Raw genomic sequence first — 72,089 nt, forward strand, 5'->3', positions numbered from 1 at the left:
GTGCAGCCGTGGGCCACGTCGAGAGACTCCGAAACTCCGCCGAAATCACGGCGATTACTGACGAATCTTCGCCGCCCCAGCAAGACAGTACGTCGCCAGCGCAGCTCGACATTGACCCTAAGCTTCCGGACCCTAAACGGCGTCAGCTGGCTAACCTCCTCGCCGAATACCGCGACTGCTTTGCGACGTCGTCGAAGATGCGCCAGACCGCGGTTGCCAAGCACCGCATCGTTACCGAGGACGACGCGCGCCCTGTGCATCGATCGCCGTACAGAGTCTCCGCTAAGGAAAGGGAGGTGATCCATCAGCAAGTTCAAGAGATGCTGAATGACGACATAATCCAACCTTCAAGCAGTCCATGGGCCTCTCCAGTCGTGCTGGTTAAGAAGAAGGACGGAACTCTTCGGTTCTGCGTGGACTACCGGCAGCTCAACACGGTTACGAAGAAAGACGTCTACCCACTCCCCCGCATCGACGACACTCTAGACCGGCTGCGCCACTCTCGATACTTTTCATCGATGGACCTGAAGAGCGGCTACTGGCAAATCGAGGTCGACGAACGGGACCGAGAGAAGACAGCCTTCGTCACGCCGGATGGACTGTACGAGTTCAAGGTGATGCCCTTCGGACTATGCACGGCGCCAGCAACTTTCCAGCGTGTCATGGACACCGTACTGGCAGGGCTGAAGTGGCAGAGTTGTCTCGTCTACCTTGACGACGTCGTAGTATTTTCAGCTGACTTCGGCGAGCACTTGAGACGACTCCGAGCTGTTCTTCAAGCCATTCAGACCGCCGGACTCACACTCAAGCCGTCAAAGTGCCGGTTCGCCTATGACGAACTGAAGTTCCTTGGCCACGTGGTTAGTAACGAAGGCGTCCGCCCAGACCCCGAGAAGACTCGCGCCGTCGCGGCATTTCCAGCGCCGACAGATAAGAAGGCCGTGCGAAGATTCCTTGGACTTTGTACCTATTATCGACGCTTCGTTCGGGATTTCGCAAGGATTTCCGCACCACTTACGAGTCTCACGAAGGACGCCGAGAAGTTCGAATGGGCCGAGGAGCAACAGCAGGCATTCGACGAACTGAAACAACGACTCCAGACTCTTCCTGTGCTTGGACATTTCGACCAGGATGCGGAAACAGAAATTCACACGGAAGCAAGTAACGCGGGACTGGGCGCAGTACTAGTCCAAGTGCAAGAAGGCATCGAGCGAGTCATCGCCTACGCAAGTAGGACATTGTCCAAGGCGGAGAAAAATTACTCCACGACTGAGAAAGAATGCCTTGCGGTCGTCTGGGCAGTAACGAAGTTTCGTCCGTACTTGTACGGGAGCCCGTTCCGTGTAGTCACGGACCACCACTCGCTCTGCTGGCTTGCGAACCTGAAGGACCCGTCAGGACGCCTCGCTCGATGGAGTCTTCGACTACAAGAGTTCAACATGAGAGTGGTCTATAAGTCAGGCCGCAAGCACAGCGACGCCGACTGCCTGTCCAGAGCCCCCGTCGAAACCCCTTCCGGCTGCAGCTACGACAATGACGACGAGTGCTTCCTAGGAGCAGTGAACACCGACGATATGGCACGACGTCAACGGGACGATCCTGAGCTGCGCGCATTAATCGAGCACCTGGAAGGGGGTAGGAGTACCGTGCCACGTGTCTTCTCACGAGTACTGCCGACCTTCGCCATCCGACAAGGTGTACTCTACAAAGAGAACTTCGGCGACAACAACACACCGTGGTTGCTGGTAATCCCTAGTGACCTTCGAGAAGAGATCTTCCAAGCCTGCCTCGAAGACCCGACATCCGGACACCTTGGTTACAGCCAGACACTGGCCCGTATTCGTGAAAAGTATTACTGGCCGAAGCTCCCCAAGGCCGTCCACCTATACACACGATCATGCCACGAGTGCCAGCGACGCAAGAAACCGCCGACGAGGCCGGCCGGACTTCTGCAGCCTATTTCTGCTCCAAGTACACCCTTCCAGCAGATCGGAATGGATCTACTTGGTCCTTTTCCGCCTTCGACGTCGGGGAACCGCTGGATCATCGTCGCCACAGATTATCTTACGCGGTACGCCGAAACGAAAGCTCTTCCTTCAGGGACTGCTGTGGAAGTCGCCAAGTTTTTCATCGAGTCGATCGTCCTCCGGCACGGCGCTCCCGAACTTCTGATTACAGATCACGGATCTTCGTTCATGGCCCAGCTGACGCAAGAGATTCTTCGTCTCAGTGGCACAGGCCATCGTCGAACCACTGCATACCACCCGTAGACCAACGGGCTGACCGAGCGACTCAACAAGACAATCGCCGATATGATCTCTATGTACGTCGACGTAGAGCACAAGACGTGGGACGAGGTGTTGCCCTACGTCACGTTTGCCTACAATACGGCGGTTCAGGAGACCACTGGATTCACCCCTTCCCAGCTGGTACATGGTCGGAAGGTAACGACCATGCTGGACGCAATGCTGCCCCATGAGCCATCTGACAATGAAAGCGACGACGCCCAGGCGGTTGCTCAACGCGCCGAAGAAGTCCGCCAGCTCGCCCGACTCATGATTCAAGACCAGCAACGCGTCGACGCTGGCCGCTACAACCTTCGTCGCAGGGACGTTCACTTCCAGCCCGGAGACAGGGTGTGGGTGTGGACGCCCATCCGTCGCCGCGGCCTCAGTGAGAAACTGCTGAAACGGTACTTTGGACCATACAAGGTACTTCGTCGCCTCGGCGAGCTGAACTACGAGGTGATGCCCGACGGAACAAGAACATCATCACGCCGCCCACCACGACCTGAAGTCGTCCATGTCGTGCGCCTGAAGCCGTACTACGCTCGATAGGACTGTGGATCTTATGTGTTTCAAGTGACTCTTTAGTTTGCCGTTCTTTTTATGTGCTTTGTTTTGTTTTGGGATGCATCGGGGCGATGCACTTTTTAAGGGGGGAGTAATGCCGCGCGCCAAGTAGGCAGCGCGGCCATAGCCTAACGTTTATCGCGCTTGCCTCCCACGCGAAGGGCCAGGGTTCGATTCCTGGCCGCAACTATGCATTTTTGTTAACTCTGTAATGTGATGTTCTGGTGAAATCGAGAACCGTCTAGCTGATTCGAGGTCAGAATGTTCTACGCGTCGAACCTTCTACGTCGAATGCTCCAGAAGCCAACGTGTGTATACAAAAGCGGCTCCGCGGGCAAGCCGGAGTCAGTTTTCGCCCCAGCGTTCGACTGTGCTGCTACGCCGACTTCGGCGCCCGCGACGCTCTGTTATTATCTTTGTACCCTTTTATTTTTGGCACAAGTTCGCCACATTAAACGTTTATTTCTCCCTGTTTATTTCCTGTTGTCTTTTGGTCACCACCCGTGACAATATAGTCGGATCTCCTGCCCCAAGGGCACTAGGTGGTTTCGAAAACTTGCTCGTGACCCTTGTGACGCGCTTCTCGCTTTTTTCTCTCGCAAGGTTAACTGTGCCGTACAGTAAAACGAGGAACAATCGCGAGGAAAATATTTGAGACAAAAATCCTCGGCGTCCGGTACAGAATCAGCGCCACTTTTACGGAACTTCTCAACCACGAATTTCAGCCACCTTTCAAAAGATGGAGCAAGTGCGCGTCGTCTGCTGAAACATGATTCCTTTTATTATTTAGGACAATTAGTACACATTCAAAAAAATACAATCATGAAAAGTGATTTTAGTTAGAAAGATCAAAGCTCTAATTAAAAAATCGTTTATTTAGCTCTCCCGTTCTCTGAAACCAGTTTCTTAGTTACAGATTCGAGCTTCAAAATAGTCTCATAATTTAAGATTATTTTAAACAAATCTAAATATGAATACAACCAAATCAGCCTTACAGTGAACAAGACCAGTTCCTCCATCATACAATACAAAAAAAAAAAATGATATCCGATGCCAGAACGCTATCTGAGAAAACCAAGAAATGACGAAGAGAATTCTTTGTAATTTTATCACATTCAAGTGGTGTTTAGAAAAAAATACTGGTGTTTCACATGTAATATATATATTTTTTATGCTGAGTTGCTACGTTTACCAGTAGCATGCCCTTAAATGTCGTGACCGCGTTATGATCAGAAATTAAATTACGACACTTCAAAAATCTCAAAAATATTTTAAAATTAATATTAAAAAATGTGAGTCTACTAATTAAGAAAGACACGTATACACAGAACAAGACGGTTCTTTTATCTATTCGATAAAAAAAAATAAGAACGCGTCTTGGATGCATTGCAAGACAAGAATCTTGGAATACATAGAGGTATGTCATTGAAAATATAAGAACTTACACTTTTCGTTTTATTATTTTGCGGTAAGTTCTAAAAATGTCTATCACAATCTCCACTAATCGAGTGATGATGAATTGGCAATTTATTTGCAAAAATATTGAAATACGTGGCCCGCGCAGGGACGCGAAAATTGCACCTCAAACAGGAGCGCTATCACAGCTCCACTCTTACAAAAAAACGCTAGTTGTATTTACTGGGTAAGAGCTAGTAATCGCTTGTCACGTATGTTACCAGGTACCTAGTAACCTTAGCTAGTAACGGTCAAGCTAGTAACGGTTACTAGGTCATGAAGCTAATAACTGTTACTAGCCTTAAAGCAGAATCCATGTATTGTACTACCTCTAGCTAGTAACAAGAGCTACCTCCCGACGGAAGACCGGAAACGCAGCTAGTCACGTGATTTCCGGTAAAAAAAGAGGTGTGGGGTTATGCCACTTACCACCAGGTGGCAGGCGCAACAAAAATTAAAACTGGAAATGAGTAATCTAGGTGGCGCTAGTCACCGTCCAGTTAAACGTACACAAAAAAGGAAGCCGAATATTTATAGTTAATTTCAATTCAATACATTACATTTGCAAGTAGATACATACATACACATGCACACCCACATTTTAGCACACAACCGACACAAGCACACGCTACTTATCACTAATCGCTAACTTACGGGCGGGGGCAGCGGGGATCGAACCCCAGCGCAAGCTTTCGCGCTGAGACGCGTTAGCCCACTTGGCCACTTCCTGCCCGCTAAGTTCCTTGACTGCCCTTAAAGGGACAATGAAGACGATTTTATTTCATTTTTTTAAATGGCGTTTTAATGCTTCTTGGGAGCATAGCATGCTGCCCAATTTTTTGTAGACATTTGTGACGCGTATTTATGTGCCTACGAAAGAAGTAAAGAAACCGAAACTGAACAATCTCTATTCTCGTTTCTGGGCCTCCGAAAACGGAGGTGACGTAGGGAGTGACGTCAAGTGTGTATAGTCGGTATCGGTAGTATTTAGGAGATCGACTCTGGTTACCGCGGTGGGTTATAGCAGCGCGGAGGCGCGGTCGTTTCGCCGAATCTGTCAACATGGACGGCAATGCCGCTCTCGCGAGCGAGTTCGAGCTTCCGTTCAGTGACCGAACACCAACGGAACGGGAGTACACGTGTGGCGGCCTCTGCCATCACCCGACGGAGACCGCCCAGCCGGCTGCGAGCGGCCTGCATGCCGAAGGACGGACGCGGGGGAGATGCCGAGGGGAAAGCGGCAGCGATCCCGACGTTCCGGGATCCGGTTCCTCCGCGGACGTCCTCTTTTCGTCGTCAAAGAACACGAACAGCAACCCACACGTGAAAACTAGCGTCGCCCGAACGAATCGACCGTTAGAACAGCCATCTACAGCTACCACTTTGCAAAATCCTTAGAGTACCGTGTTCTTTTTTTAATTTTAGTTTGTTTGCCCATAGTTGCTCGTTGCCGGTTTCGCGTCCAGCGTAGCAAAGAAAAAAACAATGATGCTGCTTTATTTACGGTTTAGTAATAATTTCCGGTCCAATTTATACTTGTCATCGTTATTCAAGCGGAAATTAGAACATTGTTCCTAAAAATCGCGAAACAAAACGTGACCGAGGGCACGTTTCTCGTTTCGACCAATCGCTGACGCGTCTCTTGTGACGTCGCGCTTCTGGGCCCCGCGACGGTCACGTGAGCTCCGCTTCTCCTGGCTTCTCCCGCAACTCTCGGGGCGTCGCCCCAGTTGATCCCGGTACGATTATTACCGCGACTGTCTAATTGATTTGCGCGGCACACAAGCGCCAGTTTCGGCTGAAATTTGGGCAGCGTGGCCTGAGACGTGCCTGGAACCCAGTTCAATCGCCAAAAAGATGTCCGAAATTGCCTTCATTGTCCCTTTAAGTCTTTTATACTGTCCATCTGAGTGCGCGAACTTGTCGTCGTGTATCAGATTCAGCACATCAGTCCTTTGCAGTCGCTAGGTCAGTTGCGCGACGAGGCGAACCGCATGAAAGCGACGGGAACAGGCGGCCATGCAGGGCGATGAGCGACGTTTCCTAGAAAATAAAACACCGATCGACGCGACGGGTGACCGTGAGAAATCGCCGCCGCTCGTCGCAGTCTCCGTCGCTCGTCTCGTCGCTCGCTAAATTGATTGCATGCGGTTCAGCCTTTAAAACGAATCCGGTCGTCGTCGGTGAGAGATTGCTTTCTTGGCGTCTCCCGCGGCAAACGAAGGATGTAATAGACGGGGAGTACGACGGCAGCTGCACTCCTTTCGCGTGCTGCGCTACAAAAATGCATGCAAAATTAATACCGCGTGCCGCTCGCATCTTAATTTAGGAGTACACTGACGAATGCTCGCGTTTTTGGGGAAGATATAAGTGAATTCAGAAAGACTCTTAGAATGCCAAGACAGTTTTTTTTTCATTAGACCCGAAGCTACATGCACCATTTACGACGCACATCAACGGTTGTGAGAGTGCACTGTCACGGCCGAAGACAGCTCAATCAGAATCATTCAACCACCGGGCACACACAAACCGTGAAAAAGCTCTCAGTGTCAAGTAGGAGCAGGCAGAGACGTAACAAAATCCAGTGACGGCGGCACCGGCACGTTAGAAGTTTTCTCGGAGCAGTCTCCACGCAGACACTCGCTCCGTCGAGCGCACGGACGTTAACTATGCACTCCAACTGGGGAACACAAGAACTGCACACGACACAAGGCAAAAACGGCAGGTTCACATCGGAGAAATTAGCGTCTTGCGAACTCTGACTAGCCCCAACTTGCTTGTCGTACAATGTTGCCAAGCGTCTCATGTAAAAAAAACAAAAAACACATGTTTAAAAAACAATTAATAAAAACAGCAGAATGAACTTTTCTTGTTTTCGGAATCGTTTTTAGTATGTGCTACGTGGTTATTTTCATCACGGTTAAAACTAAAATGAAAATATAAACGCTCACAGACAAATGCATACGAGAAGGAAAGTAAGTAAGCCGCATGGCCATTTCATCAACAATGGCTGCTGCGCTCGCTGCAGCGCAGGCTTCCACGTCGTGCTGGTACTGAGGCTGCGATCGTTATAAAGTCAGCTCCAACCCTGAAAAATGCCCCCTTATACAATATTTGACGCTACGATTGCGTGTGGATACCTCTCCCTGCGATACGAGACAGCAAGCACGTCACTAACGGTGGCAATCGGGTATGAAGCAAGCGCAGCCATTTTCTCCGCGCCTTTGCTGTAGTAAATGGCTAGTAAAAAGGTAGTAACCTCCAGAAAAAGGTAGTAATGGCTGCATTTGCTAACGTTTTACTACCTATCGCGCGTCTGAGATAGTAGATGGTTAGTGAAAGGTAGTAACGATCAGAAAGAGTTAGTAACTGCTGCAGTTACTAGGTTTTCACTAGCTTTTTTTTTAAGAGTGTACCACCGATATTGTGGTTGAGGCCGTGGCGCCGCCGCCTTAATAAAAGTAATTGATAGTGTTTGCTCGTTCTAAAAATGTTCTGAAAGATAATCACTGTGTAGACGTATGAAGCTTGGCAAATAACAATTCTGATATCTTTTTTTTATGAAATAATGTTTGGGTTGTGTCTCAATTGGTAATGGCACCACTTGCTGAACATCGCTTTAGCCGTGGTCCCACAGCTGATATATCATTCAAAAGACCGTCTGCATACAGGTGGTTCTAACGCGTATCATAGAGAGATCCATGCTTCGAATGTCGCATGACAATGAGTTCAAGGAGAAAACTTTGCACGCAGCATTCTAACACCGGATATTGCTATGACTGGTGTTTGCATACTGTATTTGTATGATTTATGAGCAGTGTTATCCCGGATTTTGCCGTCATATTTAATGCCCTTTTTTGTCTCGACTCCTAGATTACGGTAATTAATATTCTAGTTCTCCGTGGCAATCGGGACGGGACACTGAATGGATGGTGTATTAAACTCTTTGCTTGACTACTTCTTACAGTAAGGGTAAAGAAAAAAAAATTCGATTGACATTATTTCACGGAATATTTATTGAAGCCACAAGCTCCACCTAAAGCAGTGTTTGGTCCTCCAACCGCAGCCTTTCTCCGTCTCCCCGAAATTGACGAACGCGTATAAGTTTGAATCTTAGGCGCCGTAAACAAGCGCGGGCGCTACTGCAGGACCCGTGCAGATGAAAGTAGCGCGCTCCTGCAGCCACGGCCGCTTCTCACGGGTCGTAAAAAGCACGAAAGCGCTTGTCTCGCCCGCGCGTGCGGCGGCACAAGGAAGCAATTCCGAATAGCATCCGATCGATAAGCCTATCTACCCGCCCGTCTAGCACTGAGATGGACCGCTGCCGAAGTTACGCTCGCACACCCTCACAAAGCGAGACGCCGCTCATTCGGATCATCCGATTGGAGCTGCCTAGTCGCGACGGGAGCGGCAAATCCCCAGGAGCGCATTGGTTAACCTGGCGCAAACGTCGTGTACACGCAGATAATTCGAGACTTACGATTGGCGGAGCAGATTCGCGGCTTTGGGTTCGATTCACAGTTGGCTTTAGCGCGGCGGTGCATCTCGAGGTTCTGTCTCTACTACGCGGCTGACGCCGCATTTTCTTGGGGCGTGGTTCCTTACTTCGAATGAGCAAGACGGTGATGAACAAAAAGGACACGTGTTCCACGCAAAAGGCGTTCGCCCCGTTTATTTTTGTCGCTTAAATTCAGCCTTGTACTCGTTACAAGCAAACAAAATACTTGGAATCGGTTAGTTTCTGGAGTAATTTTGTAATCATTGAATATATATATACAGGGTGTTTCAGAAAACTCGGCCAAATCGCTTCTACGAAAACTAGACATCGCAACGCAAAAAGACTTGTGTCGTTTTGGTCCTGGGCCAGGAGCCCATTTAGGAAAATTATTAAAGTCCGAGATAATTAAGTTGTTAAATATTTTTGCGTAAGTGACTTTTTAATATACATGGTTTCAATAAGAAAATTGCTCAGCATCGTCGGAAAACACTAAATCAACAAATTGCGGAGCGATAGAAGGCACGCGAAGCATTTTACGGCTTTCTGAAAAACCGCACAAATTCGACGGGATTTCAAGTTTCGGTTTGCTATCGGAGCGCATCTCAGCCCCGGCGGCACCGCGCCCCGTGGAGAGATAGTGCAACCAACACCTGCTGCGCTGCCATCGCGCGACGCAGCAGAGGTTGGTTGCACTATCTCTCCACGGGGCGCGGTGCCGCCGGGGCTGAGATGCGCTCCGATAGCAAACCGAAACTTGAAATCCCGTCGAATTTGTGCGGTTTTTCAGAAAGCCGTAAAATGCTTCGCGTGCCTTCTATCGCTCCGCAATTTGTTGATTTAGTGTTTTCCGACGATGCTGAGCAATTTTCTTATTGAAACCATGTATATTAAAAAGTCACTTACGCAAAAATATTTAACAACTTAATTATCTCGGACTTTAATAATTTTCCTAAATGGGCCCCTGGCCCAGGACCAAAACGACACAAGTCTTTTTTCGTTGCGATGTGTAGTTTTCGCAGGAGCGATTTGGCCTGAGTTCTCTGAAATACCCTACACACACACATATCTATCTATATATATATATATATATGGGTGTTTTCATATCAAATCGTGCAGGCAAAAAGGGTCGAATTTTTAATTTAGCTGAAAAAATATAGATTATGGCGTCGTCTCTAAAAATGCAGCAGACACAAATCGCAAGTTCGTCGGATTTTTTGCTTCTCGACTTACGAATTTTGAAAGAGGCCGCGGGGGAAAGCAGTGTTTTTCACATCCGTCGGGGGTCGGATGTTTCGCTCGATCTCCCGCCGTGGATTTTCAGTCCACATTATATTAACTTTTTGCTAGAACTCTGTGATACTACTTAAAATGTTCTAATACCACGACATAATTTTAGGCGTTTTGCTTTTTTTTTGTAAAAATATCAAAAACGCCCCTTCGGTCAATTGTTGACTAAATTCGACAATTAAATGCTGGCGATCTACTTGTATAGTTAAACGTGAGCGCGTTGGTTTAGATGACTTATTACAGAAAGAATAAACAGAAAGGACGGACAAGGACGGACATCTTCTGATGTCCGTCCTTGTCCGTCCTTTCTGTTTATTCTTTCTGTAATAAGTGATCTACTTGGGTTCATCAATATTTTTTGTCTACGAAGAGCCCAAAACACGCTCTTTATATGTATTATAAAATGACTCATCTGTATAAATTATCCTTTGCGAGACGTTTATGTTAATGTTATGCGAAAACCAAAAAGTACCAATTTTAAAATCGATTTTCTAAAAAAGATGCATTTTTTTAGTTTTCATTTTTTGTTAAAATCTAGATATGGTAGTTGTCTACTAGAAAATCAAGTCGAGAGAGTGTGTATTTTGTTCGTATGTTCTATATTTAAGCCTCAATATCGGAAAAAGCCGTCTTCGTTTTGCAAGACCTAAGTCAGACAAAAAAAAGACTGCGCTTATATGAATTGTAAAAATAAAGTTTTCTTGAATTTTCGTCTGCGTTTTGTAATCACTTATAAACGCATTTTGTGGTATTGAATAGTTATGTCTTGAAAAGAGCGGGAAACCACGAGAAACATATCTAATCAAATCAGCAGGCCTAGTAGACCTTCAATATCGAAGAGGCAGAGACGTTGTATTTTTTCGATTTATAAACCTTTCACTGTAAACTAGCATGACTAGTTATTAGCTGTCATATTACTAAGACATAGAAAGTCACCACATCATTGATATATTATATACAATTCTTTCCGAAACCAAACGCTAGGGTTTGTTCACCGTACATCGCACAGATCACTAAGGAATAGTATTTCACTTCCGTAATACCCAAAAGTGATGACACAGAAACGATCGGAAACACGCGGAGAAAGTGTCACGGAGAGGGGTAGGGAATAAAAATAAATAAATAACAATAAAATTACCCAACTCCTTTCTTAACAAAAACTGTGTTAAAAACAAATAGGTTCGAGCGGTGGCAAGACAATAGGTCCATGCTTGGTGGAGAGTCAGACAAAGAAGTCGACGACATGTAAAGGTAAAATAGAGAGACAAAGATTTAATAAAGACGGAAAAACTCAGCCGCACATGGCAAGAACAAAAAACAACTCCTCCTGGCATTCCCTAAACGGGGCACAACCGAATGTGTGCGAACAAGCTCTCTACAGCACCGTCAGGCTGCTACGCCATGACTAAATAAACCCAACCACTAAACCATGCTAACAAACAGTTAGTCATAAAACATTTAAAAAAAAACGTTTAGCAAAACCGCACCCGAGAAACAAAGTTCAGCGGGGCCGAAGGAGCACACATAAAATAAAAAATAAAAAGTCTTAACTGACCGACGCCGAGTACAGTCACACGACATTGAAGCCTGGCAGGATGACGGTGTCCAGATGATTCTCGAATCTGTTCTTCATTCTATTACGCACATCCACGACGGCTGTATGGAACAGTGGCTGTGCGGAACAAAGTGAGATTTTGTTGTGTTCGTCCGTTTTTTTATCGTTCCCCATCTCAGGGTTTACAAGATGACGATTGATTACCAGCTCGCCTGCACTCTCTCACTGCTTACAATTTGAAAAATAGATTCGACCAGCGATGCGCGAGAAGGTAACCGAGGAGCAGTCTTGTACACGTTACTAAAAAAAGGTAATCGATTACAATTACTATTACTCGTGGCTAAAAAGTATTCGATTAGATTACTTGATTACTCGACGGCAAAAGTAATTGGACATTACTTAAAGAAGTAATCGTTACTTTTCCGATTATTTTATTGTGTGAAGACTCATCTTTAGCGCTCATAACAATGAACTACTTCCAACCTGTATTTCACATTTGCTCAAGTAATGAAGAAGAAAAACTAACTCCCTCTTCGTGGTCGTTGCACCTTCACAATGCAGACACAAGGATAGAATTCGTTTGAAGACGTTTAATGATTTGGGCGTTCGCCAGTGTGTGTGTGTGTGTGTGGCCGGGGGGGGGGGGGGGACCGGAGGGGGTTCTAGATCTTGTTAAGCTTGAGAAAGGATTGTCGCTCAAAGTTTGCGTCGCTCATTTTATTATTCACATGTGGATGAGCTCTTATGTTATACAAAAGAGCAGCAGCTCCAGGATTTGAAACGGATCATGTAGAGATCGCCCCGACCACTTCTCAACTCGAAACATTGCTTGTCACAAAGACCACGTAGGGGAAATGGGGAAATATTTCAACTGCCTTTGTTATATTTTGCATCCGCTTTAGGCATTCTTCGGTTCTGGTTCTCCTACGGGCCGCGAGTAGGTACCCTAAGCAAGATTTTTTTTATTTTTTATTTCTGTGTGTGTGTGCGTGAGGGGGCTAGTTTGAACGAAGGACTCACAAAGCTACATTCTGCTTCCTCAAACTTTGCCTTGAATGGCCTTTGTCACGCACTGTGGCTTTCCTGGGGCTTCCCACTCCCAGTCGCAGCTCAAAAAAAAAAAAAAAAGAAAACGAAAAAAAAAACGGAGTTTTAAAGAAACTGTACATAGAAAGAGGTTGACCTCGTTTCCTACAGCTCCGCAAAAATCTTTATTTTTCCCGTTCGAAAAAAAAAAAAAGCAAATTTTATTTTTGTCATTTCTTAAAAAAAAAAAAAAAAGAAAGGTGTGTGCCCGGGGGGGGGGGGGGGGGGGGGGGTCCCGTGGACAATTTGTAACGGTTACAAGTAATTTTATTACTTCAAAAAGTAATCAGATTACCCTTGTGATTACTGCCTAATAAAAATAATCAACTGATTACAAAATTACTCCAAAAAGTAATCGATTACAAGTAATTTGATTACTTGTAATGCGTACGGTACAAGTCTGCCGAGGAGTAACATGCCTCGAGCCTCATATCGGGAGAGGAGCTTTCGAGGTAGTCACTGCAGTTACTCAAACTTTCTCTTTTCCCTTCCCTTTTTTAAAAGAACACGTCAGACGGCGCTAACTTTTCATCTCGGGGCCACTCTTCACAAACGGTTATAGCTGACAAGAAAACCGACTTCGACCCAACTAGTCTCCGGGCAGAATAAACGCAAGTATATTTACCAACACGCTTGTTTTTGATGCTAGTCTCCGGGCTTTGCTGTTTCCAAAAGAGATAACCCTTCGGTGCTCTCGGATCTCCGCGGCGAGATATGCTCGCCGCGTCAACGACACATTCGTACCCTTTCACTCCTCGTGACACAGGCTGCGCTGCTTGCTTTACTGTCACGGGCCGTCCTATGTAACACAACGGGCGCGAAAGGTCGTGGCCACATGCTGGATCCGGAAAGGCGGGACGTACATATAGGCCAATGAAGGCCCCGAATCAATACGACGTCTCCCGATTTCTTCCGATTAAAAATTTACGACGCAGACTGGTCTGTTTAGAAGTGTTGCTTTCACTTTTGAACTCCTCCAATGTAGCTTGCCACCTACAATAAAATTGAAATAATGAATAAATAGAACAGGGTGGAACTGCTGTATTTCCTTTTTATGTGGGAACGTTGAAAATAGCCAAAATTATTCCACCGTTTGTGAAGGCGCGCCATTCGCAAGTCCATTTCGAGCCGTAAAAACAATCAATCAATCAATCAATCAATCAATTTTCGTTTCTGTAGCGATATTAATGCTTAAATATGGAACATACAAACAAAATGCATACTTTATCGACTTGCTTTTCGTGTAGACAACTGTCATATCTACGTTTTAACAAAAATAAAAAATAAGAAATAAAAAAATGTTTTTTTTTAGAAAATTGTATTCAAAAATGGTACTTTTTGGTTTCCGCATAACATTAACGTAAACGTACCGCAAATGGGATTTTATACAGCCTAGTCATTTTATAACATATATAAAGAGCGTGTTTTGGGCTCTCCGTGGACATAAAAAATATTAACGTAACCCGAGTAGATCGCCAGTAATTAATTGTCAATTTTTCTCAACAAGTGACCGAGGGGGCGTTTTTGACCTTTTTACAGAAAAAGCAAAAAGCCTAAAATTATTTCATGGTATTGGAGCCTTTTAAATGTGTTCGCAGAGTGCTTGAAAAACGTTATTATAATGTGATATGAAAATCCACGGCGGGAGATCGAGCGAAACACCCGATCAACGACGGATGTGAAAAACACTGCTTTCCGCCGCGGCCTCTTTTAAAATTCGTAAGTCGAGAAGCAAAAATCCGACGAACTTGCGGTTTGTGGCTACTGCATTTTTAGAGACGACGCCGTAAGGTGTTTTTTTTTTTTTCAGGCAAATTAAACATGTTACTCTTTTTGCCTGCACGATTTGAGATAAAATCACCGGGTGTTGTTTTTTTTTTTTTTTTTAAGCTTAACAGATTAGTTTAAAAAAATCCGTGAATGTTACACTTACGCCGCTTGTGGAGGTGAGTTATACGGCCAGGGGGGCATATTATAGGGGTCTAATCATAACGATCAGTGGAATAATTAACTAAAATTCGTTAATTAACTTTCTAATTAATAAAGATAGACATATGGTTCCAATTAGAAACTTGCTCAGCCTCATCGAAAAGCACTACATCAGTCATTTTCAGAAAGACTTTGAGCGCGTGAAAAGCATAGTAGTGCACTCAAGTTACCACTCGTGGAGCAGGTACAAAGCTAGCGGTTGCGGTAAGGCGCCCGCGCGATTTTTCCGTCTCTTATCTAGTCCCAGCCTTGTACCTGCTCCACGAGTCGTAACTTTAGTGCACTACTACGCTTCTCACGCGCCGAAAGTTTTTCTGAAAATGACTGATTTAGTGGTTTTCGATGACGCTGAGCAAGTTTCTAATTGGAACCATATGTCTCTTTTCATTCATTAAAAGGTAATTAACGAATTTTAATTAATTATACGACTGATCGTTACGATTCACGCCCTATAATATGTCCCCCAGGCCGTATAACTCACCTCCACAAGCGGCATAAATGTAAATTTTACGGCTTTTTTTAAACAAATCTGTTAAGCTTAAAAAACAAAACACCCTGTATATATATTAGGAACTAATAAGAAGAGTTATTCGCTTATTTTTCAAAATGCTAATAATACATTTTCTCGTTATTAGCTCTACCTTCCCTTTTTGGGGCGAAGCTCTTTAGGGTGTAGCCTGGTCCGTCCGTCCGTCCGTCCGTCCGGTGTCCGTACTCACATAAAAAGAAAAAAAATGTTTGCGCAGTCGACAGGATTCGAACCTGTGCGGGGATACCCCACTCGATTTCTAGTCCATCGCCTTAACCACTCGGCCACGACTGCGGGACGAGATGTGGGATTAACTCAAGATCTGAGGATATCATGGATGAAACGTTGCATATAGCCGCTCAACGTCTATACAGGGAGGGCGCTGTGGTCAAACGCGTATATAATCGCGTTAGACTTTGCATGCATTGGCTCAACGTTTATAGACGAAAGGGCGGTGCGGTCAAATCCTCAAATGCGTATATAACTACGTTCCATTCCACACATTCTCTTTCTGACATGTACCGTTGACTTAAGCGGTGGAGATGCGTTACCACGGCTTCTAGCGGATACAAGCTGATCCGCTAGAAGAACCCCTGGCTCTTCATTTCACCGACCATAAAGCAGTAATAATGAAGTTGAAACGCCATCCGGAACTCAGCACTACCTATGAGCAATAAAAAAAATCAGCACCATCACCACTACCTATGAACAAAATCAGTATCATGAGCACCACCAGAGCTTCGCCCCAATCGACATCATTCACCACGTGGAGATGCGGTCATTTTTTTTACTAGCATCCTTTTTAATAGCGTCCGTTCTACAAGTTGCTGACAAATAAATCCTCAAACCAAGTAGGTTTTTGTCGGTTTGAACCGACTGAAGATCTGTCGGTTTGAACGGAACGATTTTCGGCCGGCTTAAAAAGCCGAAGGAAAATCTATCGTTTTGGAAATCTGAAGAAATCGGGAAGTAACACATACCTTTTTAAGTAATAGCTAAATAATTTTTTTATCAAGTAAATAAGTAATCAAACTAAATACTTTTAAACGAAGTGTAATAGGCCCTTTCCGAAAGTGTGAAATCATGTATAGATTATGCGCAGCTGCCATTACTTGGTCACATTGCTTCGGGCATGAAGCATGTGATTGGTTCCGACTTGACTCCGAGCACTCACTCTTAGAAATGCGGGGTGTATAGGGTACACCCCTTGTCCGATACGTAACACCCCAAAACTACACTCGTCCGTGCAGTCCGCTCACATCGAGCTAGCGATGCCAACCTTTACGAGCGGCTTGACAGCTGTTGGATATAACGTACTAAATAGCTAAGGTGCGTATCAAAGACTAAAAACAAAAGAAACACTGAGGTTTTGCGGCAGGGCCAGAAAGACCTGGATTGTCTTACTGGGGACTTTAATGCGTACAGTAGCTATTTTTATCAGTGTTGTATCGGTCGACTATCACGCCGCTCTTGAAAGTCGGTATCGTCGGTTTGACGTCTGTGGACTCAACGTCGAAATTGTTGTTTTGGGGGGTTGCATAAGGAACATGGGGTGTACCCCTATACACCCCATGTTTCTTACAGTGATGACGCAGCATTCATGTGGAATGCGTTTCCCTCCAAGTACGCTCCGAATGCTGATCAAGCGCTCGTGTCCATTGCGTTCTCACAGTGCATGACCAGCTAATGGCAGCCGTATATAATCTATGCGCCATTTCAAAATATCAAATTGAGTCTCGATTACATTCTTCGAATAACGTGTACAAGACTGAACAAGTTGTACCCCAGGACACCCTGTAATGGTATCCGTCACGGCTCAGCATTTTCAGGTTTCGATTGCTCCAGTCCACTGAAGATTCGAATGGCGTATCGTCTTACAAAAAGCGAGGGTGCCCGTGTACCGCTTAGACTCGAATACTCCGGTGCAATTAGCTATGGTCCTGACAACTTACGAATCTCAGGGCATGGCTTATGCAAGGCAGGGTCAGGCAGGGCATGGCTCAGGATTGCTTGGAGCAAAGGTGCATTGAGATGAATTTAATCTTTTTTTCGAGAGTGGAAAACAGTTTGAACGGTGAATAATGACAAATGCTACGTTGACCATCAACTTTTATTAATGAAAGGCTTTTGCCGACGTCACAATTCACAGTGCCAGACTGAAACCCAACAAACGACCGTATAAACTAACCAGACAAAGAACCTGACCTGCTTTCGAAAAATTCGGTAACAATTTCGGACCAAATAGTCGTAAACTCGGAAACTGAAGGGGGGGTGGGGGGGGGGGGGGTTGAAAAAATCGTAATTGTTACAAGTAATTCTGAAGCTGTTGAAAGGTCTAGTATCAAACCTTACTCGAAAAGCATATACTAAATGTACACTTCAGTGAAACAAGAAATTGCTGTTGAGGTAAGCTTGGCATTATGCTTACAACAACTGCAGTATACCGTTAGTAACTCTTTAATACACTTTTTTGCGTTTCGTCCCGAACAGCATGAGGTGACAGTGTTCTTCTCGCTTATTCGGTGTACATCTGTCAGTCTTTGAGAAAGCTCCAGTCCGAACTAGCAACAGAATGCGAACTTGAGGTCCCCTACTTGGGGCTGTTCGAAAAAATCGAGAAATAATAGAGTTTGTGGGAACTGCAGACGCAGAGAAAGCCCGGACCGGTTGTTTGGACCAGCTCATGTTGTCAGCGGGTTATACACTTCGTATACCTTAGCGGAGATGCCCACGGGTCGGCCCGACCATGCAGCTAAGGCTGTACACACCAAGAGTATATGCTAAGTATACGATTAGTAAACTAAAAATATATTTTAGGTACGCTTTGAACCGGTCTTCTTATAAAAGTCAAAATTTAGGTACCCAATAATGCGCTCATTTTTACCGAAGGCAACCGTATTCTGCCTCTGCAGCTCGTGAGAGCGGCACGGCGTGTACTCCTAAGTGGCTCCTCGCGCTATCTTCGGTTCAGGTTAAAAAAAGCAAAGCAAAAAAGAAAAAAAAGATAGAAAAGAGCCCTCTCGATCGCATGCATGCACACAACCGGCGCGCGCGAGAGCGCATACGCATTTCGCGGGCACGCTAGAATTTAATCACGACCGCACGAAAGCGACAAAGGTGGTCGGTCGGCGGGCTCTGCGTGCGGCCGAATAATCGCGTTTCCCAAACCGGGTGGGCGCGGCGAACTCGGAACAAACTGGGAGAGAAGAGAGGCTGACAGTGAGCGAGAGCGTTAGAGCGCAGGAAGAGAAAGACTCAGGAAGTGACAGAAAGAGAAGGAGCAAGTGAGAGAGTAGTGATACAGAGAACGATAGAAAGAGCGAGAGAGAGCGTAGCAAGAGAAGAACTCAGAGAGAGGGGGACAAAAAAGGGAGTGTAAGAAAGCAAGAGAGAGTATTGAGAGAAAGAAAGGATTAGAGAGAATCACAAAGTGGGAGAAGGAGACAAAAAGGGTGAGAAAAAATGTGGAAGATAGAAAATGGTGCTCTCCGTTCATATGTGAGTTTTTCTCTTTTTTTTTAGTTGAACCTCGAGAGCTTTACAGCAGGCAGTGTGAAGAGGCAAGTGATTAGTTGGTTTGGGAATAAGTTCCGACGCAATGCGAGGATGAAGGAGATGTAAATAAGATATTCGCGGTTCCTCCCCAGGAATTAAAGATTTGAAGGAACAAGAAACATCTTAAAAACAAATAATTACTTAAAACCCGGTACCAAAAATAAAAAGAATTCCTCGAACACGCCATCGAAGCGGTACAAAGTGGAGAACGCGGTTAGCCCGGGAATAGAAACGATTTCACGTGCGCAGGGGCTGCACGCAGACTCGGCATTGCTCAACTCTCACGCCAGTTTGAAAAGATAATAAGATCACCAGCGATGGAAATGTACCACCATAACTTAAACGGGGCAAAAAATGCATTCGCCGTGCTTGTTTTTACTACGTGTAGTGACTAAATATATGTATTTTCTTATTTTTTTTTTAAAGGTGGGATTGGATACATGGCCAGCTCTGCTTGAAAGACCGCTAGAAGAAGGCGATTAACAGCAGACAAGTGCGTTCAGATCGATTCCAGAAGAAGTCTCGCCCGCCAAAGTTGGCGAATTTCGCAGACTATACGTACACCACTGTTGTGCGCATTTTGCAACTACTGCTTCCCGGGGATTAACAAAAACAAGTTCTCAGCTTTTCTGTTTGTTTTTTTCCTTTCCCCGACGTATTTTTAATTCGCCTCTTTAATATTTTCGAACGAACAGTTGGCATATAAACTTTCCTCGGCTACACAAATCTATACACGCAGAAGAGTGCCGAGGACGACTTCAATTTTCTGTGTTCACGGTGCCGGAAGGAAGGAAACGCGTGCAAAATGTTATGCGAGAGCATTGAACAGCTTTAGTCTCCGCGACAGCTTGAGAAATGCAGGGTCTCGCTTAAAATCTTGCCGCTTCCCGTTTCGTGATTGGTTCTTCGTAGTTATAATCGGCCAATGCCTCAATCTGATTGACTACGGAGAGATAATAAGATGCACAGGACTCGCTACGCCTTTTAAGGTGTGAGCGTCTATAAAGATTTATGACCGGCCGGAAGGTCATGCGAGGCTCCGAAATCTGAAATAATTGCAAAATCTATGTAAGAATGCTATAATTGCTCGCCGGTGTGGGGGAGCACTATGGCGTTGAGAGAAGCGAAGAACTGGGCGGAAAGGGTGTTAACAGAAACAGTCAGGACCATGTTTGTAAGATATTGTATGAGCACACCTTCGTTCGTACTTGATCAACAGCAGCCCTAGATAACGGGCCTGCAGTGTTACATTGTCGGCGTCACCTACAAGAAACTAGAACAGCGCACGGATTCGGCCCGGGTGATGCGTCGGCGTTGGGCTCCAACTCGTGTTCAGTCAGTGAGACGAACACTGACCGAGAACCACTCGCGTCCACACTGGCCCCTTTCTTCCAATCTTGTAGGTGAAGTGAAATCACTTGTACGATGAGCTTCCTGCCTGTAGAACATTTTCGCTTACGCTCGTCCCCAGCCACCTGGTAGGCATAATCGAAAAGGGCGACGAAAAAATTACAAAACGTTTCTACCTGGAAATATTATTAGATTAAAGGGGAGACTATATGCTAAGTGTATTCTATTGGCGTACGACGACAAAACATCGTTTTCGCCCATACTGGAATTGACAATATTTCGAGACGGCGCCACCCTTCCAAAATGGCTGCATAGGAGGCTTCAACCAGATACTACGTTTAACTTTAAATCCAACCGCAATCGATGCTAAAATACGTTATAATCAATCAAGCAGTGCCAAAAAATGCATTGCCACGGAATTCGCTATCTTCGTGGATTCTCTACGGCCGGCTAACGAAATTAAGCCGAGAAAAAAAGCGCAGTAGCACGGCTCATTCACTGTGCGCGAATGGTTGAGTTGGTGATTGCAGCGGCACAAAGACGAACAGCATCAGGACGGCGCACTCTTGGCGCTGAGCCCGGCATCATTCCGAGTGGGGTGAAGAGCCCATAATGGATATCGTTGGGCACGGCGATCAAGAGCTCCAAAATGCGTTTTTTGGCGCTTCAGAACGCGAGGAGGGAGACGCCACTCATTACGGCAACATGAAGAAGGTGCAAGGAGCCCGCGATGTCAAGGCGGACAAGCGTGCGTCATCGTTGGTTCAAGTCGGGGGGGGGGGGGGGGGGGGGGGCAGAAGAGGTCATCAATAGTCCGTTGCAACTCAAGAAGGTAGGGGGAGGGAAAGGCAAGCCGGGGAGGGGGAAGCGGACGGAACGCTGGAGAGGGGAGGGGGTTTCCCCTCTCTCCCCTTCAGCGTGCCGTCTGCTTCCTCCTCCCCGGCCTCCCTTCCCCCCCCCCCCCCTTACCTTCTTGAGTTGCAACGGACTATAGAAGGTGAATAAATGCAAAAGGGCCGCAATGGACAAACGGACTTGCGTGCCTTAAACGAGGTGGTGTTTGCTGTCTGCGTTGTGGTCCTGTTGGCCATCTTACTTCCGGTGACTTTACTGCGTCCTGAAGGAAGCGAATGTCGGTGGAGCACCCGCTTGCAGCACGTGTCTTCCGCAATCTGAAAACAATGATTGGCGGAATACTTCTAAGAAACGCGATGCGGTAATTTTATGACGGGGCTTTAGCCTTCACGAACGTTGGTTTTCATGCCTTCAGTGACTACATTACTTGTTGGTAGTGGTCGACACTGTTGCTTGTTCGAGCATTCGATTCCAATAGATTCAAAACATATTTATTGCACGAAAGAGAGCGGAGAGGGGGAGGGGGCGGAGAAAGAAACGGATATTGGTCGAGAGAGAAGACTTGGTGGGTACCCCCATTGCGGGGGTTCCGAATGTTCTACGCGCCGAACCTTCTATGCCTCTTGTACCAGAAGCCCACGTGTGTACATCAGTGGCTCCGCGTGGAGAGCCGGAGGCAGCGTTTCGCCAGCGCTCGATCCAGCTGCCACGCCGCCTTCAACGCCAGTGGCGCGTGTACCTCCGTTTTTTTGTTGTTTTTTTTTTGGAAGGGGGGGAGGGGGCCCAGGTTTACCCCCTATTAAACGTTTTCTACTGCATGTCTCTCAGCCTGCCATTTCTGTCAATATATCTTACACCGTGGTCACGGGAAACGAGACCAGGATGGTAACGGAGAGGAAATTGTTCCGTTGACCTCCACCAGATGACGCCGCGGAAATGTGCACTCCCAATGACGCGACACCGAGTTCCCGATGCTCGTCACACGCGGCTGCAGATCGGGAAACAAATTTGTTTTCTTTTTTTCCTTTGGGATTACACAGACTTTGTTACGGGGAAAAGGGACACGTTTTGTCATACTTGCGCCAAAATAAACAATATAAACATACGCGTTGCAGATTCTGTCAACGTTAACATCGTAAGGGAGCAAATACTTTTATTACTGTGTATAAATGGTACACAACCCTGCTGGCTGAATCTCGGGATCACGCTTGGGTTTTGCGCAAGTGAGGGAACCCCCCTTCTAGCCCACCATAACTCCTGGAACATTCAGTGAGGAGACCAGTCTGAATCTCCTAGATTTATTTAGTGTTCTGGTTTGCTTTAACGGAATCATTTGTTTTTCGCCTGGTTAACATCACGTCCAACTTTATACAGTGCGGATTTGATAGTAACGCAGCTATAAAAGTGGTCGTAGACTTGTACGACACACGCTGTTGTCTAGCCATTTAGAATATTAAACTGGCTGTGCACGGCAGCGGAAAAAAAAGAACAACAGGGGCGTTTCGAAAGTTGATCTTCCTCGACTTTGCGCGCATTGGAGGTTGGGCAGCGAAGGCGGCATACCGGATAGCGGAGCGCTACGAAGAATATATTTGAAAATACTGCTTCTCAACGCAGAACTCCATGCTGGCGGACGGTGTGCTATGCCGAGCACGTTCTGGACCCCTGCGCACTGACACACACACACACACACACACACACACACACACACACACACACACACACACACACACACACACACATGCATACGCACATACATAACCACGCACACGCACTCAAGCGCGTGAATACACAAACAGACACAAGCGCGCACATAGGCACGCAGACGCAAACGTACAGCCATGCACATATGCCCACACACGCACGCAGACAAAAGGCAAACATGCACGCACGCAAACACACATACACACACAGGCGCGCGCACGCACATACGCAGGGAAAGCCATGTAGGAAAACAGTTCGATAAAGTTTTCTTTTTTTAGTTTTATTGGCGTCGCTTTGGCCTGTGACTGAAATCAGGGACCAGTCCTGTTTTACATCTTTCACTAAGGATGTTGAAAAGGCGAAAGTCGATACCTTCATTCGGATTGTTAGCTTTTCCAGAGAAAAAGAGCCACGTCTTTTTGCTTCTCTAACGGCGAGTTTGTTCTTGGGTTTCGCTGACCAATCAGGGTGGAACTCGAAGAGCATGTTTGGACAGGCATTTGGCGTGGAGGGTCGAAGATATCCGGCTCTGTATATTCGCTATTTTTTATTTTTTATTACGGACAAAATTATGCTTTCTTAGAGTATGGGTTTTGTGTTACGCCGCTTTTTGCAAAGGTAGAAGAATCGTCGGCGTCGATATGAGCTTCCCAGGCTAAACAGGTTTGTGCGAAAACCTTGTTTGAGAGACCAACCTAAAGGGCACCAACCTCCCCCCAAAATATGTCCTTTTTTTCTGGTTAAACGTTTGGTTTAAATTTAGGACATAATGTCATTAATAGACTTGTGCTTTCATTCTTTCTTTTTGTTTTGTTTTGGAATTCGGGGTGTTTTTGTGAGGGTTTAGTTTACCCCACAGATTCGGTGTGTTTTTTTTTTTTTTTGTAATTTGATTAAGTTATAAAAAAATGTTAACAAGAGCACCAACTTTGATAAAGATGTATCCCCATCCCCCCCCCCCCCCCTTCCCGGCCCAAAACAAACAACAACCACCACAAAAACAGCAACAAGAACACCTGAATTAAAAAAATACTACACAATGAAAACACGGAACTCAGGTCATAAAAGTGGCACGGCAACTCTGCCGTGAGTTCTTCAGCTGACATGACTAATGCAATTCTCGTCTAGGTGCTGCTTCTGTTCGGCATCGCGCAACCAACGATCGCGAGACCACCGCAGACAGAATTTCCCGTGGCTGCAAGCAACGCCACCCTGCTGTCTTGCATAGTGAACTTTCGCCACGTGTTGGAAGATAAAGCGACAACTACGAACAATCATCAACAAGGAGCGCCTTCATGGCTCGATAAAAGCTGGGATCTGTCCCCGCCGGGCTTCAGTGGGCACGGCAACTCTGCCGTGAGTGCTTCAACTGACACGACTACTGCAATTCTGGTCCAGTTTAGTCACGACAAGGGTTATCGTAGCAATTTTGTTTGATTGATTGTCTTTCCGTGCCCATGAGTGTTGTTGCAATGGATATGTGAATGCTTTGCCTTTGGTACATTGCTTCTGGAACTCTATGGTGATGTTGAATTAAACCCGGGCTCCGATAAGACCATGGAAATACTACAGGAAATACTAGAAACATAGAAAGAAATCGCAAATGACATAAGAGAACTCAAATCTGATAACCAAAACATAAACAAGACACTAAAGAGCATTGAAGATAGACAGAACGGGGTTCGAGAGTCGGTGGCCTAAAATAGAAACAAATTTCGTGAATTAGAAAGCGAGATAAAACTGCTGAAGAACACTTTAGTTCACCAAAACAGAAGACCAGTGGAATTCGAAGATCGTCCTTGTCGGAACATTCTGTCATTTTTGGTATTCCCAAGAATCCCGGACAAACGAAGAGGCGTCTGGCGCAAAAGGTACTTGACGACGTCTTTATTAAGCAAATAGGTGTGTCACTGACATCGTTAAAAAGGACACACAGGATAGGACAGATCGTGCAGGATAAAAACACAACTATAGTGCTTAAGGTATTCGACTATAATAAAATCAGTATCACTGTTCAAAAACCCTAAAAAACTAAAAGGAACTGCGGTGTCAGTTTCCGATGACATTTTAAAAGAGACCTTGCTGACAAGAGAGAAACTGTGGGAGTCGGTCTGCAAGGAATAACTAAGCTGAGCAATGATTAAGCTTGTTCACGACAAACATTGCTTTAACGATGCAGCGTATGCGTGGGACCCAGAAATGGAACAAAGGGTCTCAATAAATGGATTCCAACGGCCCAGTTCCGAACCTGCTTCGGGGCGAAATAGACTTCGGAAGGAACCCAGAATAATCATAGTTACGCTAAATGCACAGAGTGCCATGAACAAGACTGACGAACCATAAGGTGTAATATCGAACCACGACCCTCACCTGGTAGTAATTACAGAAACATGGCTGCGACACGATGTATCAGATTTCGAAGGTTTTCCGCCCGGATATGATATTTTACGCCGTGATAGAGGCACTAGAGGTGGGGGAGTTGCAGTGCTTATAAAACGGTTCCTGAACTATCAGGCTCTAACACAGATTCCATCCCACGAATGTGTATGGTGGAAAATATTCCTAAAAACTGTACCATTTTGGTCAGTGGAATATATAGCCCGCCATCCCCAGAGATTAGTTTTATCGAAAAAATGGACGACTTTTTGACGCAACATGTGAATGAAATGAACTAAACTAATTATATTGGGGGATTTTAATTTACCATACATTAACGGGGTCAGAAAGCGTTGTTGAAAGTTCAGGCGGCAAACAAGATGACTACAAGATAGAAGCAATGTTAAAACACGGTCTTGATCAAATAGTGCTGGAACCCATCAGAACATGCGGACCAAGAAATTTTATTTTAGATCTTTGCTTTCTTTCGATGGGTTCCTTTAATTACGAGGTATCGGTTGTAGACGACATTTCAGACCACAAAATGGTACGCGTGGCAGTAACACGTAATCGCCTTCTTCCAAAAAAAAAAAAAATACTGCACTCGTTTATAACTTCGCAAACGCTGATGACACAACAGTCTTTGATTATCTTGAATACTGCTTTGATTCCTTATGTCCGAACGATAAAGTGCAAAAGCTCTGGAAGCATTTTAAGGAAACAATAAATCACTGCTTGGCATCATATCTCTGACAAAAAGTACAGAAAATTAATAAAACATATCCGTGGATTCCACGCGAGATCATTCATTTGAAACGCAAATTGAAACGTAAACGATTATGTAAGCACAGGAACCCATCTGTAATTAGTTCTTTAAGCCGGGACATCAAAAACGAGGTGAAAAACGCCAAAAATATTTTTGTTGTTGCAAATACCATGAATACGCTTTTGAAAACATCGCCCCGTAAGGTCTAGCAGCATTTGTCCCCTGAATAGAAAGATGTAAAGGAAATCCTAGCGGATGGAACTATATGCGATAAACCACCAGCTACGGCAGATGAATTCAACAAATAGTTTCATTCGGTATTTTTCATATGACAAGTCTGTTAATACTATTACAAGTGATGAGCCTGACTTGTTAACGCAACATATTGAAATTAACTTTGAGGGAGTAAGGGCCCTACTGCTACATATTGATATAAAGAAAACGCCTGGACCAGAGAGACTTCCAAACGAATTTCTCAGACCCTATTGGGAACCGGTATCTCGCTTTCTGACTACCATCTTTCAGAAATCTCTAGACGAATGTCGCTTACCAAATGACTGGCTAACCGCCAAAGTTGTATCAATTCACATATCGGGCCACCTTCTCAGCGTAGAAAACCACAGACCGATTTCGTTGACATCGAATTCATGCAAAATGTTCGAGTACATTTTCTGTAAACGGCTCGCAGATTTCATGGGAAACAATCTTTTCTACAACGAACAGCACAGTTTCCGCAAGAAGCTCTCGACTAGTACCTAGCTATTTTAATCAACGCATCAGTTTGGTGAAGAACTAAACGCACGTAGCCAAGTCGATGTTATGTCTATCGACCTATCTAAGGCATTCGACAGAGTCATACAAAGCAAGTTACTGAAGAAATTAATGCGTCTCGGTGTTGATAAGAACTTAGTTTCTCAGATCAAGTCGCCCTTTCTGATCGGACGCAGCATGTTGAAATAGACGGCCATGTGTCACCTGCATTGCCTGCCTCGTCTGGCGTATCCCAGGGCTCTGTTTTTGGGCCGGTTTTATTTTTAATTTATGTTAACCATATCGCTCAAAATATTGATTCGTCTGTGGAAATACGATTGTTTGCTGACGATTGCTTGGTTTACATCACTGTGGAAAGTGCTGATGATCAAATCTTGTTCAATCGTTTCTTGTTGACTATTTTGCGATGGCGTGAAAGGTGGATTATGCGCATCAATTTTCGTAAGATAACTGTCGCAAGTATAACCAAAAAAAAGCCTCCTTTAATGTTTTCGACCGAGATAAATGGCATACACCTGCAGCATTTTAATATTTTTAAATTTCTCGGTGTTACATATCATGTAATTTCAACTGGAACACGCATGTTGGAAATGTATGTAGTTCTGCATATAAAAAACTTTGTTTCACGAGAAGATTTCTAAGAAGGACGAACTCCGATGTCAGAACTAATATTTATAAAACCTTGGTGCGCCCAATCTTAGAGTACGCATCAATAATATAGGACCGCCACACAGGAACCCAAATAAATAAGTTGGAGCGTATTCAAAAGCTTGCTGCCAGGTTTACAATTTCTAGATATATTAGACACGAGTCTGTTTCAGCACTCTTAAGAGATGCCCAGTTATCCTCTTTAGCATTAGGGCGCAAAATTGCACCACAAAATGTTTTTTATTTACTGTATTTTGACCATTTTGAAATCGACACGCAAAACTACATAAGACATCCTGGTAGACGGTCTCGACGCACTATCAGTGGATCCTTGTATACCTAATATTGACATCCATAAATACTCGTTCCTTGTGAAGACCATTGCAGAATGGAATTGGCTGCCTTCAAGTGTTCTCTCCGGCTTCTTTTCTGTTGAAACATTTGAGGAAAGGTTGATGGATTGGTTTACTGATAATTAGCTCCATCTCTCTATTTTCATTCTCAGTAGCAGTGCATTTATCATTTTCAAATGTATAACGTTTGTGTACGTATCTTTGTGCATTTTATTGTACCCCCTCCTGCAATAACCCGAAAGGGCTACTAGAATGGAAAGTTGGGCTAGTTGGTTTAAATCCAAACACTGCCAATCCGAAAGGGTTGGCAGTATTTGAAATAAATAAATATATAAATAAATAAATACCGTGTTTTGCAGTATATGTCGTGCTTTGTTTTTCTCTGGAATTTCCCTCAGTATGCCTTATATAACCGAGCGAATAAGATGCGTGTTTTTGATATATACGTATGGAGCGTAAGTACGCCAATTTGCTGCGTGAGTTATATTTCTCATTCGATTCGTTTGCCAGTAAACCCAAGCTAATTCCCTATTGCTCATATATCGCGATCCCAATATATACATATCGGGCTCAGTGGTGGGCAGATATACTATAAAATGTTCCGGAATACAAAGACTTAGATACATGCATTTTATGGCCAAAATGCAGATTTTGAGATATATTTGCGTTTGATGTAAATGAATATATCTAAAATACTTTTTTACTAAAACGTTAAAAAAGCATCGCTGAATTCAGATAGAGACATACAGAGATACTCTTTTCCCGAACCGTTATAGGTAGGAAGGCCAGAGGTCGTGTACAAGGCAAATGGTTGTGCTTATGTTTAGTTTATTGTTTGTGATATATTGGGTTTTGGTTTAGTATTTGGGACCCCTTGATCGAAAATGAGGTTTCCCGTTTGTAATAAAAAGATGGCAGTTAATTTACGAGAGCAAATCCACCGAGTTACCTAAGCCTGGTTGAGTATCGCCATGCAAGCGATATGGTGTAAATATATTTCAGTAATAGGGTACCAATTCGTTTTTATACGTATCTCGATACAACATAGAAATTCTCAAAATTATCTCTAAAATACTATCCTGATACATTTTTATAGCGATAAAACAAGCCTTGTGTTGGCTTATCTAGGCGGTCTCGCCGCGCCGAACAAACAAACAATTCCCAGGTCTCTTTAGTTGTCCCTAAGACGATTTGAAGGCTAACACCCAAGCGCCGATGTAAACTTGAGAGCGAGCATCCAAAGACAGCGCGGTCTCTGACGACGCACTTTTGACGCCGTTTGATTGGTACCTATCATTTTGGTACCTTTCATGTCGCCGACGCGTTTTCATACTTTTCGTGTCGCCAACGTGTTTTCGCTCAAGGACTTTGAACGTAGACTGAACAATGAGACATATAAGGCTTTCGCCTTAATACATAGGCGCGCCTTACAAAAAGTCTGGAACTTATCTGCCAACCTTTCTTGTGTGTGCGTAAAAACTGCCGTTTATAGGTGGGTGCGATTTATGTTGCCGCGCGCTTATGTAGCCGAGTATCCCTTTTCCGGCCACCGTCGTGAACGGGCGTGGGATGACGAGCTCCGTCGGAGAGGCTTCAGCCGTCCTGTCAGGCCGCATTATCAGGAAGGACGATAAATCAACTAATTACAAAATTATTTTGCCGGCTCTGCCTGCTGGACCGGCGGTGCTAAACACCGTTTTTCTGTACGCCGATGCCAGAGGCCGCCCCTACCTAGTAGAAGAATTCCGCGACGCCCCGAATCACCTCGCGCAGCTCCCCGATGCTGCCGCTTTGGCGGGGTACCAGATGACTCACGTCTGGGCCGTGACCCTCAAATGACCCGAGGGTAAACGGACGACTCTGGCGGCGGGCGACCTCATCGTCATGGAGCGGCACTGTATCGTCGTCGACCATGGCGACCGAGCGGTACGCCTCAAGCTGCATCGGCTGCAGAACCATATCCCGGACAACGATCTGAGGGAGGCCCTTGCACCTAATGGCAAGATGACAGAGGTCGCAGCCGAGAAGTGGCGAGCGCAGAGTTTCCTTGGATGCGAGTCGATTACGCGCACTGCCGTTATTCGGCTGAAGCCTGGACTCACTCCAGAGGACCTGCTGCACCAGCTACGTGTCTCCAGAGGGCTGGCCCCCGTCGTCGCACCGTGTAGGGCTCCGGTCTGCCTGCGCTGCCAATGCACTGGTCACGTCCGCCCTGACTGCCACGTGGCAAAGTGTGGTGCATGCCACCGTTGTGGTCACGATACCGATCACTGTGTCAAGACCTACGCTACTGCCTCGGGGTCCGAAAGAAACGAGGCAAACGTCGAACTTCTTACGGACTAGGTGAAAGCAGAGGAGGCTACGAAGGGGGCGGTTTCCGCCAATGCATCGTTTGCGGCCAAGCCGGAGGACGGCGACCGAGTTGCGACGGACCCATCGCCGCGGCCGGCGGAGTCTCCATTGGCAGCTGCGTCCATGGAGGAGCAAGCAGTGGAGAAGAAAGCTGCGGCGAAGGAATGCGACGTGGAGACGACGGCACGAGAGGAGAAAGAGACTTCAAGAAGCGAGGAGCTGCCAGTTATGAACGACGAGCAGAAGGACAACGAGGCTCACATGGCCGACGCCAGCACGTTGGCCACGAAGCGACCATGTGAGTGGGACTCGGACGAGCTCAAAGTAGTGGCTGAATTGGGCTCGGGGAAGCTACTACCAAGCAAGGGGGCGCTTAAGAGAAAGACGTTGCAACCGGCGGCGAAAACGGAGTTTGAGCCCGGAAGCTCGGACAAACCGGCTGGTTCAAAGAAGGTCGCATGACGGTTCCCTGTGAAGGTCTCGGGCAAGGTGAGTCACTGAGCCGCGTGGTCGTTAAACCTTGTCGAAATGTTTAAGGTTGCGACGCTGAATGTTTGCGGGTTCAACTCGGGGCGTAAACAGTATCAGGTTAAGCGACTCCTTTTCGATATTGCAATTGACGTCCTCGCGGTTCAAGAGACTAAATTTGAAAGCGTGGAAGAGACGACTCGTGTTATGACGTTTTTCTTAAATTATTTTGAGGTCTCCGTGTCGCACGCTAACGGAGCGTTCGGGGGGTGTATGCTGTTTTTTAAGAAATCTTTAAATGCGAGAGTGAAAGGTGTTCTATATGACAACAACTGTAAAATTGTTTGTTCCGACTGTAACATCCAAAATACTGGGTATAGAACCATTAAGGTGTAAGCACCGAATGACTGTACATGTAGGAAAATGTTTTTTGAGAGTATCTGTTCTTATTTAGAATGCGAAAGAAAGGTAGTCGTGTTGGGAGACTTTAATGGTGTTTGTGATCCGACAGATTGGTTTAGTTGAATGCCACACAGTGATAGTAGCGAGAAATGTTTAAAAGAAATGACAACACAGTTTTGTTTACAGAATGTCGCCAACTTCCAAAGAACTGCCTCCAGTTTGCGCTTTACGCGTTTGCAGTCAGTGAGACATGCTCGCCTCGACAGAGTTTACGGTTCAATCGAACTATTTTCTGAGTATCACGACTACCATGTGTTGCCAGTTTTCTTTTCGAACCTTGCGTTAGTTTCGTTTATTCTCGGTGAGAATTTTAAAAAGCAAAATTTTCAGTGGGATCTGTGAAAATTTAACTATAGCCTTTTCGAGGATGAGGTCTTCAATGATGGTGTACAGAAACTTATATATAGGACGAAGGGAGACGATGAAAGTGCGATTAAAAAATGGGAGAGTTTTAAATGTGAACTGAAACTCCAGGCAGTAGAGCGCTCTAGCCAGCTAACATATTGGAAACTAAGAAAGGTCAAGCTTCTCCTCGACCATCTTCGGAGAGTTGGCAAAGTCGAAAGCGAAAACCCGGGACGGTTTGCGGATGATCTCCAGTTAGTAAAGGATACAACCGGGTGATTCAAGGAGAGGCCAGGCTCTTTAAATCGACCGCGCTACGACTTTGTGCAGCGTTGCACCCAGATGGTGCATTTGTTTCGTTTGTAAAATTTGCAAAGAGCGAACTTACCCCAGGAAAAATTAAAGAAAGAAAAAGGCTTAGCTCCTATGGAAACGCAGCGACGCCACCGATCTTCAAACAACACGGCGCCGTTTCGCACGGGAGACAAGAGATGGCGCAACGAACGCCGCCAACCATAGAGTTATTACACTAAACGCTAGAGGCTCAGCTGGGGCTAGTGTCTACGCGACTTCCAGTTGCAAATTCAAGCAGACGGCATACAGTCTACATTTCCAGCCTTCCTGCGTATTCCTATAGAAAAAGCGCGTGAATTGTGTCTCCTCGCCGGAAAATAACATGAATAACGTTTGTCATTTCGGTTGTACCGGATAGTATGTATTTTCATTGGTATTGTGAAAATGTAATTGCGTTAGTTACTGCATTTTTCTTTACCACTGAACGATGTTAATATTCCCTCTATTTCAGGCTCAAACCTCACTTTCAAGGAAGGTATGTGAAAACGAGCGACGATTCTATGCTAACGATCGAAAGGAATATAGAGTGCGTTCAAGGTTTGCTATCGTTTCGGTGGTGCTTATATATCGCTAATATGCCCGTCCTGTCATTGGATAAAAATGACTCCGTCGTGCATCTTTGCGATCGGTTAAAAAAACATTCAAGCGCAAAAAATAAAGAATGTGAGCTATGAAATGTGTGTCTTTTTATTATTTTTTATGTAGGGCAGTTTTTATCAGGCACCTTCTTTCTGACTCTCCCTATTTGAAAAGATTTGGAGCGTGCGGGTGATGATTTGAACCCAGAACAAGCATCTTCGCACATAATCATGAGCAGAAGGAATAAAGCAGCATTTATTATATTACGTAGCTTTCAATTTATTTTGATCGTCTCCGTGCACGAGGAGTTACTTATCCAGTGTTACTGCGTAGTTCTTGCCGTTTGTCTTGGCTTTCCACAGGTCCTTCGTTCGTTTGGCACGTATACCCCCATGCTGGAAAGCGTCGACGCCGTGTTCGCGCTAATAGTGGCCGACAGTGCACATAAATACACGTACGAAGCGGTTTTAACAGCGTTTTTCATGCCACGAATTTCAAATAAAAATGCTGTAACTGACCAATTATTTCGTCTGCGTGACTGAGGAATGTTTCAATGTGCCTAGTACGTACACATTATTCGTGATATTTGCTCTTATAATTGAGCGCAGAGAGAGAATCCGCTCGCTTTTTCCATAGAAATGCATTACCGGAAGTCAATTTCTGACGGCTTGCTGTCTGCTTCAAAATGCAACAGCACACTAGCGCTACCTGAGCCTCTGGCGTGTATTGTAATAACTCTATGCCGCCAACGAACGGGCATACGACGCCGAGAGCCGGCGGCTTTAGAAGACGATCTTTTCGGCTCGAAACCGGCTCGCGTTCCTCAGGCGGCGACAGTCGCAGAAACAAAAACAGGCGCGGTAACAACAAGGAACCGCATCTCCTTGTCTGCTAAAGACGCCGGCTCTCGGCGTTGTATGCTCGTTCGTTGGCGACAGTTGGCGTCGCGACCGCTTGCACCATCTCTTGTGGTGCAAGCGGTTGCGTGTGTTTAGGCTATTGGGATCGAGTTCGACGATGATGCGTGTTTCAATAAATCAGTTGAAAGTTGGCGCCTGTCCGTGTTGTACGTGTCTCCTTTTTCGTCCTTTTTGTTCGCGCCTTTTAAACTTTTAATCTCTTGTCTCCCGTGCGAAACGGCGTGGTGTTGTTTGAAGACCGGTGGCTTCGCTGCGTTTCCATAGGAGCTAAGCCTTTTTCTTTCTTTACTTTTTCCTCGGGTAAATTCACTCTTTGGAAATTTTACAAAAAAAAAAAAAAATGCACCACCTGTGGGCAACGCTACACAAAAGCCGTAGTGCGATAGGTTAAGAAACCGAATTTTGCGGTCGATTTAAAGAGGCTGGCCTCTCCTTGAATGACCCTGTATTGCGGAGCATGAAATAAAAAGGTTCGAAGTACACCTAAGCACTTCTTATGAGTAGTGAATGCGAAAGCACGCACGCCGCTCTTCGCTCCCATATTTAATCTGCAGCGTACAAAACGCTGACCTTGGGCGTAGAACGGTGGAGTCGCTACCTCGCGGACACGCAGCGCCATCGGGTGAGCGATCGTTCAAACTGTCGTGTGCCTTGCGGCGCGAGGAAGGAACTGACAGCAACGTAGTTTTCAGCAGAACGAACCCCTTGTTTAATCCATGCGCCGCATATATTTTTTCGCTGTACAGCTATAAGAGGCAAGCGAACGTGGTGATCCCTGATAACGCAACAGTGTGATAACACAGTCAGGATGACAGCAAACAAACTGACGCGCAGCGGCCAATTGAAGCCTCGTCGACGCACGCCAACCAGTGGGACCGAAGTTAAAAAGGTTCCGTTGGCTAGCTTTGCGCGTGGTTTCATTAATGTGCCATTTTGCATAGTTTCGAAGCTGATGACGTCGGCTTGCTTCATGAGACAGTTAATGCTTTCCCATTAAAAGGTATAAAGGAGCTCTCGTCCGCGGTCGGGCCGACAAATTCGCACTGGGAGAGCACCCAACGAAAAGGGCTTTAAGTGCTGAGTCAAGACACGGGAAAAAATAGCGGAAATAGAATGCGGCGGCTATACGAGCAGTTGCTCAGACGTTTTCCGGAAAGCATTCGTGGAATACTACAGCCGCCTGCTCCAGAGAAAGGAAATTCGGAATGATAAACAGCTTCATGATTATCTGGCGGTTATGCATCGCCTGACTGACGAAGTAAAAGAGAGCCTAGAAGAGTCAATAAGCATGAAAGAAATCGAGGGTCCATCCAGGATCTTCCAATAAAAAGTCTCCTGGACCTAATTGTATGTCTGTAGCAACAAATAAGAAATATAAAAAGTGGAAGCCGTTTACAAATCCCTGTAACGCCGAATTGGAGCGCAGCTCTTGAGGAGGAGGAGTGAAGGGTACTGAGGGGAGGGTAGACCCCCCCCCTTCTCCTCCTGCTCCCCTCATTCTTTAATATGCTCCGGGGGGGGTGTCACGTGACTTCGGGGAGGGGGTCACGTGACCTCGGGGAGGCGTGACCTGGGGGTGACCTCAAGGCCACGTGACCCCAAAGGTGACCCCCACGTGACCTTGGGGGTCACGTGACCTGGAGGGGTCACGTGACCTCGGGGGTCACGTGACCTCAGAGGGGTCACGTGACCTGGGGGTCACGTGGGGTCACGTGACCTTGAGATGACCTTGGAAGGGGTCACGTGACCTTGGGGGTCACGTGACCTCGGGGGTCACGTGACCTTGGGGAGGCGACCACGTGACCTCGGGGGTCACGTGACCTCAGAGGGGTCACGTGACTTGGGGGTCACGTGACCTTCAAAGGGTCACGTGGGGTCATGTTGGGGTCACGTGACCTTGAGATGACCTTGGAAGGGGTCACGTGACCTCGAGGGGTCACGTGACCTTCAGGGGGTCACGTGGGGTCACGTGACCTTGAGATGACCTTGGGAGGGGTCACGTGACCTTGGGGGGTCACGTGACCTTGGGATGACCTTGGTTACGCCGACGCCGACGGCGACGCCGCTCAAGCCGGGAACGGGCCCCTAAGAGCTGCGCTCTAAAACGTCGTCGCTGGGTTCGTTCACGCAGCTGTACTTGAGGCACATGACAAGAACAGGTCTCCACCCTCATTTTTGAAACATATAGTGTCCCAATCCCAAAAAGTGATAACGATCAACAGCTTAAAAGCGTTAGAAACTATAGGCCAATAGCGCTCAGCAACGTGGATTACAAAGTAATCATGAAAATTTTAATCATCAAACCCGGGGAGTGAGAGACAGATCCGTTCTAGCCAGCATTCACATCGTAAGAAGTTTATTAAAATTGTGTGATGAGGATCGGGATCAAACGGCTATGCTCCAGATTGACCTGGAGAAATCTTTCCATCGTGCACCACACTATGTTTTGTAACATATTGGAACATGTAAATGTCAAGGAAGTGATTTTGCGTTTCGTTAAATGGCTTATTCCGGTTGTACAACTCAGCTCATAGTTAACGAAAAACCAACTACGTGGATTAATGTAATGTCTTCCGTGAAACAAGGTTGTCCATTATCGCCCTTATTGTTTAGCATTTATTTAGAGACTTTTTGTAGGAATGTATTTATAGATAAGTTTATTAGAGGTTTTACGCTGCAGCCTACACAGATTAAGCTGCTGTCGGATGCAGGCGATTTTGCTTTATTTCATAAGGACAAGAAAAGCATAGTAGGAGCCGTCAGGAAGTTTAAGACATTGTGTGAACCAACAGGTGCTGTGGTCAACTGGGATAAGTGTTGTGGTCGTTGGCATGGCACTTGGGCCACGAAACATGATATCTTCGAACGTATTCCTTTAACGTCGATTCTATCTAGGTAGTTAGGAGTTCCGTTGCAGCACTATAAAAATCAAACGAGTACTGGGCGTCTGTTGTAGAGGATGCGAGCGAAAAGCCTAGTAAGTGGAGTGTCTGGGAATTGTCTATATTTTCACGAGCTGCTGTTTGCAATGTTTTTTAATTGCTAAATTCTGGACGATGGTTTAAAAAGGGCAAAGGACTAAGAAGAGAAGGAGGGGACAGGACAGAGCGCTTACTTGCTCTACTTTTCTTCTTATTCCTCTGCGCCTCCTTCTCTTCTTAGTCCTTCGCGCTTTTTAAACCACCGTCTAGATGTTCAACTAACTAGACCCCAAATAATTTTGATGCTAAATTCTGGTATGTGCATCAAGTTTTGGAGTGCACCAGAGTCAATGTACAGAAGCTGCTTCGTGTCTTTGCTGTTTTCATCTGGCCTTCGGGATGGGAAAGAGTTCGCCGCGACAATTTGTTTCAGCGCGTAAGCAAAAGTGGCCTTCCATTGTCGCATGTCTTTGTCAAACAAGTTGTCTCACGTTTTATGTTCCTCCAGAACCAAACCACTCCTTTCCTTCTTGCTATAATTCAGACCAGGTAATCCGAAGAGATCTCTTCGTTTGTTGTTTCTTCGAGCTGTCATGGGCAAGGCATGATTGGTAGCTATCTCTGTGAAGTGTTGACGCCTTTCATTTCCTGTCTGTGTGTTTTTCTTTACAGTATCTATCAATTGTCAAACGAAAGGGTTTAACGAGAGACAATACTCAAACTGTTTTTCCTGTTCCCATTTACCGGTCAATGTTCCTTGAAGGCCCAGGACATGATGTTTTATCACGTGTTAAAAAAAAATGTATTTCCACCTTCCATAAGAACTTCTCTCTATAAACTACACACGGGTAGACTTCTCTCGTAAAATCTTGGCTCCATCAGAAGAATATATTCGTTCCGTGGGGTGTTCAGTGTTTTCTATGCAAAGGCGCCGGAGACAATAGAGCATGCATTTTTAGAATGCTGGGACGCTTGCCTGTTCTTGGGTGTCCTCAAACGAAGTATTAAAAACAACTTACCGATAACACATCAGGAATTTGCTTCCTTTCCGTAGAAACACGTTGACCTTCCTGTTGATTTGGCCACTATTCTGGGCCTGCACGCACAGTGACGGTAGCCCAGTGACGCCAACTGTCTGTTAAGGGCCCCCATCGAAGCCGAACCCGCCGCATCGACGACGATGACGACGAACGTTTTCTCGGCGCAGTAAATGTCAGTGGCATACCAGCACTTCAACGAGCTGATTCTGAACTGTGAGTACTCATCGAGCACCTAGAGGGACGCTGACAATAGTTCCATGGGTTTCCTTACGATCTCTGCCAACCCTCGCCATTCGACAAGGTGTGCTGTTCAAAGAGAACTTTGGCGGCAGCAACACAGCGTGGCTCTCGGAAGTTCCTACAAGACTTCGGGAAGAAGTCTTCGAAGGATGCCATTTCGAATGAAAAACCCATGAATTTAACCCTGTTTGACAGTCAATGTTTTCTAGTGGACCGCTGACTGTGCCTGACTGTACGTCAAGCATGTCTGATTGGCCAACAAGTTCCTCTGACCGACAGTCAAATTCCAGCCAGACTCCGCTTGTCGGCTTTCTGATGGCTCCCTCGCGGCAGTCTGCAGCCGCGAAGTGCCGTCAAGATTTCTTGGTGGCGATTCTGATTGTACATCGATTGTCTCTGACTGAACGTCAAAAACAGTGTTGCCAAATCAAAAATTGATAACCCGCAGTCGGAATCCCGAAAGCCGCTAAGAACCGCTAAACGCAAACCACAATACAAAAATGACTTTTTTAACATTTTTTGTTTGCTTTAATGCTTGCTTAAACGCATAATAGCGGTATAGATTATACCAATATCATTTACAAACATTCGTTTGTAAACGAATCTCCTTTTTGCCTGAAAAACGCAAATTTCAAAAGTGAAAAAAAAGGACGGGTTCACACTTTTCCTGATTTTTGATGTCATGAATTGCATTGATTTTAAGGACTTGTAAACCGTTTCATAGCCACGCAAGATGGCCACCTCGGCTTCTGAACCGTTTCACAACCATCCAAGATGGCCGAATCGGAATGCGAGCTTTCATATAAATGCTGCCCTTGTTGATAAAATTCCCTTGGCAGTGACAGTCAGACGTCATCTGATGGACCATCAGGACACGTTCCACCAGGGCTGCAGACTGGCATTCAGGGTCCCAAATTACGTATCTTGATAAAATTTTCAATAGGAATGACAACTCGACGGCTGGACGCCTTGGCTGTAGCAGGACACATGCCAGGATTCGTAAAAAGTATTACTGGCACAGGTACTCGAAGACTGTACATAATGTTTAAGCTATCTACGCCGACCGGAATTGAAATTCTGATTAAAAGATTGAAAAATAACGTTGACACCGGTATTGACGGTTTTTAATCGGTTCCAGTGAAACATGTCTCACAATCACTTAGTCACATTCTGTCATTCATAACCAATATGGTGCTACAAACAGGAATATTTCTGAACGCGTGAAAAACTGCTAGAATTAGTCCAATATTTAAAGGCGAAGAATAAAAGTTTGTAGAACTATTGACCGACTTCCATTCTGCCAATTTTTTCTAAAATATTTAAATATGTAATTTATACAAGATTAGAGGCATTTTTTCGTAAGCAAAATGTAATAAATGAGGCACAATATGCGTTTCAAAAGCAAACATCCCCAGAACAAGCCCTACTTCACATAAAAGTTCAATTATCAGGAATGTTGGAGATAAATTTTATACATTAGGCTTGTTTTTAGGCTTTACAAAGGCTTTCGACACAATACAGCACAATATCTTAGTGATTAAGCTTCAATATTATCGGAAACAAGGCGTCGCATTTAACTAATTGAAAGTTATTTAGAGAATCTATATCAAGATGTGTATTTAGATAAATCAGACTGATAAGTTAGATGCACGAGTCGGAGTGCCGCAGGGATCCATCCTTGGCCCTCTGCTATTTCTGATATATGTAAATGATATGGCAAACATTCAGGGTTCCCCAGAACTAATTATGTACGCGGATGACACGAAGGCGGTCTTTAAAGCTCGGTCTAAAGATACATTACAAATATTGGCCAACAAAATTTGGAGAACCTGGCTTAAGCGTAGCAAATTACAACTTAATGCTAAAAAAACAAATACATAATATTTGGTGTAATTAACAAGCAAGACGAAACTTTTATACATATTATTTTTGATGGGATACCTTTAGAGCAGGTCAAAGATCAAAAATGCCTAGGCATATGGTTCAATGAAGATTTCAGCTGGTCGACGCATATACAAAAACTTTGTTCTGAACTATCTAAATGAATCAGATGTATATATAGAATTCATAAACTACTACCTCCATGGTTAAAAAAGGAATTATATTATTCTTTATGTTAGTCAAGAATATCATACATTGCATTGGTATGGGATACCACAACTACGACGAGCTATGATAAAATAATAGTCCTTCAAAAACGAATACTTCGCATGCTCGACAATTTTGAGGGTAACTGACGAGACTTGCGTACGCACCCGCTGTTTGAACAATTCCCCATGCTAAAGGCTAATAAAATATACTACTTTAAATTACTTCAGCTTATCCAAAAAGAGAAGCTATACCTAATCCCGAAGAATGTTAGCTCAGAACATGCACTGAGAAAAAATATCTGGAAGAAAACCAAAGTGAGAACCAATTAGGGCAAGCAACAATTGGATTATCGAGTTTTCTCTTTGTTAAATGAAATTGAAGAAAAGTTAAACTTTCTGTGTTCTTTTCAGATTTTCAAGAGAAATATTAAAGAACTCCTGGTGGAAAGGGATATTGCTTATGAGTGAGGAACATAATGTGAAAATGTGTTTTTTGATGTAACTAGTACTCTTCTTTCAATGGTGTTAAATATGGTACAAGTGTTTATTATGAATTTGTTTGGTTCTCCATGTGCAATTGTAGATGTACTGTTTTTACTGTGCTGTACTGTAAAGGGGGGTAGAGGCCTCGTCAAGCTGCAATGGCAGCTTTTTTCTGTACCACCCCTCCCCCCTTTGCTTAGAGAGAAATAAAAAAAAAAAATACTGGAAATATGGCAGCTGCACTCCTCGCTACCGGGCCGGATCGTCAGAGTAGGCTCGTGCGTGTTCCCAGGACTTTGAACAAGGCGTCAAAATAACCTACTATTCGATTTGATTTCGCACCAAGCACTGACAGTATACTTGGAAGTTTTGCAATACGTCTCGTGGTCTGTTCTGGTGGGTTAGTTAGCTTTGTTGAGTGCGCGTCTTTCCGCATACTGGTGTACTGCAGTAAGGCGACAATTGCGAGCTAGGCGTCGCGATGTTGCGTGTCTTGCTTCGGCACAGCGTACCCGGGTGTTAAAGGTAAAGGTACTCTTCCAGAGCGACACGTGTTGTAAGAAAGTATCTATGAACTCTTTTGTAGGTTTAATTTTATGCTTTGTATTTTTTTTGTCTTAATTAAGAATTACAGTTTTGTTACAAACCCCCCTAGAACCTGAAGGACACATAAATCTAGGAGCTCGAAATGATTGTATTCTCACATTTGTTCAGTGGGATTTCGTACATAAAATAATCATTCACAATAGTTTGCGCTGCCCGTCATCAGTCGTCTTCTTGTTACCGTGTCTGGTGCTTCCACACTCAACTTAACAGCTAGTGTTTGTTCTTCTCCTAATATTTGCCGTCTCTCCTGCTCACATTCGCAGTGATATAAATGAAAATGAGGTGTGCAGTTATGCTTTAAAAGCATTTTTTTTTTGCTTCCCTAAAATTAACTTTTGGCTGCTTTAAAAGCTGCTCCAAAATGACTACGGCCAGTCACATCACTGCTCTTATCACCTTACCTGGCTCTTTGCGCTCATGGGTATGAGCAGGAGCGTGATGACATGGTGAAAGAGGGGCGTATGACTGGTCTAACAAGGACGGAGCTTCCACCGCAGTCTCAGGTCAGAGGTGAACGGAATATGGCAGCTGCAGCTCCAATTATCGAAGGGCCGCCATTGTTTGGGAAGACACTCTTGCCGATGTTGCTTGATGATACAGAGAAAATTGTCTCAACTCAATAAACCTGATGCGAAATTGCTTGGTAGTCTCACAACATTCAGAGCGTCGTTATTTTATTGTTAGCAAGCGTTATGGGTACTGAAGCACGGTGTACGATGTCGCGGCAGCTGTGTTTTCCGCGTTCCGACCATGGAACGGGGACGAACAGATTAAACAACCTACCGTAACTGTCTGAAGATACCTTTGGAGGCCTGTGCACACGATAACGACAACCCGCAATGTGTAAGCTTCCACAAGGAAGGCGTAGGACTTGTTACACTGCTTCGACGAGGTAGTTGTCAGCGTGCAGAGGCCTCCCGGAGCTTCATCAGACAGTTGCGGTAGGTTGTGTAATCTGTTCGTCCATATTTCATTGGTCAGAAGAGAGAAAACACAGCTGCTGAGCTATCGCACACCGCCCGTACTGCTCCCTCCGATGTCGCCACCGTGCTTTGGTACCAATGGCGTTTGCCAACGTTAAAATGGCGACGCTCTCCGTGTTGTCAGATCACCAATCAATTTTGCATAAAGTCGATTGAGCCTATTTGACTGGTGGCCATATTTTTTTTATTCATGGCATATATCGAAAGCTTTTGGCACAGTGAATCATACCAAGGTGGATGCAAAAGTAACAGGAATAAATTTTTGAAAGGCGGGTCGTTTGTAGTACCAGCTTACTCAGCTGGCAGCGCTTAGCAGCACCCCTTCCGAGTGAGTTGCCGACTGGTATTGTCTGCCTTATATATCTTTTTCAAGCGCTTCAAAATAATTTATTTATGCAATGTCTGATATTGTCACGAATGACAATTGATGAGGCAATGATAACTGAAGAAACTAAACGTTTAATGGGGTGAACTTGTGCCAAAAACAAAAAGGCAACAGAAGAAAACAGCAGAGCGTCGCGTGCGTCGATGTCGGCGAAACCGCAGAGTTTGGCTCGACCCGCGAAGCCCATTGTGTACACGCGTGGGCTTCTGGAATGGTCGGCGTAGAAGGTTCGACGCGTAGAACATTCTAACCTCAAATTAGCCAAGACGGCTCTCGAGTTTACCAGAACATCACATCAGAGACACAAAAAATGCGTACCTCTGGCCAGGAATCGAACCCTGGCGTTATGCGTGGAAGGAGAGCGCGATAACCGTTAGGCCACGTGCACTTTTCTTTTTTTTATTGTAAAAGGACGGCTATTTACATGGGTAAAAGAACTGCACAGAACAAATTCAGAGCGTCTCAGTAGCAGGGCAACCTAGCACATTCATAACACCCAACAGCCGAACTCTGTCATTTGCAGCCGTGTACGTACATTAGAGAACTTGGATGGCCTCCACGCCTAAGCGTTTTTAGCGATTTGCAATCGCGACTTCCACACCGTCCAGCACTCTAGGTCAGGCTGTAGCGTGGCCTCTAGCAGAGAGTCAACATACATGAAGCCGTCAATGAAGTGGCGCCATGCCGGCTTGCCCCCCTCCACCACATCGGTCCTCGACCTCCATAGTGCCTGCAGCCCAAGCAGGGCAAGGACCTTCCAGGCTCTGCTGTTCGGACCTGACCCGAACTCTAAGAATTTCACTTTTTTCCAGGTCATATACATGTCTATCCGCAGCACAGCTCTAAGTTTGGCCCAAAACAACTCTGCATTTGTACAATACAGAAAAACGTGTTCAAGGGTTTCTGGCAACGGGCACAGCGCGCAGTTCTGAGACCAAAGTACAAAAAAAACTTTCTTCGCCGGCCAAGTCTTCACGGGTAACACCTCCCAAGGAAGACGTACAAAAAAATTCTTTGTCCCTACTCTCACTGGATACCGCCGAAGACGCTGGAAGACATTGGACTTAATGACACCTCCGGCACTCATACGGTACAAAGGAGGTTAGGCCACGTGCGCTCTGCCTGCTTTGTCAGCTGCGCTCGCGGCATTATTCCACCCTTTAAAAAAGTGCATCGTCCCGATCCAGCACAAAACGAAAACACAGATCCACAGCAAAAGGATAGCAGAGACGCGAGCCACAGTCCACAGTTCCTTCTTTGACGAGAGTCCAAAGTTCTGTCGTTCGTAATACGGCTTGAGCCGCACGACGTGCACCACTTCGGGTCGTGGCTAGCGTCTTGCAGATGAGCGCGTTACGTCGGGTAGAGCTTGGTAATTCAGATCGCCGAGGCGTAGAATGATTTTGTAGGGCCCGTAACAGCGTTTGAGAAGCTTTTCCCTGAGTCAGCGGCTCCGTATCGCTGTCAACGCCCATATCCGGTCTCCGGATTGGAAGTTGACGTCCCGGCGACGAAGGTTATACAAGCGTGCGTCGACTCGCTTTTGATTGTGTATTCGAAGGCGAGCTAGTTGGCGAGCCTCTCCTGCTTTCTGACTGACCGCATCAGCATCGTCGCATCCGGCATCCACTGGCTCATGGGGCAGCATCACCTCCAGCATGGTCGTCACTTTTCTGCCATGCACCAGCTCGAATGGTGTAAACCCGGTTGTTCCTTGAGCTGCGGTGTTGTAGGCAAACCTGACGTATGGTAACACCTCGTCCGACGTCTTCTGCTCTACGTCGACGTACATGGAGATCATGTCGGCGATCGTCTTGTTGAGCCGTTCCGTTAGGCCGCTGGTCTGCAGATGGTACGCGGTGATCCGACGATGGCTGGTGTGGCTGAGCCGAAGGATCTCTTGTGTGAGCTGACCCAAGAACGATGACACTCGGTCGGTTATCAAGACTTGGGGGGCGCCATGTCGAAGGAGAATAGATTCGACGACAAACTTGGCGACTTCCACCGCTGTTCCCGACGGAAGGGCTCTCGTCTCGGCGTATCGTGTAAGATAATCGGTCGTGACGATAATCGAATGGTTTCCTTGCGTCGATTCTGGGAACAGCCCAAGTAAATCCATTCCGACCTGCTGGAAGGGCGTAGTCGGGGCAGATATCGGCTGCAGGAGTCCTGCTGACTTCGTCGGAGGCTTCTTACGTCGCTGGCACTCATGGCACGACCGTGTATACAACTGGACGGTTTTCGGGAATCTCGGTCAATAACACTTCTCACGAAACCAAGCGAGCGTCCTGCTGTAGACAAGGTGTCCAGCCGTCGGGTCGTCGTGGCATGCTTGAAAGACTTCTTCTCGCAGGCTGGCAGGAACAACCAGCAGCCAGGCAGGGTTGTTCGTTCCCAAGTTTTTCTTGAGGAGCACGCCTCGCCGCAGAACGAAGCTTGACAAGTCTCGGGTCAAGCATCGCGCAACGGAACTTCCTTGACCGTCGAGGTGGTCGATCACGGCGCGAAGTTCGGGGTCGTCTCGTTGAAGTGCTCCCATGTCGGTATCTGTGATAGCTCCGAGAAAATGGGCGTCATCGTCGTCGTCGGTGTTGTCGGGAGGAGCTTCGGCTGGGGCCCTAGACAAACAATCGGCGTCATTATGCTTAAGGCCAGACTTGTGCACAATGGTCATGTCGAATTCTCGCAGCCGAAGGCTCCAGCGAGCGAGGCGTCCTGACGGGTCCTCGAGGTTGGCGAGCCAATAGAGAGCGTGGTGGTCCGTGACTACGCGCAACGGGATCCCGTAGAGGTACGGGCGGAACTTCGTTAACGCCCAGATGACAGCGAGACATTCCTTGTCGGTTGTTGAGTAATTGTTCTCTGCCTTGGACAATGCCCGGCTCGCGTAAGCAATCACCCTCTCTGCACCGCCTTGTCTTTGGACGAGCAACGCGCCTAGCCCGGTGTTGCTGGCGTCTGTGTGAACTTCCGTTTCCGCTAATGGATCGAAGTGTCCGAGGATAGGGGGCGACTGGAGTCTTTCCTTCAGTTCGTTGAACGCTTGTTCTTGCTCCTCCCCCCACTGGAAGTTCACGTCGTCCCTCGTCAGATGCGTGAGCGGTGCAGAAATCTTGGAAAAATCGCGAACCAAACGTCTGTAGTAAGCGCACAGCCCAAGAAATCTTCGTACGGTTTTATTGTCTCATGGCTTCGGAAATTCGGTGACAGCGGATGTCTTTGCAGGGTCACGACTTACACCTTGTGAATTAACTCACGACGTCGTCCAGGAATTTGAGCTCGCCGTAAGGGAGCCAACATTTTTGACGTCTTCAGTGTCAGTCCGACATTCTGGATTGCCTGCCGCACGGCTCGCAAACGTCTCGGGTGCTCGTCGAAGCCGCTTGCGAATACCACGACGTCGTCAACATAAAGGAGACATCTTTGCCATTTCAAGCAGGAAAGAACGGTGTGTATTACGCGCTGGAACGTCGCCGGTGCTATGCACAGTCCGAATGGCATTACTTTAAATTCGTACAGCCCGTCCGGCGTGACAAAGGCAGTCTTTTCACGACATCGTTTGTCAACCTCAATCTGCCAGTAGCCACTCTTCAGGTTCATCGACGAAACGTATCGGGCGTGGCGCAGCCGGTCCAGAGTGTCGTCGATACGTGACCGCGGGTAGACGTTCTTTTTTGTTACGGCGTTCAGTCGGCGATAGTCCACGCAGAACCGAAGAGTCTTGTCTTTCTTTTTCACCAGGACTACCGGTGAAGCGCACGGACTGCTTGAGGGCTGGACAATGACGTCATCGAGCATTTCTTGGACCTGCTTCTGAGTGACTTCTCTCTCTTTCACACAGACGTAGTACGGCGACCGATCAACAGGAAGCGCGTTGTCTTCAGTGATAATTCGGTGTTTGGCAACGGTCGTTTGGCGCACCTTTGACGACTTCGAGAAGCACTCATTGAACTCGGCGAGAAGGTCACTGAGCTGCCGTCGTTGTGGGGTAGGCAGGGTTGGGTCGATGTCAAACTGTGAAGGCGGCGGTGTCTTGGGTGGCCACGAAGATAGGTCTTCTGATATTCCGGCGATTGCGGCTGAGTCCGTGAGTTCCTCGGCGTGACCCATGGCGGTGCCTTTCTTAAAGTGCTAGGCCTCCTGTCGGAAGTTCGTTTCGATTGCGACAGTGTGTCCGCCTTGGAGCTCCGCGACGCCTCTTGCGATGCCGATCCTTCTTCCTAGCACCAACTGCAGGTTTCCTTCGAGCAGAACGTCGCCGCAGAAAGTCTCATCGACCCCGATGGGTGCGAAAACACTCGACCGCGGCGGTAATTTCACGTGGTGTGCGAGGACTCGTACCGCGGATGACGTCATTTTGGTTCCTCTGGTGGTGCAGCAGGTTTTCGTAGCGTCAGCCGGTTTGCGCAGAGGTCGATGACGGCGCCATACTCGCAGAGAAAGTCCATTCCGAGGATAGCGTCTCTCGAACAGTCCTGCAGAACAACGAAATTGACAGAGCGCGTCTCACCGTAAATTTCAACTCGAGCAGTGCACCTCCCGAAAGGCGTAATGAGGGGTCCTCAAGCAGTTCGTATCTGCGGCCCCTCCCACGCCCTCGCCACTTTTCAAAGGTGGCGAGAAAGCCTCCCACTCAAGACTGAGTAGTCTGCTCCGGTGTCCACGAGTGCCGATCCGTCGTGGCCGTCGATAATAACGTTTAGGTTATTGGACACCGATACAGGCGCATTGTTGTGATGCAGGGCGTCGGGAGTGTGGGAGAGCTCCGTCGTTCTTGGAGGCTCTTTGCTTCGGTCGTCTTGGGCAACGCCACCTTCAGGCGTTGCCGCACTTAGTTATCCCGACGAGATAGGGGCGACAGGCTGTCCCAACGAGAGTGGCGGAAGGGCGAAAGCGCACGTCGAGGCTAAGGTGAACGTGAACCTCGGGGACAGGGGTCGTCGGAGCTACTCCTCGATGTCCCTTAATCGCTCCCCAAGGCGGGGTTGCGGGTCGCTCGGCGCAAAGCCTCGCAGGCTCATTTTTCGTAACGGGGACCTCCGGTAGACGTGATTGTCTTCGCCGCAGTGATAAAACACCGGTCGTCGATCGGCCGTGTGCCACACATCCGTCTTCCTGGCGCCGGTTGTTCAGTGCGGACGAACTGGGGTTGCCCTTCCCGACGTCGGAAAATCTGTGGCTCTTGTAGGACACGTCGAGGTGGCGTGGAATACCGCTGGGCAGCTGGCGCCGGTCTCCGAGCTACCGCGGTCTAGGTCAAAGAGGGCTCCTCGGGTGCTGCTACGCTGGCAGGAGCCTCAGGTTTGAATGTCCGCTGGACCTCCCTGCGGACAACTTCGGCTATTGACAACGAAGCCGGCTGGTGGGTAGCAGCAGGCAGGAGCTTCTTGATATCCCGCCGGACGACGTCCCGGATGATATCGCGTATGTCCGGGCTGTTGCTGCTGTACGGCGAGAGGGCAAGGAAGCCAGGAAGTCTCTGATAGTGGGAAGCCAGTGCTTGAAGGGCACGTTCGATGTTTGTTGCCTCGGTGATAAAGTCTTAGACGGTGATAGGTGGGTTCCGCACAAGGCCTCCGAAGATGGTTTCTTTCACTCCTCGCATCAAGAACCACAGCTTCTTCTCTTCAGGAGCGTTTGGGTCGGCGCAGTTAATGAAGCGGAGAACGTCTTCGACGAAACTTGCGACGCTCTCGTTTGGCCCTTAGCTTTTCGCTTGAAGACGTTCTTCGGCTCGCTGACGTCGCTGCTGGCTGGAAAAGTGCGGCGAAGTTCAGCCTGGACGTCTTGCCACGACGAAAATGACGCTTCGTGGTTCTCGAACAAGGTACGTGCAGTGCCTTCCAGAGCGAAGTAAACATTCCGCAGGCTCTGCTCAGGACCCCATCCGTTGAACCCTGCGATGCGTTCGTACTGGGCCCCACCAGTCGTCCACATCTTCATGAAGGTTGCCACTAAAATTCGGTTGCGTCCTTGGTGGGGCCTGCGCGTAGACAATGGACATCGGTGGCGTTCCATCTGGCTGCGGCGTGGTGTTCATCGTCGGCTTCGATAGCTTCTTTGTCCTGCCCGGCAGTGGTCCAAGTTCCAGGGGTAGGCCGAGGTTGCGGCGACTTGATCGGGTCTCGGTCCTCTCTTCGCTGGGTCCTCGGAGCTTGGGGTCGGACTTGCACTGCGAGCCCTCGTAGGGGTGCGCTGAACGGACATGCGTACCCAGCACCTCCACCAAAATGTCACGAATGACAATTGATGAGGCAATGATAACAAAAAAATAATAAACGTTTAATGGGTCGAACTTGTGCCCAAGACAAAAAGGGAACAAAAGAAAACAGCAGAGCGTCGCGTGCGTCGATGTCGGCGAAACCGCAGGGTCGAGCGCTGCGGGGAGACTGACTTTGGCTCGCCACGCGAAGCCCCTTATGTACACGCGTGGGCTTTGGGAATGTTTGGCGTAGAAGGTTCGACGTGTAGAACATTCTAACCTCGAATTAGCAACAGGGCTCTCGACATCATCCCATTCATCACATTAGAGAAACAAAAATGCGTACCCGCGGCATGGAATCGAACCCTTGCTTCCTGCGTGGAAGGAGAGCGCGATAACCGTTAGGCCACGAGCGCGCAGTCTGCTTGGTCAGCTGCGCTCGCGGCAATATGAAGGAACAGCACGCGGCTGTGAAATTTTGTTTTAGGAAACACTGTGCCGGAAACATTTGTAATGCTCCAGAGAGCTTATAAAGAAGATGCCAATAAAAAATTGCAATTGGGTGGTTTAGTCGCTTTGAGGCCGCTGAATAATTTATCAACGACCAACCTCGTTCAGGGTGACCCTCGACCTCTTCAGCTGATAAAAATATTGATAAATATGGGCATTGTTCACTCCGAGTTTGTTGCTCTTGGTGAATCTTTTAATCAGGTGTTTAATCTGAAATTTTTGCGACCATTCCGAAACAAAAGCAGAAGTGCCACGATTTGACAAAAAGAGGGAATGATAGTTCCATCGCAAAGCCCCAGCACACACTGCCCTGCCAGTGCAACAATCTTTTAGCGAAGAAAATGACATGACACCGCTTGTCCATCTCCCGTTTTCTCAGGACCTCGCGCAGTGTAAGTTTTTTCTGTTCGCCCGTATGAAACGTCTGGACAGGAACTCGTTTGGCGAATATGGAAGGTCCTTCACGTCAGACATTGTGAAAAACGAGGAATGATTTTGAAGCGCTTGGGGAGAAAATTCACAACATGCCGGTAGATCCTTAGAAGGCGACGCCGGTCGGCAAACTGACCCTGTTGGGACCGAGGGGGTTCTCCGGGTAGTGTCACGCAGGGCCAGGCCAGGAAAGGAGCAGCGGGCAGACTCCCGTCCAGGAACATGACGAGACGGGAGGGTCTCTCGCAACGAAACTTTGTTTAATACATATGTACAAAGTATTTACAACGTCCGAGAGCACACCTTGCGGCCTCTCGTTTGCTCTTTTTATACAGTTGCTGTTGATGTTCCCGCGGTTGGCAGCCAATGGTGGCCGAACTGCCAACGAACGTCATGTTCAGGCCCCGCCCCCACTCATCCTCTCGAGCGCGCACACACATACACGCACACCCTGCAGCGTCGGACGGGCTTCCTAATCCGGCGCCGGGGCATTCTTGACCTCGATAAGCCGCGCCAGGAGTCGGTGACGAAGGGTCCGCTGTCAGCTCGTGAGACGTTGACCGTGATGGAGATGATCCCCTCATTATGCAGCGTCCTGCCTCGGGAAAGGTTTAGCGGGATAATCCGCAAGTGGCGCCGGACGAAAACTTGAGCCGAACGTACTCGGCCGGAAGTCCCACCGCCGTCGTCGTCCCCCGGAATCCTCTCCCGGTAGGGCAGCTGGTTCATGGATCGACTGACCCCCGCAGCCAGAGAGAAGAGTCCGGCTCAGCTCCGCTCCCAGGTGTGGCGGCGTCCACGCGGCGCCGGGCGACGTGTTTTGTCAACAACGGCTCAGACGGCCGGTCGCCGATCCTAAATGCGAAGGCCAAACCCCGCCGGCTGGACAAGAAGGGGAGGCGAAGGAAGGACGTGACCTTCGCCAAGGCCTATCGCAACAACAGGGAGGGTCTGGTCCGGGGCTTTTCCGTTTTCACAACAGCTCCTCCGCCGCTGGGAAGAGTGTCTTGAAGGGGAGCAGTCCACACTGGTCCCTTGAAAGACGCGGTCTCACGGCAAGGCTGGCGACTGAGGTCCAGGCTGGAGTCAACTCTGGGAAGTGACAGTAACGCAACCCACAACACCGAACCAGACTCCGCGCAGCCGAGCGCCCAGCCCTCCATACCTTCAATCCGCCAGACCACTCTCAAACAACAATAAAAAATGCCACTTGAAAGTTCCGTGCTATTCTATCAACGAAAGACACACAGAAACTTATTTCCTACGACAGGTTGCTTTAGCGAAAGAAACTTTTGTAGACTAATAAAAGCCCTCTAACGCTCAACCCAAAATAAACGGACTCCCGTGAAAACAAAACCACATTACAAACCGGAACGTAACGCACATAGGGTATATCACTATTAAATTTGATCACGTCCTCCGTAATGCAATCTCTACTGAGGAGAAGACCGCTTTAAAGGAACAACGCTAACACAACAAGCTAAAGCCCAACGAAATGCAAAACTCGGACTCCCGAAAAAAGAAAAGCTAATAAACTTGCCGAATAACCTAGTCGACTCAATAGCACGTAAAGAACCACCTTTTCCCTCGAAAGTCCTTCTTTGTATCTAACCCACGCCCTGTTTGTTCTTGGCATCACTCGGACTGTTCAAGTTCTTCTCCTTGGACTTGCGTGCAGGCCCGAAGTTGCAGTCTCGGAGATCTCCCTTAGTCTCCGCGCCCGACGTGACGCCAGGCTGAACCACAGGCGATGAGCTGTGACTCCGTCTGGAACCTCGCCGAGTCGTTCCAGGCTCGTTGTTGCCTCCTCCAGGCTGCTTGCTCGTACTTGAGCTGTGGGTCCGTGGCTCGTTGGGACGAGGGTCTCGGAGTCTTCCCCCTCCCAGCCCCGAGGACAGCTTTTTGTTCTTGAAGGGGCGCTCGTCGCGCTTTCCTTGGCGCTCTTCGCAGGAAGCGTTGCTGCTAGAGCGTACAACGCATATTCGGCGCCGCCTCTTCCTCTTGCGTCTCGGTCGCTGGATCATGACGGCCTCCAAGTTCTCGGTGGCGGATCCCCCATGCCGCGAGCACGACGACGTCCTTAGAGGCACCTGCGTCGGGTCTGTTTGGTCCCGCCCGGGCTCCATCATGTCCCCGGTGGATCCCTTGCTCGCGCAGCCGCCTCCGGTTGCAGGGGTCCTGGGATGGCCGGTTTGGGGTCTCCCGTCCTCCAACCTCGACGACTCGCTGCGGGACGCGTACTCGTCGACGTCCTCCTTGCACCTCGACTCCGTGAATGGTCTGGAGTCCGGGCTCCGCAGCCGTACCAGGCAGGTGTGGTTGACCTTGTCGAAGGAAATCCCAATCACCTCCCTCCTGGTCAGCCGCGTGGACTCCTGCGACGGCGCCGTGGGCTTGTCCTCAAAGCCGCACGGGTGCCGATCAGAGCGGTCAGGATCCTGGCTTGTTTGCTGAACCGCTGTTTGTTGCATCTCGGCGCCGCTCTCCATGAGCTGGCTGGACTCCCCCGGCGTCGCTTCTGTCTTGGCATCGCCTTCGTCCTCCGGGAAGTCGCAGCTGGACGCCCGAAGAGCCTTCTCTTCCTTTTCTTGCCGCTCGGGCGGTCGGCAGGTCTTGCGCGGAACGGCGTCGGTCTCGCGTGGAACAGCGTCGGTCGCGTCGGAAGAAACCCGCTGGTTTCCGGTCACCTCGGTGTCCCCAGCTCCAGTTTTCTTCTTTTCCTGACACACCAATTCTGTCGCTGCCTCCACGTCACTTTCGCCGTCCCGCCGCTCGGGGTATGGGTCGGTCTTGCGAAGCTCGGTGACGGTCGTGTCGGGAGAAAGACGCTGGTTTTCGGTCATCTCTGTGTCCCCAGCTCCCACTTTCTCCTTTCCCTGACACGCCTTTCGTGTCACCCCTTCAACGCCTGTTGCAGCCCGAGAAAGAGTCTCCAACTCCCGCGCTTTCTTCGCGAGCTCGAGCTGCTCGAACTCGTAGTCGAGCCTCTCCATTTCGCGCTTGTACTCGCGTTTCTCGAGCTCCCATCTCTTACACTCGAGAGCCCACTCGAGTTCTTTTCTAGCCCTCTCGCGAGCCTCCTCGTCGGCCCGCTTTCTGCGTTCCTCCCGCTCCCTTTCGCGAACTTCCGCCAGAGCCTCCGTGAACTCTTCGATGCTGACGTCTTCGGCCTGAAGGAGTTTTATAATATGCGGTTTGCGTTTGGTCTGCCCTAAATCAATTCCCAATTCGGTACAAACCTGCACTAACTCGTGCCAACGGAATGCCTCGAGACTCATGATCTAGCTTGTGTTGGCTCTCTTTCTCACAAAATTCTCGCGTCAGAACGGTCACACAGTCCTTCTAACAACGACTATCTCCAACCCCCACAGGCAAAACTTAGAGCTAATGGGTCTGGCAGATTGAGAAAGAGAGGGCCGGGCACTCACCCACACAAGAAGTCATGGTCCGGCGAAGTCGATCCCACCGCTGCCATCCAGTTGTTGGGACCGAGGGGGTTCTCCGGGTAGCGTCACGCAGGGCCAGGCCAGGAAAGGAGCAGCGGGCAGACTCCCGTCCAGGAACATGACGAGACGGGAGGGTCTCTCGCAACGAAACTTTGTTTAATACATATGTACAAAGTATTTACAACGTCCGAGAGCACAGATGCGACATTCTGTTTGCCCCTTTTATAGGGTCGCTCTTCGGTACTCTCGCGGCTGGCAGCCAATGGTGGCCGAGCTGCCAACAAATCATGTTCAGGCCCCGCCCCCACTCATCCTCTCGAGCGCGCACACACATACACGCACACCCTGCAGCGTCGGACGGGCTTCCTAATCCGGCGCCGGGGCATTCTTGACCTCGATAAGCCGCGCCAGGAGTCGGTGACGAAGGGTCCGCTGTCAGCTCGTGAGACGTTGACCGTGATGGAGATGATCCCCTCATTATGCGGCGTCCTGCCTCGGGAAAGGTTTAGCGGGATAATCCGCAAGTGGCGCCGGACGAAAACTTGAGCCGAACGTACTCGGCCGGAAGTCCCACCGCCGTCGTCGTCCCCCGGAATCCTCTCCCGGTAGGGCAGCTGGTTCATGGATCGACTGACCCCCGCAGCCAGAGAGAAGAGTCCGGCTCAGCTCCGCTCCCAGGTGTGGCGGCGTCCACGCGGCGCCGGGCGACGTGTTTTGTCAACAACGGCTCAGACGGCCGGTCGCCGATCCTAAATGCGAAGGCCAAACCCCGCCGGCTGGACAAGAAGGGGAGGCGAAGGAAGGACGTGACCTTCGCCAAGGCCTATCGCAACAACAGGGAGGGTCTGGTCCGGGGCTTTTCCGTTTTCACAACAACCCGTGAAGGGTGCCGCGTAGTGCTGCTAGAAGCGGATGCTGGTACTACGAAAGCCCGGTTGCTTATTCCAGTTACTTTTGGGTACCCTCTCATACCTTTTTTAATTTTGAAACCTTGGTTTTACGGCCGAGTACCTTGCTTGGTGTAAATCATATCCCTTTTTGTGTTATACACATTTTCAGATATTGTTTTAGGACGATGAGATGACTGTGGTGTTGCTTGTTTTAATTATTTGATATGTTTGTAATGCCTGCATAACATTGTTTTTTTCGGTTAAATGTTCCCTTTTTTAATGTAAGTTTGTTGGTTTGTTTTACACTCAAGGGTGCCAATAAGAAGGCTTTGAGGTCGGTTATGACTTCAGAAAGTATCATTACTATAATTATTATAGTTTGATAGACCAATGCTGGAAAATTTGTTCCTTTCAGATTTTCATTTCAACAATGATTTAAAAGTACCTAAACGGTTGTTTTCAAACATTTATTTATTTTTTTAAGAATAAAATACTTTCAATATAAAATTTTATATCAGGTTTGGAAAACAATAGAATACAGATAATTGCCACCTGAGCACGTTGTCTCCATTATAGCCACTTCATATATATATATACATATATATATATATATATATATACATATATAGACAAAGAAAATATAGCGTAGGACGCCGAAGACTATAAAGTAATAAAGTCGCACTTCGAAACGTTGTTGGAGTTTTAAAGCATTTAGTGAGTCGACGTTTCGGCCTGAGACAGGCCTTCTTCAAGACTGGTTGCCAGAGTCGGTTACATGGTTGTTTTCGCTTTCCCCACCCCGGCCACGTCACCTGTCAGATCACGTGTAAAAATGCCCAAGTAAAAGAGCCCAAGTGAAAAAACGCTGCTGTACTCCCCCCACTCCACGCACGGCCGCAGCAGACGCCGCCAGCCATCGGAGCAAACCAAAGGCCACGTCAGACTTCGTGACCCCAGGAACGTCACGTGCGGAAGGCGCAGTAACGTTCACATAGTTGGATCGGCCCAGATGGCCAGCAACGCACGCCGCGGAAAGACGCAATGTCAAACAAAAAAAAAAAAAAAAAAAAAAAAAAGGGGGGGGGGAGGAATGTAATAAGCGCACACAGTAAATAACGCCAAACGCATAGAACAAACCCCTACATAGAGAAATATAAGGTGAAATAAGCACACAGAGTAAATCAATGCCAACGCGCATAGACAAATCCCCTGCACTAAAAAAAAAAAAAAAAAAAAAAAAAAAAAAAAAAAAAAAAAAACCGTAAATATAACAGTGTTAACCAAAGTCCCAGAACATTCAACAAGGAGCAACAGGTGGAAGGTGCCTGTTGAAGGTCATGACCCGTTGACTCATCGACAGGTTATACAGAAAGGTACACGAAAAAATTAAAGGGTTGAACGAATGGGATTGAATTAGCTACAGTCACTCCGCTACAAGGGGATCAAGGTAGATTGCATGCATAGATGACATTATACCTGGATCTTCATTAATACCGGCCCGGATTGAATTAAATTTGTAAATAAGATACGATTCTCTTTGCTCGCGATCACGGTTGCTTTTGAAATTGGATTGTAAAAATGTAACGTCCAGTTTGTCAAACGTGTGTTTGGGTAAAGCCATATGTTTTGAAAGGGGGAGTTTGGGAAATGAATTTACATGCGCCCTGTGGTTGTTAAACCTCAATCGGAAAGGTGTGCTGGTTTGGCCCACGTACTGCTTACCGCATGTGCCACATGTGAGGAGGTATATCACATTACTTGTGCTGCAGTTTAAGTTTCCGTGGATTATGTAGGTGAAATTGGAATTCGTACTCTCTACCGTGGTTTTAGGTGTCACGTGTTGACAGACCTCGCAATTTGTTCTTCCACAAGGGCGACTGCCAGTGCTCTCAGTGTAGGTTGTCTTAGACCTAACTATGGCGTCCCTAAGATTGCGTGAGCGTCTGTAGACTACTTGGGGAACGGAAGGGATAATCCTTGCGAGGCGTTCACTTTGTTGTAAAATGTTAAAATGTTTTCTTAATATGGGTGCGACATTCGGAGTCTTATTGTTGAAAGTTAGCACGAGGTTCGCCCGACGCTCCTCAGTCTGAGGGCTCCGCTCACTCAACAAGAGGTCACGATCAAGGACCTGTGCCTTATTGATCGCATCGTCTATGATTTTTTCCGGGTACTTCTGTTCTTTCAGGACTTGGCGTAATTGATCGGTGTTTGTTTTAAAATCGTCGTTGTTGGAACATATACGTTTAAACCTATGAGCCTGACTATAAGGTATGCTATTTTTGCAGTGCCGTGGGTGGCAGCTGTCGTAGTGCAAGTATTTCTGACGATCCGTAGGTTTTCGGTACAGTTGAGTGGCCAGTTTAGAGTCATTAATTAGCACTCTTGTGTCTAGAAAGGTAATTTCAGATTTTGAGTAACTATGTGTAAAAGAAATGGAGGGGTGCGCATAATTAAAAGCTCTAATGAACTCGAGAAGCTCTTCTTCCGAATGCGACCAGATAAGAAATATATCGTCAATGTATCTCTTATAGAAAAGTGGTTTGAGTGAACGCGATGCCAAAAAGTTGGATTCTAAATTTCCCATAAATATATTAGCGTAGTTAGGTGCCATCTTCGTTCCCATTGCAGTGCCGCTGGTTTGAAGGAAGAAACTTCCATTGAATTCAAAGCTATTTAACTCAAGCACCAGTTTCGAGAGAGTAGCCACGACATGCTTATCTGGTAAATCGTCACTCCTGTGAGTGTCGTACGCATTCACAAGGGCCTCTATGCCATCATTGTGGGGGATGTTCGTATATAAAGACGACACGTCCATCGTAACAAGAAAAGCATCTCTAGGGATATTAATTTTAGAAATTTCTCTAAGGAAGTGGTTCGTGTCCTGAATGTAAGATGGGAAGCTGGGTGGGATGTTCCTAATCAAGCTATCAGTATTAAAAAGAACGGTAAACTAAACAGTATTTGGAATACGTAAGGTCCACTGTCCTATCGAGCGTAGTACGGCTTCATGCGCACGACGTGGACGACTTCTGGTCGTGGAGGGCGGCGTGATGAAGTTTGTGTTCCGTCGGGCATCACCTCGTAGTTCAGATCCCCGAGTCGACGAAGCACTTTGTAGGGTCCAAAGTATCGTTTCAGCAATTTCTCACTGAGGCCGCGGCGACGGATGGGCGTCCATACCCACACCCTATCTCCGGGCTGGAAGTGGACGTCCCTGCGACGAAGGTTGTAGCGGCCGGCGTCGACGCGTTGCTGGTCTTGAATTAGGAGTCGGGCGAGCTGGCGAACTTCTTCGGCGCGTTGAGCAACCGCCTGGGCGTCGTCGCTCTCGTTGTCAGATGGCTCATGGGGCAGCATGGCGTCCAGCATGGTCGTTACCTTCCGACCATGTACCAGCTGGAAAGGGGTGAATCCAGTGGTCTCTTGAACCGCCGTATTGTAGGCGAACGTGACGTAGGGCAGCACCTCGTCCCACGTCTTGTGCTCTACGTCGACGTACATAGAGATCATATCGGCGATTGTCTTGTTGAGTCGCTCGGTCAGTCCGTTGGTCTGCGGGTGGTATGCAGTGGTTCGACGATGGCCGGTGCCACTGAGACGAAGGATCTCTTGCGTCAGCTGGGCCATGAACGAAGATCCGCGATCTGTAATCAGAACCTCGGGAGCGCCGTGCCGGAGGACGATGGACTCGATGAAAAACTTGGCGACTTCCACAGCAGTCCCTGAAGGAAGAGCTTTCGTTTCGGCGTACCGCGTGAGATAATCTGTGGCGACGATGATCCAGCGGTTCCCCGACGTCGAAGGCGGAAAAGGACCAAGTAGATCCATTCCGATCTGCTGGAAGGGTGTAGTTGGAGGAGAAATGGGCTGCAGAAGTCCGGCCGGCCTCGTCGGCGGTTTCTTGCGTCGCTGGCACTCGTGGCATGATCGTGTGTATAGGTGGACGGTCTTGGGGAGCTTCGGCCAGTAATACTTTTCACGAATACGGGCCAGTGTCCGGCTGTAACCAAGGTGTCCGGATGTCGGGTCGTCGTGGCAGGCTTGGAAGATCTCCTCTCGAAGGTCACTCGGGATTACCAGCAACCAAGGTGTGTTGTTGTTGCCGAAGTTCTCTTTGTAGAGTACACCTTGTCGGATGGCGAAGGTCGGCAGTACTCGTGAGAAGACACGTGGCACGGTACTCCTGCCCCCTTCCAGGTGCTCGATTAATGCGCGCAGCTCAGGATCGTCCCGTTGACGTCGTGCCATATCGTCGGTGTTCACTGCTCCTAGAAAGCACTCGTCGTCATTGTCGTCGCTGCAGCCGGAAGGGGTTTCGACGGGGGCTCTGGACAGGCAGTCGGCGTCGCTGTGCTTGCGGCCTGACTTATAAACCACAGTCATGTTGAACTCTTGTAGTCGAAGACTCCATCGAGCGAGGCGTCCTGACGGGTCCTTCAGCTTCGCAAGCCAGCAGAGCGAGTGGTGGTCCGTGACTACACGGAACGGGCTGCCGTACAAGTACGGACGAAACTTCGTTATTGCCCAGACGACCGCAAGGCATTCTTTCTCAGTTGTGGAGTAATTTTTCTCCGCCTTGGACAATGTCCGACTTGCGTAGGCGATGACTCGCTCGATGCCTTCTTGCACTTGGACTAGTACTGCGCCCAGTCCCGCGTTACTTGCGTCCGTGTGAATTTCTGTTTCCGCATCCTGGTCGAAATGTCCAAGCACAGGAGGAGTCTGGAGTCGTCGTTTCAGTTCGTCGAATGCCTGCTGTTGCTCCTCGGCCCATTCGAACTTCTTGGCGTCCTTCGTGAGATTCGTAAGTGGTGCGGAAATCCTTGCGAAATCCCGAACGAAGCGTCGATAATAGGCACAAAGTCCAAGGAATCTTCGCACGGCCTTCTTATCTGTCGGCGCTGGAAATGCCGCGACGGCGCGAGTCTTCTCGGGGTCTGGGCGGACGCCTTCGTTACTAACCACGTGGCCAAGGAACTTCAGTTCGTCATAGGCGAACCGGCACTTTGACGGCTTGAGTGTGAGTCCGGCGGTCTGAATGGCTTGAAGAACAGCTCGGAGTCGTCTTAAGTGCTCGTCGAAGTCAGCTGAAAATACTACGACGTCGTCAAGGTAGACGAGACAACTCTGCCACTTCAGCCCTGCCAGTACGGTGTCCATGACACGCTGGAAAGTTGCTGGCGCTGTGCATAGTCCGAAGGGCATCACCTTGAACTCGTACAGTCCATCCGGCGTGACGAAGGCTGTCTTCTCTCGGTCCCGTTCGTCGACCTCGATTTGCCAGTAGCCGCTCTTCAGGTCCATCGATGAAAAGTATCGAGAGTGGCGCAGCCGGTCTAGAGTGTCGTCGATGCGGGGGAGTGGGTAGACGTCTTTCTTCGTAACCGTGTTTAGCTGCCGGTAGTCCACGCAGAACCGAAGAGTTCCGTCCTTCTTCTTAACCAGCACGACTGGAGAGGCCCATGGACTGCTTGAAGGTTGGATTATGTCGTCATTCAGCATCTCTTGAACTTGCTGATGGATCACCTCCCTTTCCTTAGCGGAGACTCTGTACGGCGATCGATGCACAGGGCGCGCGTCGTCCTCAGTAACAATGCGGTGCTTGGCAACCGCGGTCTGGCGCACCTTCGACGACGTCGCAAAGCAGTCGCGGTGTTCGGCGAGGAGGTTAACCAGCTGACGCCGTTCAGGGTCCGGAAGCTTAGGGTCAATGTCGAGCTGCGCTGGCGACGTACTGTCTTGCTGGGGCGGCGAGGATTCGTCAGTGATCGCAGTGATTTCGGCGGGGTTTCGGAGTTTCTCGACGTGGCCCACGGCTGCACCTTTCGTGAGGTGTTGCGTTTCGTTTCGGAAGTTCGTCACGAGGGCCACAGTCCGCCCATCCTGAAGTTCAGCTACTCCCCTTGCGACGCCTATGCCTCTTCCCAGGAGCAATTGGAGGCTTCCCTCGAGAAGAACTTCGCCACAGGAAGCTTCATCGATCCCGACAAGTACGAAAACACTCGACCGCGGTGGTAGGTTTACGTGGTTTGCGAGGACTCGGACCGTGGGTGACGTCGCTTCGGGTTCCTCCGCTGGTGGAGCAGGTTTTCGTAGCGTCAGCCGGTTTGTTCCGAGGTCGATGACGGCGCCATACTCGCAGAGAAAGTCCATTCCGAGGATAACGTCCCTCGAACAGTCTTGCAGAACGACGAACTTGACAGGGCACGTTTCACCGTGGATCTCGACGCGAGCAGTGCATCTCCCGACTGGTGTGATGAGATGACCTCCGGCGGTTCGTATTTGGGGTCCTTCCCACGGCGTCATGACTTTTCGAAGGCGGCGGGAGAGCCTCCCACTCAAGACTGAGTAGTCTGCTCCGGTGTCCACAAGTGCCGATGCGTCGTGACCGTCGATGACGACGTTTAGGTTGTTGGACACCGTTGCAGGGGCGTCGTAGCGATGCGTGGCGTCGGGAGAGTGGGAGCGCTCTGGCGTTCTTGGAGGCTCTTTACGTCGGTCGTCTTCGGCAACTGGAGGACCGTGACCGAGCGTTGCTTTCTCAGCCTTGCTCGTGGCAATATAGCTAGATATTGGTTCGGTGAGGGTTCCTGATCCAGATATAATGGGACGGCCTGGGTTCCCTTCTTTATGAATTTTTGGTAGCATGTAAAATCTACCTGGCACGGCGTTTTTAGCAGTTAATGCCTTTGCCGTATTTTCGGTAATTTCCCCCTGTTCTACTAGCTGGCCCAGCTGCTCCCGTATGATGTCGGCATGTTGCCTGGTCGGATCGTTTCTGAGATGACAATAGAATTTTGCATCGTTAAGTTGTCTATTGCCTTCCTGTAAGTAATCGCTGGTGTTAAGAATGACTATGGCGCCCCCCTTGTCGGCAGGTTTTATCACGATGTCGTCTCTCTCGCCAAGGGACCTGAGTGCCCTCCGCTCTGGAGCGGAAAGGTTGTAGTGGTTAGGCTGCTGTTTTCTAAGTGCCGCTACGATGTCTTTCTGAACAGCATTAATAAAAATGTCTAAATGCTTGTCTCTGCCAGTTTTGGGAGTCCAACCAGTCGATGTGGATGGAAGAGCAGACGCGCCTTCGCGGGGCCTGTCGAAAAAGAACTCCTGAAGTCGAAGGTTGCGAGCAAAATTATCTAGGTCTTGAAGCAAAGAAAATTCATCATATCGGCCTGTTGTGGGGCAGAAGTTGAGACCGCGCGAGAGGAGCGACGACTCGTGGGTGGACAGTTTTATGTTTGATAAGTTAACTATGTTAGTGGATTCGGGAACACAATCCTGCGTTTCTCGTTCGCACACTCTCCTCGGTGGATCCCGAGTGGGTAGCTCAACGTCTGATGAGCTAACTGCGTTATGGGATTCGGCCCTGCAGCTCTGCACGTTGCGCTCAAACACACCTGCCGGAAGAGGTCCAACATTGTCCCTAGTCTACTTGTTTTCCTTTACCTCACTGAGCATCCCCCGTTTTCTCTCTTCAAACACTTTTAAAGCCACGGTTTCATGCTGTGTTAAATCACGATCGCGGAGTAAATTACGTTCGGCTTGTTTAACCGCGGTTGAAGCTGTTTCGCAATGTTCAATAGTTATCCTCACCAACTCGAGAGACGCGTTAGTCAGAACCATATTCCATCTCTCCAGTTCACTCTGAGACAGCGCTGTCATGCTAGGCTTCAAGGTAATTTGTAAGCCTTTAGGGGCGATGCGCGCGTCAAGGTAATATTTAAGGTATGCGGCATGCAAATCGTGGCGTACTCTTTTGTCAGCTAATTTTCTAAGTTGTAAAAAAGTCCGAGATGGCAAGTTGTCGCGGCCTGCGTGGGTCTCACTCAGTACAGGGGGAGCTCGTGATGTGGCCCGCGGTGGTCGTCAATCCCGCTGGGGACGGACAACGTCGCCGAACGTCTTCCGCAGGTTGTATCTGGGTGGAAGGGTGGGCCTAGGGATGCGATTCACGCGCCCCGCAGGGCGGGTCGCCAGGGCGGGACGCTTGGGGTGGTCCTCCGACGGCGGAGGGGTGGCGTTTGCCGACGAGCCGCAGGCGAGTCCATGGTCCGACTGGGCGAAGCACTCGGGGACGACCGCCGAGGACGGGAGCGGCGGGAACTCTATATATATATATATATATATATATATATATATATTGTTACGGGTAAACCAAAAACCGCTGTTCCAGTCTTGCTTCTTCGTCGTCTACTACTACCGTTAGTCCACCTCTTCTACCGTTACCGTTACACTCGCCCCTCCCGTGCACTGGGCTGTCCGTCTCGTACAGAAGCAACATGTTCATCGCGCGTTACGTAAAGTTTCAGTTGGCCAACGTCAGCAGTGAGAGTCCGGTGTCTACCTAGCTTGAGGCAGCGTCCGAAGCTTCTCGAGGCGATATGTTACCGGACCGAGCTGTTTGCATATTTTAAAGGGTCCGCAGTACCTTGACATTAATTTCGCCGGTCGCTGTGGGCGTCTGAAATGACTTCGAAGAAGCACTAAATTTCCCGGGTTGAAAGGAGGTCTCCCATTTACTCTTCTTAGACGCCCTGCTTGCAGCGACTGCTTGTGAGGGATGGCCAATCGAGCTCTTTCCCTTGCTTCGATTAATCGGGCGGAAAAGTTACCATCACAGTCTTCTGCCCGGCGGGTCCATGTCATCTCGATTGCCGTCTCCTCTGGAAGCGTGGGGAGTCTCCCGTAGATTAGCTCAAATGGCGATTGACTTGTGGTTTCTTGTTGAGACGTGTTTAGTGCAAACGCGACTGTGCACACGTATTGGTCCTAGTTCTTGTGGGACGCGTTGACGAATGCTGCCATTACATCGAGCAATGTGCGGTCGGTGCGCTCGAAGGGACCATTTGTTTCAGGGTGGCAGGGTGAGGCCGCTGCATGTTGAATCTCGTAATTTCCAAGGGTAACCTTGAAACAACGCGACATGAACGGCGTTCCTCTGTCAGAGATTATCATCCCCGGAGCTCCGTGCCGACACACTAGATGGTTATTTACGAAGCTGACAAGGTGCACCGTTGACGTATCGGGAACTGCTTTGACCTCAACCCACTTCGTTAAGTAGTCGGTCGCCACAATAATGTGCCTGTTGCCAGTATCTGATTTCGGGAAGAGACCAAGGTGATCTATTCCTAACACTTCGAATGGACGCTTTGGCGTGGTTATCTGTTGAAGGTTCGGTTTGCCTAGGTACATGAAGCGACGTACTACCGAACGTCGTCCCTCAAACCCGTCCACCAGAATCTTCGCAGGATATTGTCAAGCGTTCGATGCTGTCCGAGATGCCCTGAGGTCGGAGCGTCATGGCACATCTCCAAAATATTTTGCCTGGCTTTCTTGGGGACAACAGGAAGCCACGGTCCTGAAGCACGTGAACGATGGCAAAGTAGACCATCTCGTAGCTCGAAATGTTTTTGCAAGCAACACAGTCGCCGTGAAGAAAGTGAGGATGAATCGTAGCTTCCGACCGTAAGCAACTGAATTATTTCCGATGCTTCGGCGTTTTCCGATTGCATGTTTCGCAGATCTAAGATTGAAGACACAGGAAGAACTTGTAGCTCCTCTATCAGATTACGTGACAGGAAATCAGCATCTTGACAGTCCCTCCCACTCCGGTGAACAATAGAGAAGTCGTACTCTTTCAGCTTCATGGCCCATCTTGTTAACTTCGGGTAAGGTCGCTCTTGGATTGAAGCCACCGCAATGCTACGTTATCCGTGACCACCGTGAAAGGCTTGCCATAGATATAAGCGCGAAAACTTTCTACAGCCCAAACCACCGCGAGACATTCCAGTTCGGAAGAGTGGCACCGACTCTCTGGTTCACTCAGCTTCCTGCTTGCATAGGCGACGGATCGTTCCCGACCTTCCCTATCTTGCTGAAGAAGGACGGCACTTAACCCTTCTCCACTGGCGTCTGTTTGAAGGAACGTTGGGGCGTCCTCCACAAAATGTGCAAGCGTGGGCGGTTCAAGGAGGTATCTTTTCAAATCCTCAAAAGATGCAGCTTCCTCTTCGCCCCATTTCCACTTGGTGTTTTTTTTCAGAAGTTGGTTTAAGGGACCAGCTTTAGCAGAAACGTTATTGACGAAGCGACGAAAATAAGATGCAAAACCCAGAAAACAATTCAGTTGCTTTATGCTAGTGGGTGCGGATATGTTGGCAAAGGCTGATAGCCTCGCCGGGTCTGGCCGAATTCCATCTTTGCTGACCACTTTGACCAAGGTAGGTTACTTAACTGTACCCGAAAAAAAAAAAAAACATTCTGATGGGTTTAGACGCAGTCGAGCGTTCGTGAGGGCGTCTAAAACAAGACCTAGACGTTGCTGATGTTCGTCGAAACTGTCGGCATAGACGATTACATCGTCGAGATAGACTAATCCCATAGTCCATTTTAGACGGCGGAGAACCCTGTCCATGATACGCTGGAAGGTCGCCGGCGCATTACACAGCCCAAATGGTAAACGCCGGAACTCAAACAGCCCGTCGGGTGTCAAAAGGCAGATTCTTCAGCGTCGTTTGACTCGAGTTAAACTTGCCAGTATCCTGAAATGAGGTATAATGTTGTGAAGTAGTGCACCCTGGAGCCGATCGAGAGCATCATCAAGCTGAGGCAGGGGATACATATCGGGCTTAGTAATGCTGTTTAACATTTTGTAGTCTATACAGAACCTTGTCGAGCCGTCCTTCTTCCTGACGAGCACGACGGGTGATGACCATGGGCTGTTGGAGTGTGCCACTACGGCTCTCCGGAGCATATCGTCCACTTGAGCGCTGATCTCCTGTCTTTCGGAGGTCGACACTCGTCGGGGTTGGTGATGTATTCGCGCGTGGTCACCGGTGATGATGGTGTGGCGATTTAAAGGCGTACATCCCAATTCTTGTTTTGTAATGGCTATACAGTGACAGAACGTTTTGAGTAACGACTGTTTGGACTTCCTCCGCGTTGCTGTTAGGTCTGGTCTAAAGTTGAATTCAGTCCACGGAATGTTGTCACCTTTGCTGAGTCTGCTCTTTGATGTGGGTACCACCGGCGAACACAAAACGGTAGCGATCATGGTCTCTGGCAACATTTCAAAAGCTATTCCTAAATTTTCACCTCGCTTAAGGTGAATGTCATCAGTGGCCAAGTTAACTACTAGAATGTTAAGGGCACATCGTCTCGAAGAGATAAGGCAGCGAGGCGTTGCGAATTCGGTCCCTGGTTGTGAGTGAAGAACCGCTTCGACTAAAAAATCTCCTGAACGCCGATTACCCTGAATTGATGATTGAACCCAGACCGCCGAAGACTTCGGAATCGTTACGTCTAGCATGGAGAGGACTAAGCAGGTGGAGGGACCGTGGGTGAACTTCAGAGGTAACAGAGAATAGACAACTTTCACCCCTGTTCGACGGAAAACTTCAACGAATATTCTGGCTACCAGTTGAATGTTACCCGAAAGTATTCGGAAACACTTAGTCAAGTGCAGCAGTAGACAGTAGAAGTAGTAGAAAAATGTGCAAGGTTTCTTAATGTACGACTTGGGATCAGCACAGAGGATCGGGGGAAACGTGTCCTCCGACGTCATCTGAGACTTAGGTGGCTGTGATGATGACAAAGCAGCGTGGCCACGTGCAAAGGATACTAGATACTCCACCTCGGAACACCAGTGACACCCATAGTGACTCGTGGGTTTAAGGTTTGCACAATAAAAAAAAACAAAGATTTACAGTCCTGCTCAGAGCTTCGACGGTCAATTCACAATGCCCCAGGTAAGGTATGAGAGTACTGTTTGCTGACACCAGTCGAGTGTCCTTACAGTCAGTCGCCGCTGCCGCGTGGTCCGTCGATCGCAGCAGGGCAGCATCAATGACGCTCACGCCAGCCCCCGTGTCTATAATGGCATCGATTGGTTGCGTGACACCGTGTATCTGAATTGAAAGGTGAGGTGTAAGCGACCTGCTCACCGACGCTGGGGCCAGAGGGACTTCGTGGACTAACCGGGACCCTGCCTCGTCGGGCCCGCGTGGGTGTTTTTCTGAAGTTGAGAGGTTGGATTCGGGCACCAGCGAGCAAGGTGACCTAGACGTGCACAGTTGAAGCAGTGGCGCCAGTCAGGCCTACGACGCCTGTATTGCGAGTTGTCGGGTGGAAGATTCTGAATTATGGGTCGGGCGGTGGAGGTGGTGGCTCTGTTCGCCGCGTCCATTTCCAGTGCATGACCCAGTGCAGCGCTGAGTGTGGTAGGACGAGCGAGCCGCACAAATCGCTGAATTTTGGAGCTCTGGATGGCATCGATGAAAGCTGATGTAGTGATCAGGTGAAACGTGGCTTCGGAACACCCTAGAAGCGCTTTTCTTGCCCGTCTATTGATAGTGTCGGCCAGTTCTTGGAGTTACTCTGTGCCCTGGTGATAGGTTGTGAGTGACGTGCGATGTAGCTGCTGTAGATGGGCATCATTAAAACGAGCTTCTAGTGCTTGCAGGGGGAGCTCATACGTGATTCGACTTGAATCCGGTACACTTTCAAGGAAGTCGGCGGCTTTGCCACGGAGCAGGGCGACCAGGGCTTGCCATGGGAAGGCCACCCATTATGTCGGGCTACTGCTTCGAATGAAATGATAAATGCGCGCCAAGATCCAAGTCCATCAAAAGTTGGAGGTTTGAGACGCATACCATCGGAATGTAGATTAGCAAGTCCAGCCTGGGGTCTCCTAGCTTCGTCGGGTGGGCGGCGACATACGGTAGATGTCTCTTGAACTTGTGGAAGGTCACCTGGGTCTCCTGGTCGCATGGTTGGGAGAGCTTCTTCAAGGTGCTGCAGGCGGTCTTGTACAGACGTGAGGTGGTGGTGAACCTCGGTGAGTCGTTGGTTCACGTTCTCTTCAACGTGAGTGACGCGGGCGGCGAGGCGACTGTCGAACTGTTCAAGCAGAGTTGCGGCATCTGTCGCGCTCTTCTCTGCCAGGCCGGTTGTAGAGCTGCTCAGTAAGCTCGGCCCGCGGTGTCTCCGCTGTTGCTGCGTGGGAGCGGTATTCATGCTGTTTGGAAAACCGCTGCCACCATTTGTTACGGGTAAAACAAAAACCGACGTTCCAGTCTTGTTTTTTCGTCTTCTGCTACTACCGTTAGTCCACCTCTTCTATATTTACCGTTACAATATATATATATATATATATATATATATACAGTATAGTGTTGGTTGTAATGTCCTAATCTTTTAAGCTTAATACACTGGTTATAAGAAGTGTCCCCATTCTTGGAAAGTGCCAACCTTTTGTTGTCAACAAAAAACTGAAAGATTTAAAATAATTTGACGGGGCCCTATTTGTTCCCCAAATGCAGCACATAAAAAAACAACACTCGGCTATCGTATTTTTATATATAATTACGTATAAAAAAAGCGAAGCCGAGGTTTTTTTTATGTGCTGCATTCGGAGAACAAATACTCCAATACCTTTTTTTTACATAACTTTAATTTAGGGATTTTAAAGTGGAGCGAGTAGAGCGACTCATCGGTCACTCGACCAACACGGGAAAGCATTCTGCCAGTGTTTGCCCGCTACAATTAAGTTACCTATTCTCAAGCACTGAATTAAAGGAAAAAAATGACGAATGGAACAACACAAAAATAAGAATTATGTTACTTTTAGCTGAATACTGTCTAGGAATAGAAATATTGACGAAACTTTTGCTGCTATTACACGCGCGGAATGAGCATGAGCAGCATGGCTTGAGTAGGCTTTCACTGCGTGAATGTGAAATCGAAAGTGATTGGGAGCATGCCATGTGATGTTGCTTTACCCAATTGCTTTCACATCATGTCACCCTTTAAGCGCTTAATTAAGAGAGGTGTCTAGCCTGCCAATTTAAATACACGGGTCACGTGTCTGCCAATAATACTTGTCAATACCTTTTGTATTCATCTAGTAAACAGTGGCACTCACTTGCCTAATCCTCGCCACAAAATGGTAGGGCATGTACACGAATCGGGTGGGTAGGGTGGTTAGAGTAGAGAGTCGCGGAGATGTTGTGTTGGAGTTTTTCTGTTCCTTGTTGTACTGCTGACATGCATGTGTATGTGCCTGTAACAGTGTTCGGTATCTTTGTTGGTGTCTGTGAGCATTGGGGCATGAGTATAGCTCAGTAGTATGAGTTGGTGCATAAGTATTTTTAAGTGCCATCTAGCGGTTACTACTACATTTACTAGGTGGCGCAAGATTCCGCTTTATTCAATGTGCTAAGTGCTCAGCGGTCCTGTAGCTATTGATTTACAAACAGCTGGCCTGGCTGGCCTGCGGTCCACAGGCTTTCCTACGTCCCTGTCTCTCAGTTTGATAACAATCGTAATAATGTTGCCATTCAGCTACCTAAATGTTCGTTTTCTGTCGAATAGCTGCGAAGTGCAGGCACACAGGCGCACGAATGGGTAACCATACCAGTAAAGGTAGGGCCAAACTAGAAGATAAAAAAAAATAACGGTAGCGTTGGTGCGAGTTCAATGCCTCACGTCAGTTTCGACGAACGTGCCCAGTTATTCACCACCGCATGCGACAAGCATACCTTGTGTTCAATAAAGTCAGCATGCCAATTCCTTGTGTACCGATCTGTTTTATGATCGTTCTCTGCCGGTGGTAAAAGTAGTCAATCTAGCGAAATGCCGTCGGGGGCAATCGCGGCAATTCCGGCACACACACCGCCGTCCTTAGAAGATATGGGTAAGGTACCGGTGTCTGGGGACGTATGTTTAAAGTGTCTGACGGCGTTCGGAAGACGACGAATAGGCGTATGCGTTTTATTCTCTCACTCGGCCGAAAAGCCGTGCTCTTCGCTAAGCCTTACCGGGGAGTTCGAGCCTCGCTAACCGGCCGCCATGTTGCTTTAGGGGGTAGTCCAAATTGACTACCTGCATTTCGACAGCCTGTGGGTTAGTCATTTTTACCATGGGGGTCGTTATATTTGGGGCAACGTTTTACCATCCCGAAGGTGGTCACAAATGACTAACGTTTTTCTTAGCGTGCAGACTACCGTGCAGTGAACTGCAGCAATCGAACAGGTGATGGCAAAATGTTGTTCTGCGTTCCCCGCTGAAAAGAAAACACCACCTGCAGAAAACCGTGGTTGCACAGAATCGGGAGAGAGTATTTTATATCCACGACAGGTAAAAGAGTGTGTGAAACAAGTAACATGAACCTAGAAAGAAGGTTATGAAACACAGGAAAAGGTAATCGTGTCGTTTAACACCTGAGACTGTTGTGAAGAAAATCAAGAACTTTTAGTCAAAGGAACAGACACAAAAGGGAATCAATCGTGCACTCAGTGTATTGGCAATGCGGTGAGGGGACAATAAATTGAATTGAATTGAAGTCTTTATTTCTTTCGGATCAACCGAAAGGGGAACAGAGACTAAAGGCAGAAAATGCCTGACGAAGGTCTCTGTCCCCTTTGCAGTTCGTACATACGGTACACTGTATAGTAAACACTCATGCAGTTGTAGAACAATCAGCAATTCAAATAATGTCATAGCTTTATAATACATCATCATGAGGATCGCAACTAGTAATATAGATTGTGAAAGAAACTTTTTCACAAGTTCAAAAAATAAGAACCATCAAATTGTACATGTATAAAAATGGCTATAAAACAGTGCCACTGCCCACCAAGAGTGTCCTCAGCTCTTTTTTAAATTTAGAAAAGGAGTTATTAAAATCCACGAAGGTCCCAATTGAATTTAATAATTTGGTCGCCTGATAATCTTTAGTTTGCTTTCCGTAATTTGTTCGAATCTGTGGGGGTCGTCTTAAAGAGTGCCGAAAGGTGTATCTGTGCTCTACATCACTTGTATTTTTATCATAAAGTTTCTCAGTTTTGATACGTTGCATTAACTTGAAATCATAAATTTGGTTAGCCTTGAGTATACCATGTTTTTTAAAGAGTGGCTCAGTTGGAAGGTCTTGCATATTTCCCGTGTAACTTTCAAATAACCGCAAAATTTTCTTCTGTAATTTAAGAATCTTATTGTAGTTTGTGAGCGTGGTGGTGCCCCATACTAAAATACAGTAGCATAACTTTGTGTAAAAAAGAGAGTAATAAATTTGTTTTTTTTAACCATGTAGGAATCAGGTTTCTTATTTTATACAAACATCCAACTGCCTGAGAAAGCTCAGCAGTCAACTTATTTACATGTGCATTTCAGCTAAGCTCCTGGTTAAACCAAACGCCTAAAAGTTTTTGTTCGGGGACTTGCTCTATAATCCTGTTTTCGAAATACAGAGTTATTGGAGTATTATCATGTTTGTTTATTGGAGCAAAAATTATATACTTGGTTTTCTTAGAATTTAGTTGCAGTTTATTTCTTTTGAGCCACACTGCTAATTCAGCGAGATAGCTATTTGCCATTGACTCTAGGGATGCTTTGGAGGCAGAGGCGAAAAATGCGTTCGTATCATCTGCGTATATAATCAGTTCTGGAGATCTAGGAATAGCAGTAATGTCGTTTATGTAAAGGAGGAAGAACAAGGGGCCTAGGATAGAACCTTGGGGGACACCATATTTTACTTCCAACGTGGTTGAGAGAGAGTTGTTAACTTTGACAAATTGAAGGCGATTTGTTAGATAATGTTTTATTAAAGCCAAAGCTACTCCTCGTATTCCGTACAGTTGAAGTTTACTTAACAAAATTTGGTGTTGAATCGTGTCGAATGCTTTTTTAAAGTCTAAAAAAACTCCCAGTGTGTATGAGGCCATAAGCTGCAGCATACGAAGGGAATTCACAAGAAGACAATTGTAATTTAAGTTTGAAGAGTGCCATCAGCAAAAGAAACAAGCAAGAAAGAAGACACCAGTTATCCCTATTTCCCCGGGATTCCTCGTACCCTCAAACATGCGCCAAGGATTTTGGAGTAGACGTAGTAATCTCCTAAAATTTCAAAATGAGCAGGTTGACGCCCTTTCAGTCCAAACATAGATCCTGTCAGAAGGCTCATCGGGAACCTTCAGTTCCAGGCGTAGAGTGTGGTGTATGAGATACCGTGAGCATGAGGGTTCAAGTACGCGGCACAAACCTTGAGATGCGTTAACGATAGGTTACTAAAAGAGGAGAGAAGTGTGAGTACCAATGCGTCGAGCTCAGAAATGGCAAAGCATATTCAGGAATGCAACAATTGTACAGTGTAATGGTCAGAAACAGAAGTTCCCCATGAAGAGCTGAATGCTATAGAGTTGTGAAGGAAACAATAAAGATCAGGTCTATCGGAAACAACATAAGCCAAGCCTCGATGCAGCTTGGAAGACGGGACAAAAAATTCCTCAAATTGGAAACAATAACTGATCTTTTTTTTAGAAACTATTAGCTACCATTAGCTTGCCTGCGCGCCCACAGATATTTCACTAACAGGAACAGGAATAGCGTAACTGAGGAGGAAAAAAAATAATTTTTGTATTGATTTAAGACGAAGGTAGCTTACAACGCTCCTGGGAGCCAAATCTTATTCTTTACGTATGTGAGCCTTATACGTAAATTGAAAGCGCTACTGCACTATTGATTAATTTTCCCTTGGCGTTTTACCCTGGCGTGGCACTATGCACTCTCAATATATATCAGCAGCCTGCCCTTGCAAATACACAACGCGATCGAGTGTGCTTTCTGTATGCAAGGAGTTGACACGGGCGTCGTCTGGTAGTTCCCTTTTTTGGTACCCCCTAGATGGCACGCGAGTCGCCAGAAAGAGAGAAATATAGAAAAGTAAAGAGTAAGGAGGAAAGATGTCGCTACCTTTCTGTGTAGAGGTACCCTATCTCAAGGTAGGGCAACTCTATATGCTCCGCTTGCGGAGCAAAGTGTCGCAATGGTGCTCCCAGGCGGCCATGTTGGATCCAAGGCCGCACTGCAGGAAGCGATCGTCACTTTTGCAGAACACCCGGTGGCAAGGGTAGCGTGACTTTGAGGCGGCGTGCTGCGGCACGCGGCGCGTGTGCCGTCGTCCAGTCATTTGTCTCCTGCTTCTTTTTATGGCCTCGGTAGAACGCAGTAGCCGAAAAAAAAAGAAAGCGTTGTCCCCTTGGAAGCCGTAGGTGCGCGTTGTGGTCTTATCCGAGGTGCCCAGATGTGCCGGTCGAATATCACTCCGCTAGCGTCGCAGACTCGAGCAACTCGATCGTCTTCCGTATCGTCCGCTTTCCGGACCTTGGAAACATGTTTTAATACTTCGCTCGCATTATAACACAACGCGATTATACTGTACCACACTCTAAGAAAAAATGTAGGAAAAAGGTAGCAACGGCGCGTCTTCCTCCCTTCTACTGAAGCGCCCTCAAGCGGACACCAGAAGAAGGGAGGAACGAGACGTTTTCCTCCTCCAGGCAGACGGGAAAAAGCTTTCGCCCTCCAGACTCATCCTTTTTAGGTTTCGTTTTTCGGGCACGTCGCGCACGTTGTTAAATAAATGTTGTCGAGTTGATTGAGCTTCAGCTGCAGCGAAGGCCGCCTGCAATTCCGTCTTCTAGTCTAAATGTGCAGAACATTTCGGTTGGGTTGGCGTTTTTACCACTAATTTTTTATCAAACGAGCAAACGAAGCCGCCGGAAACAGCGAAGTTCCGGAGCAGTGCCAACAGCGCTACATACACTGGGTAAGATGGCCGTCTCCGGTTTGCGGGACCCACGTGGAACTACCAGAACTACTACGGAGGCTAGAAAGGGTTTCCGTAGAACTACAGTAGTGAAACCACGCGGAACTGTGTCGACGTTTTCGACGTTATGGAAGTGGCAGGAACT

General features: G+C 47.7%; 1 pseudogene; it reads left to right on the top strand.

The window, feature by feature from the left end:
• Nucleotides 1-27,187: 27,187 nt before the first annotated feature.
• LOC115330784 lies at nucleotides 27,188-39,868 on the top strand (annotated as a pseudogene).
• Nucleotides 39,869-72,089: the final 32,221 nt, after the last annotated feature.

The sequence above is a fragment of the Ixodes scapularis genome, unplaced genomic scaffold, assembly GCF_016920785.2.
Source record: "Ixodes scapularis isolate PalLabHiFi unplaced genomic scaffold, ASM1692078v2 PGA_scaffold11__112_contigs__length_91849675, whole genome shotgun sequence".
In the NCBI taxonomy this organism is placed as follows: Eukaryota; Metazoa; Arthropoda; class Arachnida; order Ixodida; family Ixodidae; genus Ixodes; species Ixodes scapularis.